This window comes from Herpailurus yagouaroundi, unplaced genomic scaffold, assembly GCF_014898765.1.
Source record: "Herpailurus yagouaroundi ecotype Mexico unplaced genomic scaffold, PumYag 216, whole genome shotgun sequence".
Taxonomy (NCBI): Eukaryota; Metazoa; Chordata; class Mammalia; order Carnivora; family Felidae; genus Herpailurus; species Herpailurus yagouaroundi.
The window spans coordinates 11935940-12008028 of record NW_024412447.1 but is presented as its reverse complement, the minus strand read 5'-3'; positions in this window follow the sequence as shown (position 1 = coordinate 12008028).

Below are 72089 nucleotides of genomic sequence, written 5' to 3'. Positions count from 1 at the left end.
CTTCAAAACATTTGCAGAATGGCGGGGCGCCTGGGTGGCTCAGTCGGTTAAGCATCCGACTCTTGGTTTCGGCTCAGGTCGTGATCTTGTGGTTTCGTGAGTCCAAGCCCCTCATTGGGCTCTGTGCTGGCAGCTCGGAGCCTGCTTGGGATTTTCTCTCTCCCTCCTTCTGACCCTCCCCAATCACACTGTCTCTATTTCTCTCTCTCTCTCAAAAAAAAAAAAAAAATATATATATATATATATATATGAATGGGATCCCTTCTTGGTAACAATTGTTGAACAATGAGTGAGTAAATGCTCACAATAATGTTTTGGCAGACTGTTTTTCTCCTGTGGTTTGGTATTTTCTCTAGAAACAGCCAAAGCCTTGGCGAATACCAGAAGTTTAAGACTTGGAAAGGAGAGGGGTGCCTGGGCGGCTCGGTTGGTTAAGGGCCTGACATGATCTTGCGGTTCTGCGAGTTTGAACCCCACATCGCACTCTATGCTGTCGACATAGAGCCGGCTTCGGATCCTCTGTCCCCTCTCTCTTCTCCCCCTCACGCGTGGGCTCTCTTTCTCTCAAAAATAAATGAACATTAAAAACTTTTTTAAAAAAAGACTTGGAAAGGAGACAATGGTAATTGTCTCCAATAAGGATAATGCCTGGATGCTTCTTTTGGGGTTGTTTTGTTCCGGTCCCCGAAGGAGACAGGATAGCACAATAATTATGCCAGTGAAACACTGGAGCTGAGCTGTCAGGTTTCAGCTCCTGGTCCTAGTTTTGTGATGTTACACATCTGCCTTAGCTTTCTCTGTGCCTCAGTTTCCTCAAATGCAAGGCGATGGGGACAATAGTGCCTCTATCCTAGGGTGGCCATGAGGGCAAAATTGTAAGTGCTTCAGAAACCCTTGGCAGTGGGGGTCCAGCAATCACTGGGTTCTGACAAGGCTTTTCTAGGTGATTCTGATGCACATTGATGTCTTAGAACCACTGAGCTGAGGTTTTATTATGCCAGACGTGGTTGCTTCATCATGACCCAGGAACTTGTTAAAAATGCAAAATCCCAGGGGCGCCTGGGTGGCTCAGTCGGTTGGGCGTCTGACTTCGGCTCAGGTCCTGATCTCGCGGTCCGTGAGTTCGAGCCCCGCGTCGGGCTCTGTGCCGACAGCTCAGAGCCTGGAGCCTGCTTCGGCGTCTGTGTCTCCCTCTCTTTTCTGCCCCTCCCCTGCTCTTACTCTGTCTCTCTCTCTTTCTCAAAATAAATGAACATTAAAAAAAAAAAAAAAAAAACAAGCAAAAGCAAATTCCTGAGCCCCACCTCAGACCTATTGAATCAGAAACCAAAGGTCTGGAGCCTAGCACTCCGTGACTTAACAATCCGTCTACACGATGCAGGCTGAAGCCTTGGGAACCACGGATCTCGGGCCCCAAAATTCCGTCTACGGCTGGCCGATGACCGTGGGGGTCACGAGGCTGATTAACCACTCCAGTTTGCCAAGGACTGAAAGATTCCCCGGGACACAGGGCTAACCTCGGGACAGTCCTGGCCAAATCGGGGTGGCTGGTCAGCCTAGATCAAGGAGGTTTCCATTTTTTATGGAGCCGCACGGAGTCCATTGCGCTGGCCCAAAGCGCCCACGGAGGCCGACAGATGTGGTCCGGCCGTGTGCCCACGAGCACGAGGAACGTATCTTGGTGACGAGCTGACTCGTCTCTGCCAGCTCTTGGATTGTGACATCGGCATCTGGTCTTAGCAGTTCAACAGGAAGGGGAAAAAAAACAAAACAAAAAAACCAAAAACCAAAGCTCCCCCAGCAAGCCTGTCCCGCGTTTACAGGAGGCTGCAGCTGGGATGTGATGGAGTGAGCATATGGCTTTAGGGAGGCCCATTTGGTTCACTTAGCAGAGTTCCATGGCCTGTGAATGTTCAACACATTTTAACATTGAAGTCGTCAGGCAGCTGGCCCCATTCCTGCCTCCCTGCGCTGCCTCTGAGGCCGGCTGTGCGGAAACAGAGGCGTGGGGGCAGATGATCTCCAGCGAGGCTGATGGAAGGGAACAGAGCAAGGGGCTTTCTGAATGCATCACCTGCTCCAGGGCGGCTCAATTCAGGCTTTATGCAAATGTCACGTCATCTGCCGAGGCAGGGAGGTTGTGTTCCTGTCAATAGGAGGACCGGCCCCCTTCGGTCAGGGGGCTTCTGTGAGGCAGAGAGAAATTAGGACACATGCCAGGCAAGCCTTGGCTGGCGATGAGGGGGGAAGAGACACGCTCTGGAATACGTTCCGAGCCGGATTTGCAAATGGAAATAAAGCGGGGGCTCTCTGGTTGGCAAGGTTTTAGTCGGGGTCATTTTTTTTTCTCCCTGGACAGAGCCCAAGACACCCTGATCTTTCGGACCCGCAGACGGGGAGGCATCGCGTGTGGTGGACCGGGCACTGGAGGACGACCTAGAAGACGGACTGTAGCTTTGTCCCACCTGCAGCTCAGGGTTGTACCACGGAGGACCGGATCCTGCACTTGATGAGTTTACTGGGGCTCTGCCACTCTCTTTGGCCTCTTGGTGGCCACCTGGATGGACCCTTTCTAGTGGCGGCAACATCCCCTCGTGGCCATCGATGCCAGTCCTTTGCTTATTGGCTCTCGGAACCGTCACCAGCTTTCTCTGTAACGCGCAACGAAACTACAGTTCCCAGGCTCCTTTGCACCTGGCTGCTGGCTGGGCTCCGCCAGTAGGGGGAGCCCGCGGGCGATTGGAGGGCAGAGGAAGGAGCACCCTGGAAGCTACAATTGCCCTCCCATCGTCAGTCCCGCTCAGACCCACTGTGGTTCACATTTCTGTGGGATGGACCTCACAGCTCCTGGGTGCTAGCCACCCCACCTCTTCCCTTTGTCTCCAGCCCTGGGTGGGGGTGACGGGTGGGGGTGGCAGCTTCCTGCTGGGCCAATATCTCAGTTACCTTACTCTTCCTTCTTTGATGTCCTCGTGCTTCCTTCTTTGATGTCCTCTTGTCCCCCTTCGCCATCAACCCCCTCTCTATAAAAGATCCTCTTTTTCGATGACCGGCAGTGGCTTCTGTTTTCCTGTCTGGACCCTGACTAAATCAAGGTCCACTCAGCTTCTAGGTTGTCTCTCCCGTGGACCCCTAGGTACCAGCCCGCAAGGTTTAGAACTGAACCCACGAGGCCACCCTTCTCATTTTGGAACACAAAATCATCCTTGTCCGTTTCCTCGGGCCGTTAATTTTCTCTGTAGGTTTGGGGCAAAAAAAAAAAAATAGCTGTGTTTTTTTTATACGAAGACACGGATACATTGTAGTGGAGATTTTAAGGAGACACGGAATCCGGAGCAGGCTCCTGGCTTCGAGCTGTCAGCCCAGAGCCCGACGACGCAGGGCTCGAACTCACGGACTGTGAGATCGTGACCTGGGTTGACGTTGGAGGCTTAACCGACTGAGCCACCCAGGTGCCACTCTTTTTGCATTTGTAAGCAGCCAGTGAACACCCTCTTCATTTCAAAGTGCCTTAGAGAAAAGGTATTAAATGCACTGCCTTAGATCATGGATGGGTAAACTTTTTCTCTAAAGGGCCAGATCGTATTTTATGCCTTGCAAGCCGAGTGAAATCTGCTGTAACCGCTCAGCTTGGGCCCTGAAGCTAAAGCAGCCTTAGACCCTATGCCAATGCATGACAAGAGCCACATGCCAATAAAACTTCATTACGGGGGCGCCCGGGTTTCTCGCTGCGCCAATCACGAACTCCCAGTGGAGACCGTTTCGTTTTCTCCTCCTCGCCATGGACTTGGGGAGCCCTCGGGCCATCGTTACCCCATTCTCTTCCCCTTGGCGCCTGCAACGTTCGCCAGGACCGCCTCCCTCCGTCACCTCATTGTGTCCTCTGGGACACTGCGTAGAGTCAAGCTGGGCTCTGAGCCAGTGACCTTCCTTCCGTTCACTTGATGGAGTGACTCAGGGCCTCTCCCTCCGTTTGCAACGCTCGCCACATGCCGCACGCGGCATCCCCCAACGAATACAGCTAATCAGTGACTCCCGGTGGCTGAGGCGAGAGCCACCCAGAGGGGCCAGGTATAATCACTGTTATATCTGCGGCTTACCTAATTCCTGGTCCACCCCGGGGTGATTTTTTTTTTTTTTTAAGCGTTGGTAATTGGTGAATTACAGTGTAGGTGCTGAAAGCCAGCTGTGGTTGTAAGTGGCGGGTACGTTTCTGTAGGTGGCACCGGGGCTGGGCGGAACTGTTGACAGACGGGTTAGGGAAATTATAGCTCAGGTTCCCGTGCAGCTGCTTTGAGAGAACGTCGGACAAAGGACATCCCTGAGCAGATGCGCCATTAGCAATCAGATGATTTGAAAGAGCCGTCTGATCGATATTTGTGGCTGGATGGAGAAAAGATGCTTATCGGACTTCTGCGATCTGAGAGAGAGTAGAACGCCAATCCGGACGGCCCATCATCTCTGGGGCTAGAAGCGAAAGGATCCAAGAGGAACAAACCAGAAGTCACATGCCTTGCACCTGGTAGGCGCCTTAATAAGAGTTTGTGAATGAATGCATGCATGCACGCCTGCGTGCATGAATGAATGATAAAACTGGGCCCCTATCTATTCCCAAGATCTCTTATTTGCGAAAGAATGGGTCCCTGAGGATTATTAGACACCAAGGAGGCTCCTTCACTGACCGGGTGCTCCCGGATTTCCTTCTGCAACAACCCGGTGCGTTTGTAAAAGGTTGTTTTTACCGAGACTGGTTTTCCACCTCTGTCTTTCCCGGCCGGCCCTGAAGGTATCTGAGCTTGCACCTCCCATGCCATCGTTGGAGGACGGCTGTCCTCATCAGCCCCTTTCTCCTGCTTCTCTGGGAGGCCCAAGTGTCCCAACGGCAGCATGAGCGGTGGGCAGGAGCCTCAACTGTCCACGCTCTGTACTTGCAAGAGAAAAATGATCGCCCCTCAAATTCAGTGGGGGCGGTGATCAATCCAGGGTGTCACAGGGGCCGCAGTGCCAAGATATCCGTGGATGCCAGAAAGAGATCCTTTGTTCGAGGAAGGCGGGCCAATCGAGGAGTGGGCTGGAGAGGGGGGAGGTGGGGGCCAGGAACCCAACAGGGTGAAAGAGGGATGTTGATGGATGTGACGTGAAGAGAGGAGAGGCAAGGTGCCAGACAGCTGGGGGGCCGACGGCGCGTCCGTCGCCCTCTCCGTCAGCCCTCTGCCAGCGCGGGGACGTGGGTCCCCTGAACTCTGACAGGTGCAGGGGAACTCTGACGTACCTCCCATGGATGAGGCAGGCTGACGCTTCTCAGGGCACCAAAGGCCATTCACGGGCTCGCGCGGTTTGAAAGGAACCGTCAAGAGGAAGCAGAGGGTGATGGGGTCAAGAGGAAGCAGAGTGCGATGGGAACAAGCGGGCAGTGTGACCGGTGTGGGATCTGGGCCTCCAGTCGAGTCCTCCCCCCCAAAAGGGGGGCCCCCAGCCTGCCCGTTTACCTGCATCAGCCTGGAAGAAAGCCATTGTCGAGATAATCAGCTTTGTTCTCTATGCAGACATTCTGGTTTAGGGCTGAACAGGGACTAATGCCCCTGGCGGGGCCGGAACAATGATGACATTCATGAGTCAGCATTAGGTCAGTACTGCTGCTGTCACTGGCTCATTATTTGTCGCTTTTAAGGCAGATGCTTTTGGCCTGCAGCTAAGCCACCGAACCACCTCGGGGGAAGGGAAATGCATGTGACTCCGCCCTGGTGTGTGCGAATATTTACATCCAGACCGGGCCATCCAACGACCGACCGACCAGACCACCCGGGGGAGGACCCCACCACAAAGCAGCCTGCAGGCGAGGCAGGTGCCGCGCCCCGCCTCCGTCTGTCGACTACACCTTCCCCGTTCTCTCCCAGCCACGCGCGGAGGGGGCTGCTCCGACCTGGGGCAGGGAGCAACCGTGGCTCGGGGTCCACACCGCTCTTGGTGCTGAGAGGAGCCTTCGAGGAACCATCCAGCAGCACCAACGGGGAGAATCATTCTTGTCCGGGTCAAAGAGCGTTGTTATGGGTGCGGTGCCTCTAAGATCGCTTCTGCGAAACGTGTCAGAGGCGTCTACAGTGTCGGGACGGCTTGGATCGTTCGTCTTAGGTCTCTGCAGCAGAACAAAGTCGGAGCTCCTTCGGAGGTGTGATGGGGTGGGGAGCGGAGGCTGGATGAGACTCAGGGCCCTTCTGGGCAGATCCGTCCTCTTGCTTCCTACCACAGGCTGCTGTTGGTGGCTCAGCCAACCCTTGGACGGGGGTACAGGGCAAGGACTTCCTTTAGCAAATAACATTGTTACGGAACGAGGCTGGAACACTGGCGGAAAAACCAAGCGGCACTCGGCACTCGGAGATCTTGGCGGATCGGAGATTTTTTTTAACACCGGCGGGCTCACAGGAGAACTTTTCTCCAAAGATCTGAGCACCGAATGCAAGCGGGAAGGGTAATTTATAGTTGCTAGCCTCCCTATTTGGGGGGTTTTCACGCCAAATCAGGGCAAGAAGAACCCAGAAGAGGGGTTTCTCAGCCAGAGACCAGAGCTTGTTTTAGTCCCGTCGGCCGTCTTATGGTGTAAAACTTCATTCATTTTCCCAACAATCTCAATAATCGTCCACGTGGGGCTTCAAAGGGGAGTCTACCGATTTGATTTTTATAAGCGTTCTTCCTGGTTAGGGACAACCTCTGGCCTGAAAGTCGCACGTCCGACGGATGGAGTAAGACACGTGTTCATCAAAACCGCTTTTTTTCCTTTTTCAGAATTCTGTCCCAGCTAGAAAAAACCCCCAAACCCACAGCCAAACTCAATATAGCTCATTCGGATTCCACGCATGACCCCCAGACAGCACGTTCATCGGGGGGGTGTGCATACAGGCGGCTTTGTTCTCCAGCGTGTCCCTTTTGCAGAGCGAAACGCCGAGGCGGAAAAGTGCCTTTCCGGGGCTAGGAAAAGAACACCGGCCTCGCATTGAGGTCAAGGCCTCCTCGGCTCCGGCTCCTGGCAAACAGCTGTGTGTCAGGTGTTTACACGCCACGGGGTTTGGAGAAACATGGGCAATTAAAAACAAAAGGCTTCTATCCGTCCATAGCATTACCCGAGCCTAGCTGGGTTTGCAGCTTGTAATGTGTTATTTATTTTTGGTTTTAATTGCAGGCAGTCCCAGAAACATTAGTGTTATATATAGTGCTAGGCTCAGCAGGAGTAATTAAAAGGCGGGGGCCCTCGTGGTCGGTAGTAAAATACCAAGTGCTAGCTGTTTAAGAAAAATGTACCATTGATTTGCCATCAGCAGAACACAGGGTGTTAGGAAAGAACAGAGGAGAGACGCCAGGCAGAAAACACTCGCGGAACCAAAAAGGTTTATGCCCGGGGCCCATGCATGTGTGCTGAGTTCTAGAGACAAGACAACGGATTTGGATGAGCCTTTTGAAGAGTGCCATGTGACCCTTTCCAGGCTGGAATGGATATTCTTCTCACTCTTTATGACATACGGGGCAACACCAGAGTCCAGACGGTTCTACCTTGTTAAAAAAGAATATGGCGGGGTATTTTTCCTGGCCCTCTCTGGGAGCAGATCAGGGGCGCATTTTTTTTTTAATTTTTTTTTTTCTAACGTTTATTTATTTTTGAGACAGAGAGAGACAGAGCATGAACAGGGGAGGGTCAGAGAGAGAGAGGGAGACACAGAATCGGAAACAGGCTCCAGGCTCGCGGTCAGCACAGAGCCCGACGCGGGGCTCGAACTCACGGACCGCGAGATCGTGACCTGAGCCGAAGTCGGACGCTTAACCGACTGAACCACCCAGGCGCCCCCAGGGGTGCATTTTTATTATGACCCGTTTTTGCTTTGATGCTTTGGGGACGGAGGGGCAGAGGGAAGGGAAGCAAGATGGTGAGGGTGACTGAGGAACAGGAGTTTGTGTAAAGATGTAGAAAGAAGAGGGGCACCTGGGTGGCTCCGTCGGTTACGGGCCTGACTCTTGACCTCCAGCTCAGGTCGTGATCTCACGGTTCGTGGGATCGAGCCCCGCGCGCGTCAGCCTCTGTGTTGACAGGGTGGAGCCTGCTGGGGATTCTCTCTCTCTCTCTCTCTCTCGCTCTCGCTCTCGCTCTCTCTCTGTGCCCCGCCCCCTCTCATGATGTCTCTCTCTCTCTCTCAAAATAAATAAATAAAACCTTAAAAAAAAGAAGCTTCCCATAGCACATGAAATATGGTCGCATTTATGTGTTCGTAATACGTACATTAGCATACACACGGATGTCGGGGGCGTGTCCATGCGTGACTCCCCTCCCGGCGCTGGGGCAAAGTAGAAAGGACAGACTTTATTTTGAACAATTTTCAACCACACGGCAATATTGAGGGCGCAGAGGAGAGCAGTTTGGGCTGTAAGTATCTCTTATTACAAAACATCTTTCATTCGATAAACACAATAATAGTGATCGTGCTCGGCGCACTAACGGGTGCTCACTATTGCACGGATCCGGTACTGGTATAAGTTTTTCATGTACAACCTCAGTTAATCGTCCCCCGCCTCCCCAATGCTGTGATGGTACTACTCTGACTGCTAATATTGCTATCCTCACCTTCTAGGGGAGGTGACAAGGCGCAAATGCTTAAGAAACGGGCTCAAGCTTCTGCAACTAAGAAAGGAAGGAGCATTAATCACAACATAGACAGCTTGGCTACAGGGCAAGGTTCTTGACCACTGCACTGCATTGGTTCTGAACAATTATTAACAGTCTTTCCAGGAATCTGAAGATTAGCAGCTCAGGGGGCTGGAAGCAAGGCACCATGAGGGGTTCGCTCCAGGGCGACGATGTTCTTTAGGGAGGTCCAGACAGGCATGCGCCAGGGAAGGCACTGGCCTACTGGTGAGTAGAGGCCCGGGGTCATTTTGGAGGCCAGAGGCGTCCTGCCAATGGACTTCGCAGGAGAAAGCCCCAGGAAAGGGTTTAGGGAGGAGCCAAGAAGGGCAGCCATTCCCTGAAACAGGACCGCAGGTGATACCACAGTCGTGACCTGTACGAGGACGCTTGACTGAGGGGTGGGTAGAGCTGGGGTCCGGTACAGGTTCTGCTTACCAACACACGCACTTGTGTGTCTATCCCGAGGAAGTCCAAAGAGCCACAGGCGGCCAAGCTGTGGACCTTTGGAACCCCCTCTGCCCCGAGAGGCACCAGTCTAATTTACAAGTGGAATTTTACAGGTTAGCCCTGAGCTCAGATGTACCAGAGTGGGGGGGGGGGGGGTGTTCCCCTGGAACCCACAGAGATGCCCAAGACATAGGAATTCTCTTTCCTTGATCTTGGCTCTTTGGCTCAGTCCATCCCTATGGGTGGCTTCAGCGGCAGTTCTGGGGCCGGTGATGGGCTCCTAACTACAGCTGTTGAAAAAAAAAAGGGGGGGGGGAGAAGGAGAGGAAAAAGAGACTTAAACTTTGTCTGGAATTTAAAAATCTCTCTCTATCCTATGCTGTGTCTCTCTAGATGGTGATGACCTGTGGAAAAGCCCGTATGGTAAGTTCAGAGTCTACTCTGCCCAGGTTCAACTGATGCCAAGATGTAGAAGGACATGAGACACTGGCACCAACTTGTCACATGTGTGCAGGCTGTCATATGTCGGGGAACAGGCGTCCCTGAGAAGCTCTGGAAATACCTGGGGGCCCCTATTGATAGTCAGGGCAGGTGTAGGGGTGGAGGAGGGAGAATGAAGCCTCCAAGGTCAGAGTCCTGCTTCTCAAAGGCCAATCTTCCAAAGAACTTGGGAGAATGGAAACCGGGTTTGAGAAGGCTCGGGGTACCACTTACCCCTGGCCCGGGAGTTCTGGGTCTGTTTCATTTCTGTGTCGTCTTCTCCTCTTCTTTCTCCAGCCAGTGGTTGGTACCGTGCCTGGCACAGACAGGCCCCTCTTGCCATTTGCTGCCTGGGCCACCTGTGGATTGTTGGTCTGGAGCAGTTCTGAAGGGCCCCGTTGTGCTTGGACCTTTCTGGTGCCAGCCCCAGCAGATGAGGCGATTGAACACAAAGGGCATTGGCCACAATTGAGTGTTTGAGGCTTGTCTGCCTGGGGCCCTTAACAACCCAGTGGGGAAAAGCAAATGTAAGTTCTTCTCTTGGTTTTGCCTCACATGCATCACAAATTAGAATCACTTCATGTCCGAAGGCTCATTAGAAAATGTTCCTGAAAGGCAACGCAGCCCATTAAGGCTCATTCTGAAGAGTGATTTTTATGTTCTTCACATTTGTGTCTATATTTGTTAAAGATCAAGTTCAATTTTTGAAATTTCCAGATGTCTCGGCTCAGCTACAGATCTGAGTCAGAACTCTTGGGGGATACCCCACTTGGTAATAATAAAGTTTCCCACCCCTTCAAAAAGGGAATCATTATTGCTGCTTAAAACCCAGAATTGCAGATTGAACTCGTTTCATGAAAGTCATTTTCTGGAAAAGGACTGATCTCAAGTTTCCGTGCAGATAACTGATCTCAGCTGCCTCACTGGGTACCCATGGTAAAGGGCAACATTCTGGATGCGGTCATTGTGGAGTCCTCACCTGCCTTCCTCTTCTTCATCACTCTGAGTCACTGGCATTGGAATCTGGAGTTGCCAACTTTAGAGATTTAATCTTTAAACCAAATGAACATGGTGTATTGCGATCTCTGCTTTTCTGCGAGGAAACGAATGCAAAGTTACGAAACGAGACCCAGGTCTTTTGATGTCAGGTGACTCCATACCTCTCTTGTAATGGGCCAGGTCGGATGCCAGGTGGTATCTTGGGGGATCAAGTTGGGGTAGGTGGGGGGGGGTGCTCCTTGGAGTGGCCAGAAGCAAATGAAGCTGAGAGGACAAGTGGAAATTGTATTCGAGAAGGAATCCCGAGGTCAGAAAGAGAGAACCTCGTGTATGCTCAGGGCCAATGGAAGGGCCTGGGGAGGGATTACTGAGCCAAGATAATCCAGAAAAAAAGCCCAGGAAGGAGGAGGGGTACTAAGAGCGATGTTGCTGTCTGAGGGCAGATGTTGGGCTCCACTTGTAAGAGAGTGTTTCTGGCTCTTTCCTGAGTCCTGGCCCGGCCGACAGGCCTGCCTGGTTTAAATGCTCTTGCTAGATGGGGTGGCATCACCATTATATAGGTTTTATCATTAGAAACGAGACTTGCAGGCCCTTAGTTTTGGATCAGCCACAGGATACGTTAGGTATCACTTGTTCTCCAGTATTTCTTGGTTTCGGCTCAGGTCATGATCTCACAGTTCATGGGATCAAGCCCTGAGTCGATTCTGTGCCGATGGCACTGAGCCTGCTTGGGATTCTCTTCTCTTTCTCCCAAAATAAATTAAAAAAGAATCTAAAAAAATATGCCTTAAAGAGGCTTCTGGGTGGCTCCGTTGGTTAAGGGTTGGACTTCGGCTCAGGTCACGATCTCACCGTTCGCGGGTTCGAGCCCACGTTGGACTCTGTGCTGACAGCTCAGAGCCTGGATCTGCCTCAGATTCTGTGTCTCCCTCTCTCTCTCTCTCTCTGCCCATCCTCTGCTCATGCTCTGTCTGTCTCTCTCTCAAAAATAAACATTAACAAAAAATAAAAAATATATCTTAAAAAAAGAAATAAACCAATAAACTTAAAGAAGAAGGCTCATCTACATCATTGCTCCCTTCTTTCAAGTTTTGATCTGGTGCTGAAATTCTCGCCTCACAGTTAACTAAAGCAGGAAGGGCACAGTGGTTAACGGTCTTGGGAGACAGCTATTTCCGGAACTGAAACGCGGCGGGCCCTTCGCTACGTACACGAGCCGCGAGCAATTCTCTTAACCTTTCCGTCACTGCAAAACAAGGTAACCGTGTCCACATTTTAGGGGTTTGGGAGAGATTTCAATGTAAAACTTGAAAGTCCTCAGCACCGTTTCTGTTTAAGAGTTTAGTTTAATGTAGTTCCTGTTTTTATTTGTTCACTGGGGAAATTTAAATTTAGTGAGGATCTCAAAAAATTGCCTCAAAGTGCTTTCCTGAAGACAAGGACACAGCAGCACCTCATTTGTTCATGACTTTTGCCGCCTGCCTAGCTTTACGCAGATTTCCTATTCTATCTGAAACTCCACTTTCTCATCTGTGGAATAAGGAAGAAGCTTCCCCCGGGTGTTGAAAGACTTCAGGAAAGTCAGTGCTTATCCTCTGGATATTCAAAAGTCCCCCTCCCTCTCCTGCCTCTTGAAACTCCTAAAATAACTCCCCAAGTGATTGGTTTTTTTCTTTATGGTCTTGAAAGATCCCCTCCAAGAAACTTGTCTTTCTCTCTCCCCTGTACACAGAGTGACTCCAGGACGACCCCATTGGTTCGCCTCATGACCCTTTGCGTTCTGGGCAGGCCTGGCTGGTTCTCTGGTCTGGTCCAGAAGGGAGAGGCCCTCAGAAAGCGTCGCCATCCCACCGCTGAATGGGGTTTGGCTGTGGACCCTATGTAGAAGGCTGTCACACGACCAGCCTACTGGGCACATGGCACGTACAATCTCATGGAGCCTAGAAAGGGCACCTGGCTCTGCAGATGCTGTCTTGAAATTCTTGACAAGGGGCACCTGGGTGGCTCAGTTGGCTAATGGTCCAACTTCGGCTCAGGTCACGATCTCATGGTTCATGAGTTCGAACCCCGAGTTGGGCTCTGTGCTCACACCTCAGAGCCTGGAGCCTGCTTCCGATTCTGTGTCTCCCCCTCTCTCTGCCCTCCCCTGCTCACGCTCTGTCTTTCTCTCTCTCAAACCAAATAACATTTAAAAAAATTTTTTTTAAAAGAAAAGAAAAGGAATTCTTAACAATTTTTAATTTGTCTGAAACTCTTAGTACTTTTCAAGCAGGGGGCCCCACATTTTCATGATGCGCTGGGCCCCTCAAGTTACTTAGCCAATCCTGGTGGAGGTGAATCTATCGATCTCTCCTTGATTGAACGAGCCAAGCACAGGGAAGGGATTTGTTGGGGTGGGGGACACAGACTGGAGAGCCAGAATGCTCTGGAAACTCTAGTGGACGCCACACCTTGGTAGCCATAGCGCGGAGCACTTGAGGGCAGAGACTCATGAGATCAGAGCTCTTCTTAGAAAGGTTTGTGGAGAACAAGGAAGGAGGCAGATCCCCCAATCCCCAGGACAGCCAGGTGTTTACCACACCCGATCCCCTGTTCTTTGGAACAATGTGAAAGATTTCCCTTAAGACTTGAGTGAGGTCAGCTGAAGCCCAAAGAGCTTCTTGGATTGGGGCGCCCACAGCCCTGAGCCCGAACAGGTTGCGGAGCTAACACTTATCACAGAAGCCAAGAGAGGTTGGCCATTTGAACAGGAGGGAGGCTCATTGATGCTGATGGGGCTCTAGAAGTCTCGGCATATCATGACCCCTCATACTCCACACTGCTATTGTTTATGGGTCTCTGGGAGCCTGGGAGGACTCGCTGGACCCATTGGGCACATCAAGGACCATCGAGTAATCTCTGAGAACGCGACTTTATTGAATACTCCCTGCTAGAATGGCCCAAGGAGACCACAGGCTCAACACGGCAGCTACTGGAAAGCAGTCCCTTCTTTCTTGAAGCGATGTGTATACCATTGATCTCAACAAACTGTCTGTGGTCAAATGATCCATGTTTCCCTCCTGTTTAGGATTCTTAGTTTCTGGAACAGGCTGATGGTACCAGAGAGGCACTGTGGAGGTGGGTCTACATGTCCGAAAGCCTGGTGTATGTAAGTGCCCTCAACTCTACCAAGCAGATGGGTCTCTCAAGTCAGATTTGCTGGGGAGGGGCGTGTGCGTGACAGAGGATGTTCGTTTGACAGGTGGCTTTTGTGAAATGTCTTTCTTGAGTTATTTTGCCGGGTGGATGTAAAATATAGTTTCGTTTGCAAGAAAAATGAATTTATATCCCCTTCCTTGAGAAACCTTGTGTTACTGCAAGGGATAAAAGCTGCGTATAGCAGGGGCGCCTGGGTGGCTCGGTTGGTTGAGCGTCCGACTTCAGCTCAGGTCAGATCTCGCGGTCTGTGAGTTCGAGCCCTGTGTCAGGCTCTGGGCTGACAGCTCGGAGCCCGGAGCCTGTTTCCGATTCTGTGTCTCCCTCTCTCTCTGCCCCTCGCCTGCTCATGCTCTGTCTCTCTCTGTCTCAAAAATAAATAAACATTAAAAAAAAAGCTGTGTATAGCAAAATGCCAAGACAAAGGGGCCTTTCCCGGGGGTTTCTTACTAACTGGGCCTCAAAATGAGGTGAGAATGAAAAACATAATACTAATTATACAAGTAGGCCACAGACGGATTTTTTTTGCGGGAAATCGTCAAGATACACGGAACGCACCGAGTGAAGCAGTTTGGACTATAGCCTTTTAGACCGTGGCCATGCATTTTCCCGTCTCATGGGCATAAATCTAGCCACACGGAGTCAGATGCTCAAGAAATATCATGCTTTTCATTTTCCATAACTCACTGTGCTATCTGATTTCAACCCCTCGCTCTGTCAAGCTGACAGAAAATTTAACTGTAGACACGTTGGAGTTCTGCCATCGCATGGGTCCGGCCAAGTGGCGGGTCTTAGGCAGTGCTAAAGCCTGGAGGCGCCTGTGGGGATTTGGTCGCTGGTCCTCACACGTTATTCCTCAGATGTCCCTTGTCCCCGCCCTAATGGTCTTCCTAAATTATGGCTCTCTGCTTCCCCTTACTCTGCTCAGGGCCGGAAAAGTCCCCAAAGGCTGCAGACCCACAGCCTGAGGATGAGTCCACCCTCCTGCCTCTAGAGGTTTCTGCTGCATCCTTGGCAGGACAAGAGTGGCACCCGGTTCCCAATCTGGAAACCCCAGACTCCTCCTTCCTGCTCACGAGGAAGGCGTCCTTTCTCGAGCTCTCTGTCCCCAAGTGGCTTATCTTGTTCCCCTGCTCAAAGCGCCCACCCCATTCCCTCAGTGGAGTCTGACGAGTCTTTTACAGAAGAATTCTTGGGCTTACAGGCTACTTGTTTCTGCCCTACTCAGATCCCCGGCTCTGGGAATGACCGAGCTTAGCTACCAGTTTGGGATGCAAAGAACAGAGATGAGGGCATATTGGGGAAACGCATCTAAGTTATCCACACGCTGCGTTCTCGTTTTATATACCCATATTCTCCCCTAAACCTGTTCCTGCAGTAGCTTTTTCCAACTCCTTTAAATGGCCACCTCTTTCCTTCTTTCTTTTTCTTTCCTTCTTTCTTTCTTTCTTTCTTTCTTTCTTTCTTTCTTTCTTCTTTCTTTTTCTTTCTTTCCTTCTTTCTTTCTTTCTTCTTTCTTTCTTTCTTTCTTTCTTTCTTTCTTTCTCTCTTCCTTCATTCCTTCCTTCCATCTTTTTTAAAGTAAATACCATCCTGCTTTCTAATGGCATAGATTAGTTTTTCTTGTTTTTTTTTTTTTTAATGTTTATTTATTTTTGAGAGAGGAAAAGCAACCAAGAGCAGGGGAGGAGCAGAGAGAGAGGGAGACAGAGGATCCGCAGCAGGCTCCTCACTGACATCAGAGAGCCTAATGTGGGGCTCGAACCCACCAACCGTGAGATCGTGACCTGAGGCAAAGTTGGACGCTTAACGGACTGAGCCATCTGGGGGGGGGGTCCCTCTTTCTTTCATTTGCTTTGTCATGTTCGTTTGCTCCGCTGCTAAACACTGCTGCTTCTGCCTCCAAAACGCAACAGGAACTCGAGCCCTTCTCCCCGGTGTCCCCTGCTCTTCCTTTGGTCATCCTGGTCCAAGTCGCCAGCCTCTCCTCATCTCAGGAGCCTCCTAAATGACGCCCCTGCTTCTACTCCTGGGCCCTGGACCATCTCCTCTCAGCACAGCAGCCAGGGGGGCGCGGGCGACACAGAACTCGGGTGATGTCAGGGGCGTGTCCGAGACGCCATGCGGCTTGTGTCCCCTTCAGGGTAAAAGCTGGAGTCTTCAACGTGGCCTCCGGAGCCCTCTATAAAGTGGCCCTTACTACCTCGCTGGTAATCCTGGTACCACGCCCCCTTCCTTTACATCTTCTGCCCCAACCTGGATGCTGGGCTCTTGCACCAGCCCATCCCTTTGTCTGGAAAGCTCTGTCTCCACGTATTTACACCACACTCACCTCCTTCGGGTCTCTGCTCTTTCTGTCACCCTATTCAAATAGGACAGTCCCCTCCCGGCACCCGCTCACGCTGCCTTATTTTTCTCCCTGCCGCTCACTGTCATCTGATGCGTGGCATATTATACTTGCTTATTTGCTTCGTGTCCGTCTCAACCCGCCGCAGGAGGAACTTGGAAGCTCAAAGGAAGTTTGCTCTTTTGTTTTTCATCGCGGATTCTCTAACCACCAGGACACTGCCTGGCACATGATAGGGCCCCAAAAGATAATTGTGGAGTGAGTGAATGAATGGATGAATGAATAATTGGATAGAGAAACAGTATTTTCTGCCTCCATGTTTTATATAAATAAATGCATTCATATTATAGCGATGTTTCTACCCCGCTCTTGCTTTCCTTTTAATAATAGATTGTGATGGTCTTTCCGTGACAGTCCGTAAAGAAAAAAACACACCGTTGTCTCTTAACGGCTGCAAAAGCAGCGTGGCTCTCTACCAAAATGTGCCCAACCGGCGTCCTACGGGTGGACTCGTTTGCAATCGCTCCCCATCACGAACGACCCTGACTCTTGGCGCGTTCAGATTCCTGGAGGATGAACGCCCAGAAGGGGACGTACGCGGTGAAAGGGGTGAAGCCCATGTGGCCAACCTCGTGTGCGTTTCTGTTCTGTTTCCCCTCCTAGGTGAGCGTGTTTACAAGCCGGTGTTTTCGCCCCCCTCCCTGATTTTCTTCCCGCTTACCCTTGCTGGGGAGAAGTTTTCAATGATTTGCCGGTGGTGGTACAATTGGAGACCGCGTCCTATTTTCAGCTGCTGGGGACATGTGAGCCATGAGTTGGAGTTTCTGCAGATTCAGCTGTGATGGATTTTCTCCTTCCCTCAACTCCTTTGGCATTGAAAATCTGTACTGCCCAAATTGGGGCTTGATTGTACATTCTCTCATACCGTTTCGTGGAATTAATCTTACTCCTCAGCCAGACGATTAACTCTTTGATGGCGGAAGCAGTCTCTGTTAGTCCCGTGGATTTTTGCATTGCCCTCTGGATCCAACCCAGTGGTCGTCAGGCTGATCGCTTTCACTGGACACGTAAACCGTTGTGTGTTGAGTGCAAATAAATCGGTGCTTTATGGCATAGTGGGTGGTTTCAGAGTGATCACAGCGGTCGGGCAGAGCCTTGGGGGAACAGTCGGAGGTTTCCAGATAGACAAATCAGGGGAGAATGTTCCAGGCAGAAGAAAAAGAATACACATGGTGGACAGGCACGGGGTGGGGGGGGGGGTTGAGGAACCCACAGTGATTCTCCATGATGAGAGTCCGGGGGGAAGATAAGGGACTGGTCTGAAACGAGCTGGGAAGATTAGACTGAGGCCAGCTTCTGAAGAATCGTGCCACCGTGACGTATTAGTGAGGATACCCGTGATCCCGTGTGTCACCAGTGCCGTGTGCCCGGCTGCAGTGATCTCAAGTTACTTGCCCCTGTCATCTGGAATGGCTGGGGAATAACTGGGATCTGTGGGTGCTGGGGGGTCCTCCAGGTGACCTAAGCCCTCTCTCCATCTCATATCCATCTCTCAGCTTTATTATCATCAGACTAAACCCCTGCCTCTTCTCAGATTTGGGCACATGAATCCCTGGGCAAGAATTGACCTTTAAGGGCCTTGGGTGGCTCTGGTTTGACACCTAAGTCTTGATCTCATGGTGGTGAGATCAAGCCCTGGATTGGGCTCTGCACCAGGCATGAAGCCTACTTAAAAAAAAAAAAAATGACCTTGGACTGCTCCCTTTGGCCATCGTCAGAGGATGGGGGTCATGAGGCTTTTATTTGAGTGCTGCATTTTGTTGGAGAAAGAAGTTCTTTAAGTCACAACCAACCAAACAAGCAAACAACGGCAACAAAAACCCAACAAATAACGCAATCCACATAGCACCCTGATTTTGCATTTGCTACAATTGATTACAAGATCTGGCTTTCCTTCAATGTTTGGAAATGAAAACGCAGAAGGTCCTGACTTCTTATGGTTCCCTGGTGGGCCCAAACAGCCCTAGACACCAGTCGTTGGCAGTGATAAAGCAATTCATTAAAGACAAGCTCCTCACTTTCCAAATCACAAAAATTAAAACCCATTCCACGTGATTTTAGAATTATGGAGAACTCTCTCTGCCTCCAAGATGTGGCTTCCACGTTTTCTCCTTCACGCAGGTCCCGGAGCAACTCTCCTGCTCCAGAGCGTGCTATTTCTTACCGAAAAGCCTGATAACTTTGTCTCCTGAGGAAGCTGCGTGACGGGCAGAATTTGCGCTCTTTATTTCTCCGGTCTCCTCTCTCTGGCACCTAGTTTTGTAAATGCGAGGATGATTGAATGCCTGTCTTCGTAAAAACATGGGACTGGTCCTGTGAAAGATGGCAGGGTGGCCTCATTCTTGATTGCTTGACGCTGAGATGTGAAAAACTAGTATGCTGACCAGGAATACTGAAATCACCCTTCGGTATTCAATATAATCTTGTAGGTTTGGCAAGAACATTATAGCGCGTGGAGATCTTTGAGTGCGGGAAGCCGAGAAGCTCCTGTCCACATTCCGTAGATAAGTTGGCACCTGGCAAAATCAGTGCAGGAACCCAGGTCCCTGCCCCCACATCCAGGGCATTGCATCACAGAACACCACCTCCTTGCCAATGTCTTGAGAGCTGGAAGTCAATATATAAGGGAAGACCCTGGGCTCTGGTGGCACAGAGGGACACAAAAGGGCAGGAGCGGGGGGTGAGGGGGAGGGAAGAAGTTTGCAACACAGCTGCCCGCCGCTGAGTTAGAATAAAAATCAAAGATGAAATAAGAGAAGCGACAGCGGAGAACATAATGCAGTATATAAACCTGGGTAAAGCTGGGCAGTGGGTAATAAAAAGTGAAATAGGGTGGAGGGGGTGAGTGGATGGCAATCACATCTATCACTGGTGCTTTGAGCGGAGGAGACAGCGAGGGAGGCCAGAGGAACAAGTGGCGACTTCTTGCCGTCCCCATTAAAGAAATTTCCAAGGGCTCTTGGAGGAAGCCCAACTCCGGCTTGGTATGTTGGCCTTTCTGCTGTTCTCACAAGGCTTTTGGTGCCCTCAGACCTGGGACTAACACCCGATTTCACACTAAGCGTTGCACAGATACGACTCCATGGCAAGGCTCCTGCCAACGTGTCTGAGCTCGCTGAGCTGGCCCCCCCCCCCCCCGCGCGGACTTCATGGTGCCACCCACCCCAGGCCTGCCTGGAACCCCAGGCGTTTCCTGTGACCTTCATAATCACCAGCAACACCGGGTTTGAATTTCTTGGACGCTTCCGATTGGGTACCACGCAAAGTTCAACCAAAGGGCCATTTCTCAATAGTTATTTTTAAACGGTTTTTTGGGGGGAAATAATCTTTAACTGGGAGACAAAGAGCTTGCACATAAATCTTCCTAAGCAAACCCGCGTAAAGTACTGATGCACTTTATAAGCTGTAAACTAGGCTTTTATTAGCCATTTATGAGCCATTTTTTATGATGCAAGTTTAATATTAAACTATAAAGTTCGCAATGCACTTATAAAGACAGATAGACTCGTTCACTTTACAATTCTTGACTTGGATGCCTGGCAAAAGCCAACCGTATCATGTCATTTCAGCAAATGTTGGGATGCTGGAAACTGGTGTGGGATTAGGTCTGGGAATTGACAGGCACTGGGGTATGTTGCAGGCAGGAGTGAGAGGGAACAATCCGCTGCAGCCATAAAAATAAATGCACAAGCTGGGAGGTAATTTTTTCTTCTGACTTTTCTGGAGCGTGGGGTCTTTATAGCCATTTAGAAAAGGAGTATTCTCTAGAGTAGCAATTCTCTTTTAGAGCAGCAGCAATATATTGCCATTTGATTTTGTGCAACCTACCTTCTTCCTAATAGATCAGCGTGGCTGGTACTCTCTTATTCAGTGTGATGAAAATTAAGTTTGTTTTGAGAGCTCGAGGCCATGTAACTACAATAATAAGAGATAACTAGGAGAGGGATCAATTTAGGATGGCTGATTTGGTTTTTCCTAGGAAAGAAATCCTTGGCATATGGAAAGCGGCTGGCCCTTAGTGGACCTGATGCTGAATAAATGAATTGTCAGCGGAGGATTATTCTAATCACAAGCTGCACGCTGTGTGACATCTCAAGCTTTCTGTCTTTGAACCACACTTTTGAATGCTGGAAGTTTTTTTGGGTGTTTTGGAAGGATCAAAGACTCAATATAACGCCAAATGAATCAAGAGTAGTCACAACCCTTTCACTGCTAGGTGAACCACCCTCTCCCCCTGGGCTGTACAAGCATCCACAGTCGCCCCACAGTACACTTGGTGGCCCGTCCCCACTGGGTGACTTTGTGACAAGGGTTTGCTCCTCCAACTTCTCTCTTGAGGCCAAGTACCCCTGTGATCTTTTCCACCCATTAATTTGTTCATTCTTACGCCGCTAATAAGTGCCAGACTCTTTTATGGGCCCTGGAGCTCTACTGAAGAGCTTCGATTTCGTCTTTGTCGCCATTTGCTAGAAGCCTTGACTCATATGAGGGTGTGCTCCACTCTGCCCAGTGTCCAACTGCACCATCGATTCCACTTTCTCTCTGAAAGATTCCTCTCATGGCTTCACACTTCCTGAAGAATTCTCTGGAACCACATTCGAGTAGAGGCTGTGTTCTCCTGTATCCTGTGCAGGGCCAGTTGTGTCTCCCTTTCCCTGTGTTGCTACCCCCACACCATTTCTGCTGGGAAGCTTCTGAAATCTGATCAGAGCGCTGCCAGCCAAGCTCTACTCACTATCTCCACCCTCCTTCCCTCTTGACCCATGATTCTTGATGATCTAATTCACTGTGCTCCCCTCACTCCTATCCTTGACCTTGTTATTGGGGCCTCAATACACCCCTGGATGGAGGGTGGTCTAACTACTTGGAAACTTGCGATCTGAATATCTTACCCACAAGTACCCTTTCCCAACCACCATGGGGCCTCTCCCCCCGCCCCCCATATTTCTTCCCTTTTCAGTACTAACACGCCACCTCTGAATCTCAATCCTTTGATCCTCACTTCCTATCTTCCATTTTATTTGCTTTACTCACTACAGTAACTATCGCATTGAGCATGCCAGTTCATGAGTTCTGTAACTTGCTTTCCACTCACTCTCTGCTCCCTGGAATCTTTCCTTCTCTACAGACCAAGCCTACATTCTATAATCTGGCAAATACCCTCACACATCTTACCTGGTTCTCTCTCTTGCTTGGGCTTAACACATTGAACCCTATAGTTGGTTAAGCTCAATGATCTATATATATCCTCCTTATTTGCTCCTGAGAACTAGGTGGGGGGGAGGGGGAAATCACTCTCCAGCTCTCAAACCATTATTTTCTGCTCTCCTGCACAGTAAAACCTTCTAAAATATTATCTGTGTTGTATATCATCTCCTTAACTCACCTGCTCTCCTCATTCACTCCACTGAAACCACCATTGTCAAGGTTTCTATCAACACCCCCATTGCCAAGTCCAGGAGCCACACTTCTGTCCTCATATACTTAATTCCTCAGAAGCATTGATACTGATGACTTTTTCCTCCCCCTTGATGTACCTTCCTCTCTTGGCTGGCTTGAGGTTTTCTTCCCATTTCTCTGGCCATTATTCACAATCTCTTAAATCTTAAATTACCCAAGGCTTTGCCCTAAGACCTTCACTAAATCCATACATAGAATTTTTATCATCTCATCAAATTCCATAGCTAAAGATATTATCTGCTGGCACATGACTGTATCTCATATTAGTTTATTCACCTTCAAGTTCTCCCATGAACTTTAGTCATGCCATTGTCTCACGTATCCACTAAGATATCAAATAAGGCCACTACAACCTGGCACACCCAATCTGTACTCTAGATTTGTCCCATTCACAGTTGTGCCTTCGCTCTAGTCTTCCTTCGTGCATGAAATGGGGCCACTCAGTTACTCAACTAAAACAAACAAAACAAATAAACAAAAACATGTAACTCCCAGACCATCTTTTTTTTTTTTTTTTTTTTTTTTTTTTGCTATTCCTTCAAAATAAATTCTGAATCTGGGCTGGCTTCTTCTCTGACCAATTGGCCTGATATACTTCTCCAAAGTCCATTGACTCTACCATTTTACTCCATTTAATTGTCCCTATGGATTTTATTATTCTGAAATTGTTGGTTGGTAGGTTGGGTGGTTGACTGATTGATTGAAACAGGTCTTCATCCTTCATGAGTATAAATTTTAAGAGGGTACGGACATTTCCTGATTCCTTCTCCGGTGTTTCTCCAGAACCCAACACACTACTGGCACATGGTAGACTGTTTTTTGTTTTTGTTTTTTAATTACCCTTTCTACTCTAAAATAATTGTTGATTCACATAATAAAGAGTGATTCTACACACCTTTTACCTAGTTTTCCCCAATGGTAAAACCATGCTGAACGATCGTGGAACATCACAGCCAGCAGATTCACATAGATACAATCCATTGCCTTTATTTAGATGTTCCAAGTTTTACTTGCTGTTGTGTGTGTGTGTGTGTGTGTGTGTGTGTGTGTGTGTACTGAGTTCTGTGTAGATCTGTGTATCCACCACCAGAGTCAAGAGTAGCTGTATTATTTTACGTTCCCACAGCAACGTGTGAAGGCTCCCATTTGTCTGAATCCTCATCAGCATTCGGTATTGTCACTATTTTTATTTTATTTTAGCTATTATGATAGATGTACGTTGATCTCTACTAATGCTGTTGGTTTGCACTTCGCTGATGGATAATGATGTTGGGCTCATTTCCATACACTCCCTTGCCATCTTTGGTGAAATGTCTCTTTGTGTCTTTTCCCCATTTTCAAATCACACTGTTGGATTTTTTGGAGTTCTGAGAGTGCTTTAGCTTAACCCTTTGTCAGATATGTGGCTTGAAAGTATTTTCTCCCAGACTGTAGCTTCTTCTTCTTTTTTTTTTTAATTTTTAAAAATCTTTATTTATTTTGAGAGAGAGAGACAGAGCATGAGCAGGGGAGGGGCAGAGAGAGAGGGAGGCACAGAATCGGAAGCAGGCTCCAAGCTCCGAGCTGGCAGCACAGAGCCCGATGTGGGGCTCGAGCTCACTGACCGCGAGATCATGACCTGAGCCGAAGCCAGACTCTTAATCGACTGAGCCATCCAGGCGCCCCTGTAGCTTTTCTTTTTATCCTCTTACCAGGATCTTTTGCAGAGCAGAAAACTTTAATTTTACGATATTCAATTTATTATTATATTTTTCTTTTATTGCCTGTGCTCTGGTGTTGAGTCTGAGAATTCTCTGCCTACCTTTAGGTCCCTAATATTTTCCCATATGACTTTTCTGAAAACTTTATAGTTTTACATTTAAACCCATGATTCAATTTTAGTTAATTTTTGTATAATACAGTGCGGCTTTTGAGTAGCCTTTGTTGAATGAGTCATTAAATAAAACAATGATACACAGTATCCTGAGAACCATCATCTAATGAAACCAAACTTAGCAAGTTACACCCCAGCAATCGTGTGTTAATTTTTACATCAGTAATGAATCTTGAGTACAGCAGGGCGAATCAACCTTGAATTTTAACTTAAGACGTGATATAAGGCTGTATAAACTCTAGGCATTTGGGCTTGTGGGCCCCTCTTTGGTCGTGGAAATTTCAGCGTGCAAATCTTTGTAATCGTGAAATCTGCCTCAAAGCCATGGTGACAAGTAGAGCCCCATTCATGATGGGGAAATACTCGAGGAGCCAGAAACCTGGGAGTCCCCAGGATCTCCGATTGCTCCTATACTTCCAGCCTGAAAGGTATCATAGACATTGGATTATATTCTAGGAGGAAAAAAAATCAGACTTTGGGCTCAATTTTTACGATCAGCCTTTTTCTACCCTCCCTGTTTTGAGTGTCTGATTTCTCCCCAAACAGACAAGGTGGGGGAGAAAATATTAAAACCCAGAGATGGAGGGTGAACCCCTCCTGAAGCTGTCTGATAACTATTCCAGGGCCAGAGCCTCTGGTCACTCTGCCTGAATCTAGTAAGAATGTTAAGGCAACGTTCCCCCTCTGAGTGGGATCCTGCTGCAAAGCCGAGGCGCCACGATATGTTTGATATGAGTACCAGATAACACACCCACTCAGGGCTGGGTTCTTTAGATTCAGAGATTTGAGGGAGATGAATCAGACAAGGTAACTACTTGCCAGGGCATCAGAGTTTACAAAGGACTCAGACATGTACTCCCGTTTCTGAAATACTAGGCAGATTCCATGATCGTCACGATCGGGACGATAAAACGTGCAGGATACTGGAGAAATGCGAGAAATTGATGTCAGATTCTTTAATGTCAATCAATTGTATCTAGGCTCCAAACGAGTCCAGTTAGATTCTGCTTGATTTTTTTTTAATTTTTTTTTAACATTTATTTTTGAGACAGAGAGAGACAGAGCATGAACGGGGCAGGGTCAGAGAGAGAGGGAGACAAAGAATCTGAAACAGGCTCCAGGCTCTGAGCAGTCAGCACAGAGCCCGACGTGGGGCTCGAACTCATGGACCGCGAGATCGTGACCTGAACTGAAGTTGGACGCTTAACCGACTGAGCCACCCAGGCGCCCCAATTCTGCTTGATTTTTAAAAACAGCTTTATGAAGATGTAATTCATGGACCATGCAATGCATTGTTTTCAAGTGTACAATCCAAAGGTTTCATTGGATTCAACGTTTCGTGCAACCATCACCAAAAATCCATTTTGGAACTTTTTAATCTTCTCCAGAAGAAATCCTAAACTCCTCTGCTGTCTCTCTCACTTCTACTCCAAGTCCCCCAGGCCCTGGCAACCACCAGTCTATTTTCTGGCTCTATAGATTTGCCTACTCCGGAAATTCTATGAATGCCATCATAAAATGTGTGGGTAGTTTTGCGAATTGGCTTTTGTCACTTAGCATAGCGTACTCAAGGTTCATCCATGTCGAAGCAGGGGCCAGTTCTTCACTCCTTGTTATGGCTGAATTATATTCCATTGTATGGATCTACCACAGTTGATATACCTGTTCATCAAATGATGGGCATTTGGGTTGTTTCCACTTTTTTTATTTTTTTTTATTTTATTAAAAAAAATTTTTTTAATGTTTTATTTATTTTTGACAGAGAGAGAGAGACAGAGCATGAGCAGGGGAGGGTCAGAGAGAGAGGGAGATACAGAATCCGAAGCAGGCTCCAGGCTCTGAGCCATCAGCACAGAGCCCAACGCGGGGCTTGAACTCACAGACCGCAAGATCGTGACCTGAGCCAAAGTCAGACGCTCAACCAACTGAGCCACTCAGGCGCCCTGGTTGTTTCCACTTTTTGACTTGTATTGTGAATAATGCTGGAACGCACATTCGTGCACATGTTTTTATATGGACGTATGTTCTTGTTTCTTTTGAGTAGGCACCTAGGAGTAGTCATATGGTAACACGGTGCTTACACTTTTGAGAAACTACCAGACTGGTTCCCAGTGCCTGCATTTTTTTACATTCCCACCAGCAACGTTTCATCAAACACCAACTCCGATTTCACCACATCCTCACCCACACTTGCTATTCTCTGTGTTTTTGATCATAGCCTGCCTAGTGGGTATGGACTGGTATCTCCCTGTGATTTTGATTTGCATTTCCTTGACGGTGAATGATCGTTACGTATCCCTTCATGCACCTATTGACTATTTTGCATCTGCTCTGAAGAAACGTTTCTGCAAGTTTTTGCCCATTCTTCATTTGGACTGTTTGCTTCATTAGTATTGAGTTGTAGGCGTTCTTTAGATATTCCAGGTACAAGTTCCTTATCAGACATACAATTTGCAAATATTTCTCGCATTTACAGTTTGTTTTCACTTTCTTTTTAAATATAACTTACTGTCGAGTTAGCTAACATACGGTGTATATAGGTTGCTCTTGGCTTTGGGGGTAGATTCCCATGATTTGTCACTTACATATGACACCCAATGTTCATCCCAACAAGTGCCCTCCTCAATGCCCATCACCCACTTTCCCCTCCCCTTGCCCTCTCCCATCAATCCTCAGTTTGTTCTCTGTATTTAAGAGGCTCTTACGGTTTGCCTCTCTCTCTGTTTGTAACTATTTTGTTCCCTTCCCTTCCTCCATGGTCTTCTGTTACGTTTCTCATATTCCACAAATGGGTGAACACATAAGAGCAAAGTCACAGGATATAAAATCAGTGTACAGAAATCGGTTGCATTTCTACACACCAATAATGAAGTAACAGAAAGAGATATCAAAGAATCGATCCCAGGTACAATTGCAAGAACCATAAAATACCAAGGAATAAACCTAACCAAAGAGGTAAAAGATTTGTCCTCACTCTCTTGATGGAATCCTTTGTAGCACATAAGGTTTAATTCTGATGATGTCCCACTGGGTTGTGTTGTACAATCATTTTAGTACAACGTGAGAGGATTTTTGTCGAGGAGTTTCTTCTTTCCTATTCTACTTTTTGAAAGAGCCTGTGAGGGATTGGTATTAATTCTTCTTTAAACATTTGGTAGACTCCACCAGGGAATTTCGACTTTCTGGGAAGTTGGTTATTCAATTACCTTTACTTGTTCTAAGACTGTTAAGATTTTCTTTTATCCTTGAGAGTTTTGTTAGTTTGTGTCTTTCTAGACATTCCCCCTTGCCCCCACCATTTCATCTAGGATATCTCATTTTGGGGGCCCCACACACAAATTCATATTTTATTTCTGTAAGGTAAGTAGTTACGACTTCTCCTTCATTCCTGATTTTTGTCTGCTCATTTTTTTCTCGGTCACTCTTTAAAGACTTCAATTTTGTTGATCTTTTAAGAGTCAGCGTTTGGTTTTGTTTCTTTCCTTTCATCTGCTTGCATTGATTGGGTTTAGTTTAGTTTAGTAGGTTTTTTTTTTTTTTTGGTCCAGTGTCATATTTTAGATCTGGTTATTTATTTGAGAATTTTAGTCTTCTGCAATGTACACATTTATAGCTCTCCATCTCTTTCTAGCTGAGCACTGCTTTGTCCTCATCCAATAAATATTGGTACATTGTGTCTTTATTTTCATTCATCTCAAAGTATTCTCTAATCTTTCTTACGATTTCTTCTTTGACCCATGTAGAGAGTGTTGTTTAATTCGCACATGTTTATAAACTCCTCCGATTTCTTAAGGTTGTTAATTTCTAATTCAATTTTGATTGGAGAACATACTTGAGACAATTTGAATCCTTCTAAATTGATTGAGGGCTTGATTTGTGGCCCAGCATATATGGTCTATCTTGGAGCATGTTCCATGTACACTGATAAAGAATGTGTATTCTTCGGTTGACAGATAGAATGTTCTACACGTCTGTTAGGTCTAGTTGGTTTATAGTGTTGCTCAAGTCTTTCTATTTTCTTGTTGGTCTTCTGCCTAGTTGTTGTAGCCAATACTGAAAATGGGACTATTGATGTATCCAACTATTAATGTTGAATTGTCTATCTCTCCCTTCAACTCTGTCAGTTTTACTTCAAGTATTTGGGGCCTCAGTCGTTTGGCGCATATGTGTTTATAATCGTTATATCTTCCCAATGGGTTCACTTTTGTCTGATATTCTAATAGCTCCTCCAGCTATCTATGACTATTGTTCAAATGATGTATCTTTTATTCTGTACCTTAACTTGTAACCTTTTTGTATCTTTGAATCTAAAGCATGTAGCCTATAGGCCGCATATTGTTGGATCTCATTTGTTTAGTCACTCTGACAATCTCTGCATTTACATTGGGTTATTTAACTCAGTTACGTTTAGTGTTATTAATAATACAGTTTGATTTATGTCTGCCCCTGTAGCTTTTGCTTTCTGTATGTCTTATGTCTCTTCTTCATTTATCTCTTCTTCAAGGCTTTCATTTCCATTAAGTGAATATTTCCTAGTGTTCCATTCAACTCTCTGTGATAATTTTTAAATGACACATGTTTAATGGCTGTTCAAAGTCCAGCAGTATACTTTTTAACTTATCAAAATGTGCTTCATATTTATATTAACAATTCCAGTGCTTTGTAGAAATGTTACACCCCTGTAGCTCTATCTGCTTGTCTGTTTTTTTACTATGACAGTAAAAAGTCAAGATTTTCTCTTTGTTTTTGTCTCTCAGCATTTTTACTGTGATATGAGTGCAGATCACTTGGGTGTCATCCTACTTAGAGCTCACTGAGTTGTTTGAATGTGTAGAATAATGGCTTCCTTCAAATGTTGTAAGTCTTCATCCATTACTTCTTTAAGTCTTTTTTCTATTTCTTTATTGATATTTTTGTTTGATGAGCTACTGTCATCATGCCTTCCTTTACCCATTTAAGCATGGTTTCCTTCAGTTCTTTGAACATATTTATAACAGCTGCTTTGCCAACAGGCAAAGGCCTGTTAACCCAATATCTGGGACCTCTCAAAGGCTAATTCTGTTACCTGCTTTCCCCACCCCCAATGTATGGGTCACGCTTTCCTTTTTCTTTGCAAGTCTCATAATGTTTTTTAATCAAAGCTGGATGCTTTAGATACCATATTATAGCCACAAATACAAATACAAATATCCTCACCTCCTTTTCAGGGTTCGCTAGTTTTGTTCTTTGTGTGTTTATTGTTTTTGTGACATGACTGGACCATTTTGGTGAAATCTAGTCCCTTCACGGTGTGCAACCTCTGATCTAGTCTCAGTTGCTAAAAATTTGTGAAATAAGTGAGTGCATAAACTGTGTTTTCCAATTTCCTACTTTTAACCACTTTTTAGAAAGGACATCTCTTCTAGATTGTGTGGATTTTCTTTTTACCGAGTTGGAGAGTTTTTTGTGTGTGTCCTATGAATTAACTATTATTATTATTTTTTTTAATGTTTATTTATTTTTGAGACAGAGAGAGACAGAGCATGAATGGGGGGGGGGCGGGGTCAGAGAGAGAAGGAGACACAGAATCTGAAACAGGCTCCGGGCTCTGAGCTGTCAGCACAGAGCCCGACGCGGGGCTCGAACTCATGGACCGTGAGATCATGACCTGAGCCGAAGTCAGACGTTCAACCGACTGAGCCACCCAGGCGCCCCAAATTAACTATTATTTTGAAGATACAGAGGCACTGTGGGAAAGCTAAGAGATGGAATAAATGACACCACTATGTCCTGCTCCCCTTCTAATAGCATCTGTCTTCCATTTAACATTAAGTTTTCATTAAGCATTTCCTTTCCTCAAGGTACACATGGTTCAGCTTTTTTCAAAGCATTATACCACCAGATGGAAAACCTGCTTTAAATGCTTTCTCTTGAATTCATAGTGTGCCTGGGGCACCCGTTGATTTATCAGCAACACAGGCACAATAATATTTTCCCCTCTTGCCTTAAAAGAATTTTAGGTGTTAAAAATGATGGCATAAGTGTATCTGGAAAGTGTTACAAAGATGTTCCCGTGTAAGGCCCTGTTGCTGATGTTATTATTAATTAGGAAGGGTTAGATGCTAAAACGGGGGCAATCATGCTCTTGGATCCAAATGTAAACAAACATGCTTTGGAGAAAATATCTGTCAGGAAAGGTCATGACTTCCATCTGCAATTGGAATTCACGCCCATGCTTTTCCAGGACCCACACAAGCCATCCTTTAGGTATTAGTGTTTCTTCCGATAGTCACCTTTTGCAAGGTGACCCAGATGTGAGAAAGTGTAGTGGATGAACACCTGGGGTGAGATTAGTAATTTGAAACTGAGTCCTAATCCTGCCTATTTCTTCTGTCTAGTCATGCCCAGATCTGCTTATTCTCCAAGAATCTCGGTTTCATCCCCAGCTAAATGGGCATCTTTCACGGTATTGCAGGAGAGATTAGGTGGAAAAAAAAAACCATCATCACCATCGTGGGACATGGTCTGAGCTCAGTGTTAATAATAGTACTCATCTCCTGAGCATGGACCCTGGTCCTTCCTCATGAGATGATGCCTCCATTTCATTTTCAGGGTCTCCGGGGCTCCTGGCATAGTTTGAATAAGAACAGTGGAGGAAGGACATGTGAGCTGGATTTTATGGCGTCCTCCTGATATCTTCCTGGTGTTTATCAGATTAACTAGCAGGGCACAGGACTTTAAGGATGTGGCACTCTAGAATGGTAAGTACCAAAGAGAAAAATGTATGCAGAGCCGGCAACAATCAGGTCTCCTTGGCCATTGGAAATGACCTGGCCACATCGGGCACTTAGAAATAAATTAGGGACCCACAAGAAGAATGGGGCCCTAAGGGAGGAAGATCAGGATACAGGGAAACTCTTTTGGAAACAAGAGAATTTTCTGATGTATGGTCCCGGCACGAAACGTGAGCACGGAGATCTGTACCAGCGGTCCATCAAGAACACTGTTTTGTGATTTTCCGCTGCAGAAATCATGTCTCGAAAACGTTTATCTCCCAAGAACAGTCCACTTAAGTAATTTATTAAGTAATTTATTTTCTCATTCTGACTCCTCCAAGATATATCCATCTGCCAAAAAGAATTTCTGTTTTTCAGGAGATAAAAAGCAAATGACTTCTCCCCAAATTCTCCCTTCTTTTCTCCCTCCCTCCTGTACCCGCCCCTGTCCTGGTTTTGAGACCCCCCCCCCTTTAATTGATTCCCACCGAGGCCGTATTTACACACACGCAGGGCCAGTGCCAGGCATTAAATTCCATTTTATCCTACTTGTCTGCCACGGGTGAGTGGTGGGGGGTCTGTATCCACAGCGCAGTCAATCAGCTGTGTTACTGTGCCCATGAGGCTTGTATTGTGCGCCAGGGGATAACTTCCTGTTGGCTTCTCAACGAAGGCGACGCGTTCTACCCGCATCAAATAATTATCGACGCTGCCATCCAAATGGCAATTTTGTGCTGTTCTGAGAAGAAAAATAGCGCATATGGGTTTGGAGAACGGCGCGTCTCCTTTCGTTATGTTGGAAGGTACAGCTCCTGTAAGTAGAAGTTGCAGTTTCTTCTCCAACCTTCCAAAGGAAGAGGAGGGAGAGAGAATCCCAAGCTCTGCATGGATCCTGATGCGGGACTCACTCCCACGACCGTGAGATCACGACCTGAGCTGAAATGGGGGGTCGGATGCTTAATTGACTGAGCCACCCGGATGCCCCCATCGCTGCATAATTCTTGTGATTCAGAGTAACAATGGTAATAGGCATCACAGAGCGATTCAATAATTCAGTGTGGTTCCTACGGGTAGGCAAAGGAAGGGCTGAAAGCAATCCAAAGTCGGCCTGATTTCAAAGCCCATTTGCTACCTCTTCTACTCTATACCGTCTCCACTCTTCTCTCCTCGGCCTTAGTTTCCTGTCATTACAAGTGCCTAGAGCCTGCTGCCCTACCTCCTTGCCCGCTCAGCTGGGCCGTTAATGCTCAAAGTCACGGCTGGAAGTGCATCCCCACTCTTCCCTGGACCCGGATCGTGGCTGGCCTGGCTAGTAATTGCTTGTACACACACGGTGATAGCCATCCGCGGTTAACTGGATACCAACTCTATGCGGTGTAATACCAGGCATCCACCACCTGACCCCTTTTCTTTGGCAAAGCACTCCTTCTTCATTCCCTCGGGTCCCGGTAGACCAGTTGGCCGTGTTCCTCCACTCGTGTGGTCAAGGGTTTGGCATGGGGTCAGGTGAGGCCGGTCAGGTTCTCCTGGGACAAGACCCCGGGGGGGTGGAGCGGTGTCTGGATATACCTGAATTGAGATATTGCCATGGTATCACCCAGCATCGATAAGAGATCCCATCACGAAATCCCCCGAAACACTATGATTCTGGCCCTTCCTCAGGCCCGGTTTATCTGCTGTTTGATTTTGCGACCCCCCAACCACTCCAATTCTTCTCCCTGAATCCCTTTATCACCTACATTCACCAGAGTGGATTTGAGTCCATGATACTGCGGTTTCTTCACCAAGGGATCCAGAAGCAGGACACGGCTTTAGAAGTTTGGCTCGTGACAGGACTTGGCGAGAATGGCCTGGCAGTCTTTGAGCCTGAGGAAACTGCCATCTTGGAGAAGATACTGAACGCCTCCCCCTTCCTGTGTGTGCAGCATCTTTTTGGCTGAGGTGTGAACACCATTTGCAAAGAGTTGTTTTCACGTTCTGAACACGAGTCCCTGCACAGCAACCAGAGCGCATTTGTTTGCTTGTGGTTCTGGGTAGAGAATGAGAGGACCCAAGTGATCTGAAAATTCAAGAGCGTGAAGCTCAGAAATAAAAGCCTTCAAGGGTACAGGGTCTCCTCCTAGAGTGATGAAAATATTCTGGAACTCTGTGGCCATGATGATTCACGACAAGGAACCTACTAAACGTCACTGAGCTTTATACTTAAAGTGCTCAGATGATAAAGGGGGGGGGGAAATGCCATTTTTTTAAATATATGAAATTTATTGTCAAATTGGTTTCCATACAACACCCAGTGCTCATCCCAAAAAGAAAATGCCATTTTGAATCAAACCCTTTTTTGAGCCCTACTTTAGTCAGTTTCATTGGGAATTCATGTCATAGTAGAACACGTGTTCACATTCTAGCGCCTGTAGAAAATGACAGTAATCGCTCAGGACACTTGGGTAAACTGGAGGGATGTGAGGATGCCCATAGGTGGCTAAGAAAAAATTCATTTTATTTTCCTTACATTAAATGTGATTAAGAGAAAAAGGAGGAAATATTAGGGAAGATATTAACTATCAAATTTGTATGAAACTTTTTTTTTCAACCTTTATTTATTTTGGGGACAGAGAGAGACAGAGCATGAACGGGGGAGGGGCAGAGAGAGAGGGAGACACAGAATCGGAAACAGGCTCCAGGCTCCGAGCCATCAGCCCAGAGCCTGACGTAGGGCTCGAACTCACAGACCGCGAGATCGTGACCTGGCTGAAGTCGGACGCTTAACCGACTGCGCCACCCAGGCGCCCCTTGACTTTCTCTTATAATGTTCTTAATATTGTTCCATGGCACTGTGTATTTCACTCCTTTTTATCACTCAGTAGTATTCCATTGTACAGATAGATAGTAATTTGTTTATGTATTGTTGGTGACGTGTTGGGTGTTTCAAATAGCTGACTCTTATCAACAAAGCTGCGATGAACATCCACGTCAAGTCTTTGGGTGGACATTCTGGTTTTATTTATTTGAGTCGTCCTTCATTTTCTGGTGGTTTTGCTCAGCGATGGTAAGTTTATGTTCAGCTTTATATGAAGCCACTTGACTGTTGTCCAAAGTGGCTGCAGCATTTGTTTACCAGAACTGGAGGAAGATTCCAGTTACTCCACATTCTTACCAACTTTTAGCGTAGCTAATAGTTTTCAACATTAGCCATCTTAGTAGACGAGTAGTGGAATCTCCTATTAGTTTTAGTTGGCATTTCCCTAATGAGCGGTGATGGTGAGCATCTTTTCATGCATGACCTTTGTTGCTATTCGTATATTCTGTTTTGTAAAGAGTCTGTTTAAAAAATGTGAATGTTTTTTCTTGGACTTGATTAACTTGTAAGACTTATTTTTAATAATTTGGATTTATGATCTTTGCCGTGTGTGTATTTTTATAAAGATGTATATGTATTAAAGATGTAGGGGAGACTGGGTGGCTCAGTCCATTAAGCGTCCGACTTCGGCTCAGGTCATGATCTTGTGGGTTGTGAGTTCAAGCTCGCATCAGGCTCTGTGGTGACAGCTCAGAGCCTGGAGCCTACTTCAGATTCTGTGTCTCCCTCTGTCTCTACTCCTCCCCTGCTCACACTCTGTCTGTCTGTCTGTCTCTCAAAAATAAATCAATGTTAAAACCTTTTTAAGCTGTAGATATATAAAGATGTATATATAAAAATGTTTGTATATATATATGTATATATATATGCAGACATACACACACACATATTATGAGTAAGGATAGATAGATACAGAGATATGTCTTTGTCAGATGTATTAAATCTCTGGTATGTTAGATATGGTAAATATGTATCTTTGTGCTTTTAACTCTGTCTTTTTAAAGGGCAAATGTTCTTAATTGTGATGGTGGCCATTTTATCAGTTTTCTCATGCTTTCGAATCTTTTTAAAGAAATTTTTGCTCAACCCAGTGTCATAAAAATTTCATATTGTGTTTTCCTCCTAGAAATTATTGTTTTGTGTCTAATGTTTTGGTCTGTGATCCAGTATGAATCAAGTTATTTGTATGATGTGTGGTAGGTTCATTTTTTAATGCTATTATCCAGTTATTCCAGCAACATTTATTGAAAATTCTAAATATTCCCCACTGAATGATCTTAGTACCTTCATTAGAAATCAACTGACCATATCCATGTGGGTCTTCTTGACTCCGCCCTATTGATCTCGAGGTCTACCCCCTTGCTAGTTCTCTATGCTTATGATGACAGTTGTAATAAGTATTAAAATTAGCAAATGTAAGTCAAATTCTTTTTTTTTAATGTGTTTATTTATTTAGGTAATCTCACACCCAACACAGGGTTCGAACTCATGACCCCAAGATCAAGAGTCGCATGCTCTTTGAACTGAGCCAGCCAGGTGCCCCATGTAAGCCAAATTCTTTGGACAACTGCAAGCCTTTAGACCTCCCATATAAATTTTTGAATCACCTTGTCAATTCTTCAAAAGAGTCTGTTATTTTGATGAAGATTATTTTAAATATACAGCTCATTTGGGAAGAATCGTGATATTAGCAATGTTTGAACTCTTGAAGCCATCCGTGTCATATGTTTTTCCATTATTTAGATTACTTAGGCTTTCTTTAATTCGCCTCAACAATTGTTTTGAACGTTTTAGTATAAATGTCTGCACACTTTCCGTAACATTTATTCATAAGTATTGATTTATCCTTTGCCTCTCGTTGTACATTGACTTTTATTTCACATTCCAATCATTCATCGACGGTATATAGAAACACAATTTTTATATTTTTATCTTGGAAACTTTGTAAAGTCATGTATTCGTTCTTAGCAGCTTTTTGTCGATCGTTTTAAGATTTTTAAGGCACGTGGTCATGTCATGTCCAATACAGATTTGCTTCTTTCTTTCCAAATTGAGTGCTTAACAAATGCTTTCCTGGCCAACCTCAGTGGTTCATTTAACACGATGCAGTATAGAAGTGATGGTAATGCACATCCTTGCCTCGTTCCTGCTTTTTAAGTAGAAAGTGTTCGGTTCTTCACCAGAGGATGATGCTAGCTCTGAGTTTTTCATAGATGCCCTTTACCAGATGGAGGGAATTTCCACGTATTTCAAGCTTTCTGAAAGTTTTCGTTTCTTTTTTGAGCATTTTCTCTGCATCCGTTGTGTCTTTGCCTCCTTTGTTCTACTGATAACTGATATTTTCAGCTGTCATGCCAACCTTACATTCTGGTATAAACCCTTCTTGGTCAACACTTACTATCCTTTCAGGGGTCCCCGGGTAGCTCAGTCGGTTGAGCGTACAACTCTTGATGTCAGCTCAGACCGTGATCCCACAGTTGTGGAATGGGGCCCCGTGTAGGGCTCCGCACTGAGCATGGGGCCTCCCTGGAATTCTCTCTCTCTCCGTCTCTCTCTCCCTCTCTAATATAAACAAACAAATAAATACAATTTATTATCCTTTTATATATTGCTAGACCCCATGTGCTAAAATTTTGTGGGGTTTTTAGTGTTTTGACAGATGTATGTAGATGTATATTGTCTCCTTATGATATATTCGTCTGGTTTTGTTAGCGTGACACTGGCTCCCAAAATGAGTTGAGACATAATGCCACTATTTTCTGAAAGATTTTGAATAGAATTGCAAACATTTCTTTGGTATATATTTGCTAGGGAACACGTTCCTCCGTGAACACATCTGGGCCTGGAGGTTTCCTTGCCAAAAGCTCTTAGTTATGAAGTACATTTCAAAAATATGTATAAAATGCTAGTCAAGTTCACAAACTCTTTCAGGGTCAGTTTTGGGAATTCGTATTTATCAAGGGATTTGTCTACTTTACCTAAGTTGTTGAATTCGTTGACACAAAGTTGTTCATAATGTTTATTTTTCTTTTTATGTTGCAGGATCTGTAGTGACATCTGTCTCGTTTATGACATTAATAATTTGTGTTCTCTCTCCATTTCTCTATCTTTTAACAATCAGGTAGAAGTTTTTCAATTTTATCAAAAAAATTTTTTAAAGGGTCAGCTTTGGCTTTCATTGATTTCTTTATTGTTTGTCCCTTAAAAATGTTACTGATTTCTTCTTGCCCATCTTTATTAATTCTTTCCATCTACTTATCTGGGGTATTATTTTCTGGGGTTTTTTGGTCTGTTTCTGTTTTTGTTTTGTTTTTGTTTTACGTTAGAAGCTTAGAGAACTGAATTTATACCGTCTTCTCTACGAATTTGAAGTTATACAATTCCCCCTAAACACAACTTTACCTCTATCTCCCAAATTTTTTGTATGTTGAATTAGTATTTAGCTCCAAACACTTCTTTTTTCTTTTTAGGTTTTATGAGACATAGATTATTTAGGAGTATTTTGTTTGGTTTTTCTAATATTTGGAGCTCTCTAGATACTTTATCGTTATGACTTTAATTCCATTTTAATTAGACAACCTATCTGTATGATTTCAGCATTTTAAAATTTATTTTTTTAATGTTTATTTATTTTTGAGAGAGAGAGAGAGAGAGAGAGAGCATGAACAGAGGAGGGACAGAGAGGAAGGGAGACACAGAATCTGAAGCAGGCTCCAGGCTCTGAGCTGTCATCACAGAGCCCTACGTGGGGCTTGAACTCAGAACAGTGAGATCATGACCTGAGGTGCCCCAAGATTTCAACACTTTAAAAGTTGTTTTGGCTTGTCTTGTGGCCCAGGGTGTGGTCTGGAAAGTGAGCCATATGCCTTGGAAAGACTGCTTTGTTGTTGTTGGGTATGGTGCCCTGTTAATCAAAGTCTGTTGATAGTCAACAAAGTCAAAAGTCAAAGTAACTGATAATGTTGACTTAATTATTGATATCCTTGGGTATGGGTTTGCCAATTTAGTTTCAGTTTTTTGTTTCCTTTGATTTTTTGTTTGTTTATTATTGCCTTCCTCTCTTTTGGGGGGAGGAGTATCACTTGGTTATTTTTAGAAATCCATTTTTTTTTGGCTTCTAACTTTCCTTCTTGCATTACATTGCAGTGGTCCATTTAGAGGTCGCAATGTAAATTCTTAAGTTCTGCCATTTGTTTATGGCGAATATTGTACCATTTCATGAAAAAATACATCAACGGTGCCACAGAGACTTTGAAAATTTCAGGTATTGTATTTGTTCATCTACAGACTTTCATCTTGAGAGAATAAACTGAGGGTCGATGGGGGGGGTGGGGGGGAGGGAGGGGAGGGTGGGGGAAGGGCATTGAGGAGGGCACCTGTTGGGAGGAGCACTGGGTGCTGCGTGGAAACCAATTTGACAACCAATTTCATCTTCAAAGGAAATAATAAATGAATAAATAAATAAATAAATAATAAAGACTTCCATTGTTTTCATCTCCGTGTTCTTTTTATTATTTCTGTGTGTGTGTGCTGTCACGTCCTGTGTTTGTCACTGCTGCTCACGACTGGCGTGGATCACTTCACCAAGCATAGTAGTTATAACGGCTCTTGTAAACTCCAGGTTTGCTGATCCTGACATCTGGGTTATGTTGGAACTGACGACAGTCCATTTTCTCTTGCGAGCGTCTTCCATCTTCCTGTTTCTTTGTATTTCAGATGCATTTGTTATTATGTCTTCAACATTATGAATATGCAGATGCAGAGCTAGTGGATTTTTACATCTTTCTCTGATGAGTGTTAGTTGGTTTGGTTTGGCGGGCCATCCGCGTGGACGTGAACCTCCTGTTCATCGCTGTTTCTTGGTGGGTAAGTCCCATTTCAATTCAGCTCTTGGTGTTTTACTGAGTCGGTGTGCTTCGTTTCCATGCCCTTCGTGGTGTAGAGGTTAGCCAGGGTTACGGAAGGACAGAATTTCCAGATGGCATCTCTGGTATTTTGCCCCTCTCTCTCCAGCGGCTACAGTTCACCCAGATTTAATTGGTCTCTTGGACGGAAAGCTACACCTAGATGGTTCCATGCTTCGCGCCAACTGTGTTTGGCCTCAGGCTAAAAATTGTGAAAATAAGGACTTTGTGTTACTCTCCTGGGGGCGGGGAGTCTCCAATGGGACGTGCCTGCTTCTGTCCACTGTCCAGGGCCTTCAGGTCACAATTTGTTTTGTGTGACAACCACAGTTGATAGTTATTACCTGCAGGTGGGTTGGCCTGGTTGGCTCTTCCTCAGCTATGACCCTTCATGAACATAATCGTTCACATCAGGTTTATGCTTGACAAGTCTACCCTCACTTCCTGATACTGACCTTTGGAAGACGATCTTCTCAAATTTCTGAGACTCATCATTGGCAGGAACGTTTATTCACCCTGGTAGGTGGTAAAAAAATTTAGAATCACTTTTACAGCTCTTCAAAATTTGCAGTTGTTCAAAGTGTAGTTAGAAGAGAAATTTTTTTGTGATAAGGCGAATGGGTTTCAGATCCAACGGAATGTTTTCATATCAAGTATTTCAAAATAAGGATGATGCGCTAATTAGTGGAAAACACATGCATTGTTAGAGCAGTCACCCTGCAGCTAGCCTGGTTGCCACTGAAAGGGCCTATTAGCTGCAAAAATGTGTGAAGGCAGAGGTTCAGAGCCCCCCGGAGCTTGTCTTCCAGGAACACCTGCTGATAACTCAGCCTCCGCGATTCCAACACTTGTTCCTTCGCCTGCGTCCCTGACTGCTTAGGTATTTGGAACACAAACTACACTAGCAGGTCGGTGGGCCTGTTGTTGACCGCGGCACCACACAGCTGGGGTTCAGGACATATGGAAACTCCCAGCAGCCCTTAGAGAATTGTGGCAAGTCACTGGTATTGTTTCCTGTGCCCCACGCTTGCTGAGATATTAGGATCCACTGTCGGGCCCACCTCTGCTCAGCTCGCCTTCTTAGGAACCCTAGATGAAGCTGTTCATGCTTCCGTGCGTGGGATTTGGGTCTCCAAGCTCCAGTTGGATGCCAAGGAGGCGGAGAAGCTGGGGCCAAGACATAACTCACTTGTAACCCATTCGCTTTCGTCCACTCCGAGACCCATCTTTACTTGGTAAGTACTTACAACGACTATTGTGGTTGAAAAATAACGTACTTTCATCGGAGACGGTCCAAAGCCATGATTTCACTCACCCAGCATTCTACCCCTACTCTGACTCCCCAGCTCCTCCCTGGGACCTTTCCTCACCTTCCTCCTTCTGCGTGATGATGACTCATACAATTTGAGTTGTTAAGTCCTGCAGCGTCTCTCAGCTTTGCCGTGCATTGTAATTCCTTGAAAGCTGGTTACAGGGCAGATTCTGATGGGGGGAGTTGGATGGAGGTAGGTGGAGAGCAGATTCGGCACTTTTACGAGCTCCTAGGAATGCTGAAACTGCTTGTCTGTGGGCCATACTGAGGAAGAGGGATGTATTTTGACTACCACCTCTGTATTATTATAGGGCATCAATGAGAAATTTCTGTGGTTACGAGGGTGGGAAACGGGATTTGACTGCCCTAAGTTCAAATCTTAGCTCATCTGGTAACTAGCTTTGTAATACCCTGCAGGCTATGAAAACCCTCTGGGCCTCAGTATCTTCAGCAGTAAGTGAAGCTAAGAGAACATCTCTCCTAACGAGGTTGCTGCCATGATTAATGGCACAATATGGGTAAGAGTTTAGAACAGTACACACACCTAGTAAGGTCTCAGTAAATATCAGCTATTGTTATTGTGTCTCCCCTCAAGTGGCTTACAAATTTATTGTAGCCAGACACACAATTTCCCAATCAAGGGAAAACACGAACATCTCATCTGAGAAGCTTAATCAAATCCCAAAGTGTCCAGTAGAGCAGATGTGTTTTATTGACGTCAGGAAATTTTCTTAAAAGAGGTAGCCCTTGAAAGTCGAATGGGATTTAGATGGCGGGGAGATTCGCCCACATGGCACAGAGCCTTCAATGTGGATGCTGTCCTTGAACTTGATCTAATAAATCATAAGCAGAGTCCATGGACTCCTAGGGAGGAGAGAAACGTGATCGTTCTAGTTATGGACGTGTTGGTGGTGGGAAAAATGGGGCTCACGCAAATTAACACAGGGATAGGAGGTGTATTTATAGGATCCTCCTGCAGGGAATCCTAGGAAAAGCTGGAGAAATAATGTGGACTCAGGGAAGCACAGAAATAAAGGTCATTCTGGATGGAACGTTGTCTCATTTCCATTCATTTTCCTTGTTTCTTTGTGTCCCACTCTCCTTCCCGACGAGTTATTAGGTTGCTTGTATGATTAAATCGACTAATATCTGTGGACTTCCTGGCATATACTGGCCACTGTTCTAGATGTTGGCATTAGATATATCTGCAAACCAAAAAGGTACCATCCCTTCCCTTGTGCGGATTATATTTTAGCAAGGGAGAAAGATAATAAGCAGGGGCCATGATAAACAACTACATTGTATGGCCCAGAGGCCCACGGAGGCAGATTGGAGTCAGGACTGGGAGAATTATGGAGAAAGAGGGCAGACGGGTGTGGTGATGCCTGTTAAGCAGACGCTGGAGGGACTTTGGCTCTTCTTCTCGTGAAATGGGAGCCACTGGGGAGTATGAATCCAAGTATGAACATGGTGGGCTAGACTTTGGAAAAGGATACTTCTAGCTCGGTTTGGAACATAAAATGAAGGGGCAAGGTTGGAAGCAGGGAGGCCAGTTACAATACAGAGACGATGATGTCTCAGACCAGGTGGTGAGAAAGGGTCAGATTCCAGACACAACGAAGAGGAAGATCCAGGGGGATCTGCAGATGGGCTGGTGATGGGATGGGAGAAAAATCCAGTATGTGAATGCTATCAACTGATATGGGGGACACCTGCAGGCAGAGAAGTCAGAAGGCCCGAGTGAACACGTGAACACGTCCGAGTGGAAATGTTGAGTAACGGCGGCATGTACACGTATGGAGTGCCGGGGAGAGGTTTAGTCTAGAGGTATGGACTTTGGAGTCGGCATATGGATGGCAGTTAAAACTTTGAGGTCTGGAAGAACTGTAGGCGAAGGGACCGAGGCCTGAGACCCGGGCACTCCAATGATAAGAGTGTGGGGAAGAAGGCGAATCCAACAAAGGAAGCAGAAAGGCAAACCGTGAGGAAACCTAGAGAGTCTTGGTTTTTGGAAGCCAAGTGAAGAAAGTACCTCTGATGGAGAGGAAGTGAGTAACCATTGGTAAGTGCTATGGGCTCGTGACGTATGATGTGGGCTAAGGATGCGCCACGGCATTCAGCAACATGGCGGCTGTGAATGACTCTGACGGGAGCAGTTCCTGCACACCAGGAGAGGTTACAACTCAACGGAAGTAAGCAGGAAGAAAGAACGGGGGGCTTGGAAGTTGGAGACAGGGAGTGTACTCAGCTTGTTAGAGGACAATCTGGGGGAGAGAGCTGTATGGTTGTGTGCATAAGCCTTGGGGGTCGGGGGGGTTGCTTCTCTCTCCCTGGCTTTCCTGGGTCACACCTGGCCCCCTGGGGCCAAGGTCTTGTAGCTGTTCCTGCTCTGGGATCTTGCTATCGATGTGTAATAGAAACCCTTCTGAAGAAGGAGGAATCATGCTACACAGAAGGAGGCTTGAAGAAGTGTGATTGTTCAGACAGCAAGCACATAGCTGTCTAAGTAAATAGCAGCCTGCTGTGTAAATTTCTGCCCTGACACCCTGTGGCCGACGGATCTTGGACAAGCCCATTAGGAATCAGCGTTGATTCCACCACCCAATGTATCACCATCCTTCTGAAAACTATTTTATGTATTTGTTCCAGACAGCTTTTCAGAGAAACAAGTTTCATCTGTTTATTATTGACAGTATAAAAAAAAACCAAAAAACAAAAAACTTGATTTTTGTTTTTTATCCTAAGATTATCTTGCTCACTTTCGAAAATGGGAAGAAGGAGTAGGGATAGCTGATTTTACACTCAAGTGAACGTCTGGGCACTGAACGCGGTGAAGCAGAGATACGGAGATTGTGGGAAGCCCCCTGCTCTTTGTTCTAGGATGCATTGTTGTGGAAACTTTGCTTTCTTCCAAAAGAACACGCCTGCATCTTGGTCTGTCTGTTTCCACTCTGTCTTCGGAGACAGGTCACACAAGAACAGGGTCGCGAGACATCGGTTTTCCTGATACAACAAATGAGGTTCGTGACAAATGCCGCGATCTCAGTCGATTTGCTAGGGTCGGTGCTTCTGGTTTTGTTCTTTCGCTTTCCATTGTGAGATGATGTCCTACCGACACCCATTCCCTGTGATGGCAAAGGAAACTGCCAAACAGCAGACCCGCTGATTTGGTCGTGGTGCCATCAGAGTTTGCGGCTGCCCTGGCTCTGTTTTTTTGTATGTTTCTGAGTCCGGATACACTTTACGGGGATCACTGGTCAGTATTTCAGTCTTGCCTCTGCACTCCCTCAGCTCAGGGCCACTGTTCCACTGAGGGCTGATGCTTCTTTCTGGGGTCTGTCTCCAATGTCAACGTGGTGAACTCTGGGAGGCCAACGTCAAGGAGTTCATTTTTCCTTATGGTGTGCGGCACGTTGTCCCCACGAGGCTCAAGCCTTTCACCGTGCTGACGAATGATAATAGCAGTGATTCCCTTCTTAGGGACAGGTGAGAGACTTCTAAAAGAATAAAATGAATGTCCAGATGCATATTCCAAGTGCTCGGTTTAGCGCGATGTCATCTTTTGTATGCCGCATGCTGTCCATGGATTCAGAATATTCATGGGGACTTTTGACAAGGTCTGTGTAGGGTTCATCCGAAAAAAAAAAAAAAAAAAGTTTCTGGGAGGAGGGTTGGGGATGCTGGTCAATTTGGGAGTTGCAGAGAGATGGTAAGGTATTGGGGAGGTCATCCGAAGGGGAGGGGGGAAGCCCAGCCAAAACTCCAGCTCTCACTGTGGGCAACGAGAGCTTAAGCCTGCAAGGAATCTTCAGGAAATGGTATAAAACACACACCTCAGAATGATCCGAACCAAGGAGCGAAGGAGCTGGGGTATTTATATTCCCATCGGTTAAGGGATGTGAATATCCTGGAAAGATACAAATCCCCAGTTCCCACCTTACACACAGGCTGAGTGGGTTCTGACAGCCCAAGGCCGGCCAGCCAACAGCGATGCTGTTCCTGGCTTTTTCAGGTCTGACAGGTGGGCACGGACGTGGTAACGGAATCTGATGGGGTTTGGGCCAGGCCCGGACAGGGGCCTTCCACCCTGAAGTGCTAGTTAGTAAGCCATTGTTTTCTTTGTTTCTCCTTTTTACTGCCAGGATCAATCTCTGTTAATGAAGGAAAATGCCTTTTAACGTAGACGATAACGCACGGGAAGGCACATCTTGGAATGCATTTTCTGAACGGTGACGTGCGGTCCGCGTGTCTCGTGACCCTTCTGGCAAAGCTGCTGTTGCCTCCAGCTTGCTGGTAGTTATCAGCACCCGAGAGTGTTAGTAGACCGCATTTCTGAGAATCAAAGTGACGTGCGAAACTGCAACACAATTCCAGTTACGCGTAATCGAGAATCGTCCAGACCAAGGCCCGGTGTCTTGCTTGAATAAATTCTGAAATGAGAGGAGAAAGATCATTCCGACAGCTGTTGATTATTTCTCTCCTGGGGAACAGTGGCCAGTGAGATCTTCACCGGGGGCTTATACATATATAAAATATTTTAAATGGTGTATGTTTGGGGAAGAGGCTGTTTGATCTGGGTCTGGCCTCTGGCTCTCTTACTTCTTTGATGTTAAAAGTGCCTGGTCCTGCCTTGATATTTAATCTTATTTGAACCCAACCAAGGACTTCTGAAGCCACAGGGCTGGCTTCTACTTAATGTTTTATACGACTGCTGTCCAGGATCATGCCTTCTTTTTTTTTTGTTGTTTTTTTTTTTGTTTGTTTTTGTTTTGGCCCAGTCCCCCTTGAATCAGGCCATTCGGTTTGGATTCATTTATCTTTTATGTGTGACATTTAGTGACTTAAACAAGCCAGTATCCACCTCTGGAAAGTTCCACCTACACCGGTGTCCCCAAAGCTACCACCCCGTTGCCCTCAACTTGTTCTCAGCTCTCCACTGGGAACTCCCAGAATGCCTTTCTGCTGGGGCTACCCGCCATGATGGTTCCTCCTGGCGTAGAAGAAATAAATGCAGGGTGAAGGAGAGGCAGGGGTGGGTATGGAAGCCATGTGGGTGACGGAATTATCAGGATTCGTGACTGATTGGACGTGGATGTGAGGGGGAGGTGTCCCAGATGATGGATTATGTGAATGTTGGTGCCTTCCGTGGAGAAAGGACATACGAGAACAGAGCAGGCCTCAGTAGAAAGACCCATGGATATGGATAGATCTTCCTTCCCATTGAGTAAAATGGAACCCAACATCGGTTGCGGGTGAAAGCAAACCTTACTGTTAAACTGTTAAAGTTGATTAACAGCGCAGTAAAGGACGAGACATGATTATTTTCTTCGTCATGCTGCTAATGATAGAGCTTAAATTTAGTAACATTCGAATAACTAACAGACTACATTTCCTGTCGATAACACGTCTAGAGTCTTAAGAGGCTTTCTCGTTTGGTGAGAGGCACGGGAGAACCTCTTTCTGGTTGTGAATCGATGCTATTTAATTAGAAATAATAAAACTTCATTGTACTTGACCGGGAAGTTACCCGGACGTGTAAGGTTGGGTGTAATCCAGTCTCATTTTCAGGAGTTGAGCCAGGAGACCTGGGGAAGGATGTCTGGGGGTGTAAACTTTCTGTACTAATGGGGCTGGCATTGCTGAGTCAATTAGATTTAATTTGGTTTCTTGTTTGATCCTCTGGCTGGCCCATAACTGAAAACCTGAGTATTTTCTCCTATTACTATTGTCCTCAGACAAAGACCTCTCGAATTCACACAGCAATCTCTAATGTAGCTCTCGATTTTCATCTGCTCTGTGTGCAACCTTAACTGATAGCTATTCAGACATTTATTTCAGATAGCAGTGCCTGTCATGAACTGAGGGTCCTTTGAATCTGGGCTTTTGAGATCCAAATTGGTAGCCTTGGAAATTTCTTCTTTGACAAAGGTCTGCCGAGGGCTCTTCTCATCTGGGAGAAGAAGGAGAAGAAAAACAGTAGAGGCTCACAAAACCTTCACCACCCTCTTTTATCTACAGAATTACCAAAAATGCTCTTGGAAGAATGGTCCACGCAGACCTCCCTGACGTCTCACGAGTATAAGTAATTCCCGATTATTTCTAGTTTCTCTGTTTGAATCTGGGTGTGACCCAACAGACCCATTTTCCACGGAGTGGATATGATGTGATTTCAAATGAGAGAACCAAAGGGGAAAATGAACACATCAGCTAAGTCCTGCAAGGAAGGACCAGTTCTCGGCTTTGGGGGGATGCAGCTCAAGAGGAGAGCACTGTCTGCGCTGGAACCATCTGGAGATATAAATGGCCAGAAAACTTTATCCGTCAGAGCTTGGAGACTAATAGCAAGTGTTGAATATTCACAGAGGCATTCACTTGTGTCAGACACTGTCCTAAGCACCCTTTCTATATTGTACGTTTAACGATTTAGGTCCTATTATCCCAAAGTTCTAGAAAGTGAATTAGCTGGGCTTCTTCAGAGAAATGAAACTCATAGTTAGCACTCTCCAGGGAAACAAAACCTTACACGTTATAAGGAACATAAAAAAAAAAAAAATCCCAAGATCTACAGTCGGCAAGGCGGAGACTCAGGAGAGCTGATTGTCTATGTTCAGTCTGAGTCTGAGTCCGAAGGCAGAAGACTGATGTCTCAGCTTGAAGACAGTCAGACGGAAGAGGGGTGACTTCTCCCTTCCTCAGCCTTTTTTTTCTATGCAGGGAAGCCTTCAACTGATTGGATGAGGCCCACCCAGATGGGGAAGGACCAGGTGCTTTACTCAGTCTACCAATTCAAATGTTAGTTTTATCCAGAAACATCCTGATTGATACACCCAGAATAATGTAATATCTGGCACTCCGTGGCCCAGCCACACTGACACATAAAATTGACCACTGCAGATAGGGGAACTGAGGCACAGGGAGATAAGTAACTTGACTAAGGTCACACAGCAAGCACAGAACCAAGACTTTTGGCTGGAGGACCAGGTCTGTAACCGCTATGGGACATTGTCTCTCTATGCCGTGGTCTAGGACGCATGTCAGAGGTACATCACATGGTCCTGTCACCTTAACCTTGTAAAGGGACGTCTCCTTGAATGCAGGGCATGGAATTGGATAAAAAAAGCATCTAGCAAAAGTAAAGGGGGTTTTATTAATGCCACAAAAACGTGAAATGTAAACACAGGGAAAAATTAATCTGTTTTTAACCATGGTGAAGTGTTTAATCAATGTTGGTTGAATTAATCAATAGTTTTTGAGTGAGTGGATTTAATTATTGGTCATTTGCTGAAGTTTATCGTGAACATGTCCAGCTTCCGCAAATGGATGATAATGGACCCATGGGCCAGAAACGTATCTTGTACATGTCTCTATTTACCACAAGGTCTTACGTGGCTTGTGGGATCACGGGAGGCGCTTGATAAGTATTAGTTGATATGGTTTGATTGGTAACTAAAGATATAATTAATATCTTTATTAATATTAATACTTAATTATGAATAATTATAATTATATAATTATATTCATAATGAATAATTAATATTCATTAATTAAATGAATTAATCACTACATATGCTAATAAGTATATGTACATATATAGTTGTACATATATATGTGCATATACATATACACATGTACATATACAGTTGACCTTTGAACAATGTGGGTGTTAGGGACGCTGACTCCCTGTGGAGTTAAAACTCCATGTATAACTTTGGACTCCCCTCACCCTTAACTACCAATAGCCCAGTGTTGACCAGAAGCCTTACCAATAACACAGATACGCGATTAACACGTATTTTGTATATTACATGCATTATATACTGTATTCTCACAATACAGTAGACTAGAGAAAAGAGTGTTTTTAAGAAAATCACAAGGAAGGGGTGCCTGGGTAGCTCAGATGATTAAGCATCTGACTCTTGATTTTGGCTCAGGTCATGATCTCACTGTTTGCAGGTTTGAGTCCCGCGTTTGGCTCTGTGCTGATGGCATAGAACCTGCTTGAGATTCTCTCCCTCCTCTCTCTCTCTCTCTGCCCCTCCTCCTGCTCTCTCTCTCAAAAACAAATAAACATTAAAGAAAAAGAAAGCCATAAGGAAAATACATTTACAGTACGATACTGTATTTATTGAAAAAAATCCATGCGTAAGCGGACCCACACGGTTCAAGTCTGTGCTGTTCGAGGGTCAACTGCACATCGCTTTTCAAGAAGAGGAGAGTATAGAAAAGTTGTTCAATAAATACTGTGATGGAATCCAATTTAACTATTTTGCAGTGGGAAAAATTCTTCCTTTTTTTTTTTCAGCAGAAAAATAAAGAGGAAAAGGAAAAGTTTTTGCTCAATTTCATCCTGACGACGGAGATGGGGGGTGGGCACAGCCAAAGCAGATTGTAATGAGCAGAATGACTTAAATAGTGGAATGGTCGGCTCTTGTCTACAGGTTTACAGAAATGAAATTAAACTTGGGCTTTCTATTGCAAAACAATAAGCAAATTGAAGGCCAATTATACCAGCTCATCAAAAAAGGCAGGCGGACTGGAGAGGATTTTGCATTTCTGCGTAGAACGACTTTTCAGATGAAAGAATTTATTACAAGAAATTGAGAACATCTGGGCCATCAAAGACAGAATGCAGTGAATAATTGGACAATCATAGACTGGCATCCATTTGAATGAGATGCACTTCCTCGGTTCCCAGTAGGGAAAGTGTTCAAAACTCCTCATCTAGGGGGAAATGAAGCTCAGCATTTAAAACATGATTCTCCTACCTGGTTGTTATTTGGTTATGAAAGAAATCTAATTTGGGAACCTCAGTTCCGCAACGTTACGCTTGTGACCAAAACTAGGGGTAGAATAGAGAAGTGGTTGGCTCTACCCTCTGTATTTTAAGCACTGGGTTAAGTCTTACCCGTTATTCGTTTCGGATCCCAGCAACCATTGCATTCACACCCAGCCATAACGACTCTGCTTCTCCCCATCCTTTGCTTCTCTCTTCTTTGACGTCCCGAGAACAAGGGGCCACCCTGCTGACATCTTGCAGGTGCCAGACGGATGCTCATAGCCATTGAAGCCATTGAACCCGATGGGATGGGCCTTTGGGTGGTCCACGTGAGCAGGGCTGTCCTAACCTCGTCTTCACTTCACTCAGGGCTGGGCATCCTCCTTGTCTGTGATCATGATCGTATCTAACATCATGCCCTACTTTAGGTTAAACACTGAGCCGGACAGTTTACACCCATACGCTATTTTCAGTCACTCCAGTAGTCCCTCTAGGTGGTAGTGGTGACCCCGTTTTACAGTCAAGGACCCGAGGATCAGAGACGAGATGATCAGTCAGACGATGCAGCCCAGAGGACACTGCATAATTAAGTCAATGCTCAGTGACTTAAAACCACAAACTTCTGATGAGTGATGTATGCAAGTGTTGAATCACTCTATTGTACACCCGAAACGAATATAATGCCGTATGTTAACTATACTGGAATTATAATTAAAAAATAAATAAAACCACAAACGTTCATTTCTCATTCAGGCTACACGTCTACCAGGGGTGGCATGGGGTTCTGCTCATTGTAGTCACCCGGGGACGCAGGTGGATGGAGCGGCCGCCATCTTAAATTATGCCAGTCTCAGTGGTTGAGGGAAAGGAAAGTTCTGGAGGAGCGTCAACTTTAAAACATGGCCTTAGACTTTTTCCATCATCTTCCAGGGAGAGGTGAGGTCTGTGTTCTCTCGTCTTGAATCTGGGTGGGCCCATGACTGCTGTGACCCGTGCAGTACAATGGAAGTGACATTGTGTCCCCTCAATGCTAGACCAAGAAGCTTCTTTCTTGTTTGCTGAAGCATTCCTCTTGGGTCCCTGAGCCACCACGGGCTCCCCTGAGGTCACCATGCTGTGAGGAAACCCAAGCACGTGAGAGGCCACATGTGGACCCCAACGTGTCGGGGTCATCCCAGACCAGGCACCTTCAGGTGTGAGTGAAGAGCCTCCAGATGATTCCAGCCTCCAGATGTCACCCCCAGCCACCTACGTCTTCCCACCTGAGGCCCTGGTCATCATGGAGGAGACACAAACCATTCCCACTATGCCTTGCTGTACTTACAGAATCCATGAGGCCCAGACAATGGTTATTTTACACTACTAGATTTTGGCATGGGTCATCATCGAGCAATAGAAAGCCGGAAACATGAGATGAGGGGAAAGAGAATCATAGGCAAACATCAGGATCTGTGCTAGACGTAAGCCTGGATATTTACTGGCTCCTAATGACACGCTTTCCTGGAGAAAATGGGTCCATTTAAAGGGCTTTGGATTTGGTCACCAGAATCGGGCTTGCATAGACAACGTGCTCTGATTTGCCGCCTCCCATCTTGCCAGCTTCCTTCATAGACCTGACCGTACCTATGCCCCTCTCTTCCTGCGGAGACCTGATTTTGACATCTTGCCCACCTTCTGGTCACCCTCTGGTTTCGGCTTTTGGTGGTCTTACTGTGCTAACTTGACAGAGATAACTTAGCTGCTCTCTCCTCCTCCTTCTCCTCCTCTCCCCTCTTCCATTTTCTTCTTAGTTTGGGGTTGGTCTGAGACTAGTGCTGGCAACTCACAAAGCACACACTGAGCTTTCTCAAAGACGCCTCGGTTTCTGACAGCTCAGATCCCTTTTAGAAAGCTTACGGAAGCCTCCCTTTCAGGCTTACTCAAACCTGATCAGCAGAGAGGAGGGTCCTTCTCCTGCTGTCTGGAACCACGTCTCTTCTCCCACACCGTCTGGAAGCCCCCTCTCCTGGCTCATGGACCAGGCACGTGTCCCAGAGGATGAGGGGAGCCCACCACAGAGGCACGGCACTCTTCTCGCAAGTCATTCTCGGAAAATAAAGGGCTACTTTTCTAACCCCCATTTTGCAGGAGAAAAAAGTCCGGATCTCAATGCCACAGCACTGTGTTCTTTTCCTCCAACTGTCCCCCAGATGAGGTTTGGTTGTCGAAAGACTCGAGGCTTTTCCAAAAGCTGAGGTTTCCAAGGATGTGTCCCTTTGAAATGGGCCTCTTGGTAAATTTACAATTTAACCACTAATTTCAGCTCCCTTTTCTGGAAGCTTTCAAGTACCCTTGACTGTCTGGCATCCCCTGAGACTCTCGGAAAGGCTGAAACTTGTATTCCGAGCACTGAAGTTTCGGCTGTCACTTTGGGGGGAGGTTGAAACAAGGGTGTGACATCAGTCTAGGTCTGTTTTCCAAGACTGATAGAAAAATGACCCGGGTGAGCACCCGGAATGTAGGTCAGGAGACACTTTCACATCCCCCTTCCTGTTGATGGGGCCCCTGTCAACCTTGTGAGAGGCTCCAGTTTAGGTAGTGTCAGCAGATTTATCAGGGGCACGTTGGAGGCTCGTGGGAATCAGCAGTTTTGCTTCGCCGGGATTTTCTAGAAGAGCTTGCTTTTGCCTCGTTTCATCTGAGTTCACCGGAACGGAATAATTTCAAGGAAACAGCAATTTAGACACTCGAGTTTCTCACGGCCCTCGGACTAAATCATAAATCAACTCCTGCTCACTCGGAATGGAGCCCCCGCCTGGATCTTCCAGAAACTTCCAACGACGATCGTGGGCATTTCGGTTAGGCCTGTGGAAACTGCCAGACAGCCAGTTCGTTTTCTGCTTCTCTTTTCTCCTTCAATCCATGCTCGTCAGGGCTGGGAATAACAAGGCTTGTAATATATATTTGCATGTCAGAGATGGGGAAACTGAGGCTTAGGGAAATGAAATAACTCACTGAAAATTTAAAAAACCTGTTAGTGCAGTTGAGCGGACCACAACGCAGATGCCACTTCTATCCCAGGGCCTTGCCTTCGCACCTTGCTGTGTTTCCGTTCTCCCAGTGAATGTTTATTGTTGCAATTCCCGTAGGGATATAAGACTTGACGTGGATTTCCACGAAAGGAGAAACTAGACTCTACAAGTGCGCATAGAGGTATGATTAAGTAATCCACACTGGATCAAATTGCAGAGTCAAAACCGGACGACGATTTTCAAGTTGTCTGGTCAAGCCGGTTGTGTTTAGGCAATGGCGACTTCTGGAAGGAAGGCAGGAAGGAAATGGCGCTGCGGGGTCGATCGGGTGCGTACCAATGGCATAGCATGCATAACGGCGTTCGTGAGGAATGATGACAATCTTAATGTCAGGGAATTATGATAATCTTAATGTTTCTTTCGGGGAAGGTGATAATCAGCCGGTGTGATTTGATAGTTGCTACCCTGACTAAGTGCCTTTCTGTTACTACAGTTCCTCCCCTGGATCACCTACCAGTTGCCCTGCCTCTAGCAGCGACAAGGCTAACGTCTGGCATGGGAGGAAACTTCTGGGGCCCCTTTCTGTGCTAAGCCCAGCATCTGATCTGAATATTACATTTTAGTTTGTTATTTTAATATAGGTGTTTTTATGCTGTTTCAAGTCCCTTGCCAAATGGGGTTGTATATTAATAAATGAAGAAAAAAATTCACTGTTTGTCCAATTATTTCAAAGAAATATATATTATATTCCTTAGTGTAAAATAAAGACACATTAAAGCCAATGATAACCATCATCATGTCAAAAGATGAAGAAAAAGATTCCCGTTACACAGGTTTGGCATTTAGTTACTGTTCCTTTACCAGCGACTGGTAATTGAACAGCTAATCACCCTACCTTCTGCCAGTTTCCCCCATTTAACTAAGGACCCAAAGACTCAGAAATATTCATCGTGTAGATTAGACCCCAGATACCGTCTATGCATGAAAAGTAATGTGATTTAAGACGAGAACATCAGAGGGGCACTTGGGTGGCTCAGTCAGTTAAACGTCTGACTCTTGACATCAGCTCGGGTCTTGATGTCTGGGTTGTGAGTTCAAGCCCCGCATTGGGCCCCACTTTGGGTGTGGAGTCTACTTAAAAAAAAAAAAAAAGAAGGAGGCGGAGGAGGAGAGGAAGAGGAAGAAGAAGAAGAGGAAAAAACATTAGAAACTTTGCATCACAGAGTCCACGTATCCATTGTCAAAGACGGGAGTCTTTGCACATTTTTTTCAGGGAACCTGCGACGTTTAGGAGGATACAACCAACAGCTTACTTTGTGGCTCTCAGACTGGAGCGGGCGTCAGAATCACCCGGAGGGCTTGTTACAACCTGGGCTGCTGCTTTTCACCCCAAGGGTCTGATTCAGTAGGGCTGATTTGGAATTGCAGAGGCTGCTGGTCCTGGGAGCACACGCTGAGAACCCCAGGCTCGCAGCTGTATGGGTGCCGGGCCAGTGCCTCGATGGGAAGTCTGAAGACCTTTGGGTCTTTGGGAGGAAAAGTATCGTGGGAGGGTCTGAAGACGTTTTTCCTGAGGTTGTGGCCGAAGAGCAAAGTTCAGAGAAGTGACAGGACTGGAGGATGTCAGGCCAACCTTGGGACAAGTGCAATTGGACTTTAGTAAAGGGAACCCTGGAAATCCGAACGGCCCTCGGGGGTGACATTTGAGAAGTGGTTCTCTGTGCAGCTTGTCGGGATTGCAGGCACTTAGCCCTCCCTGTTGACCACCACCACAATCTTCTGGTTCCTCCTATTACGCCTGGAACTTTGCCTTCTCCGTCTCGTTTTGGAATTCACTCCTTTCTACCCCTCCCCTCAATGTAAGTATTTCCATGGTTTAAATGGTCAGTCTCTCTGGGTCACCTTGTTTACGTCCGTGATTTCAAAGATCACCTACCAGTAACCTCGTTCTGGAACTTTGGAACTGCCTTCTCTAAATTTTTCAGATACATATCCCACAGGCACCAAAAATGCAGCGTGGGGCGCCTGGGTGGCTCAGCCGGTGAAGCGTCCGACTTCGGCTCAGGTCACGATCTTGTGGTTCATGAGTTCGAGCCCCGCGTCGGGCTCTGCGCTGACAGCTCGGAGCCTGGAGCCCGCTTCAGATTCTGTGTCTCCCCCTCTCTCTGTCCCTCCCCTGCTCATGCTCTGTCTCTGTCTCCAAAATAAATAAAGACATTAAAAAAAATTTTTTTAAATGCCGTGCAACCAATATTAAAAATGCTGGACCCACGAGGAACCCACAACGTGTCTTAGTTAATGGTTTCATTCACCAAATCGCCCAAGCCAAAACCCTAGATATCCTTATGGATTCTCCTTTCTCCCTTCTGCCCCATCTACCAGTCCTGCAGACATTGACAACTGTCAATGTCTCCGTGTCCATAACCACATGTGGCACTGGGGTCCTCATTAGCACCTTCTGAGGTTATTGAACTTTTTCAGCTTCCTGAGTCGCCCTGCCACTCCGCCTTCTATAAGTGCCACACGCTTTCTACTCTGACCACAAAAACATCACGGTAAGTTTTCCAGCTCAAAAAATTTAAATCGTTCCGTATCTCCTTCACAATAAATCCCAAGGCATCCAAGGCATCTCATGACATAAACCCAAACGACTTTAGCAGCCTTCTCTTCCTCTTCTGGCTCACGTGTCCCTAAATTTCAATTCTGAGCTAACACTGTTGCTGAACTTGCCATGTTCTGTAACTCTCTTGGCCTTGACCAGTTGCTTTTTCTGCATGGAATATGTTTCCTACCCTTATCTGCCCCATCAGTCTTATTTTCCCTTTGATACCCTGCTGGCTTATCATTTCCTCTGTGAAGGCTTCCACAACTGGGCCATGTTGAGTTTGTTGTTCTTCCCTCCGTGGTTTCTCGGCAAATCGGAAAAGACCTGATGATAGCACACAACACATCGTAATCATCGTTGTATGTCTATGTCCTTCACGAATACCTCTAGGGCAGTGTCCACAGCTGCCCTGTCCCCGGCATCTAGCAAGGTGTCTGGCACAAAGTGGATGTCAATACACGTTTGTTATACGAATGCTCTCGATTTCACGCTCCAAGAAATACGACCCAAAGGGACGTCAATACTATGCCATGGTACTTCTTTGTGTGAGTAGGAGACAATTCAATGTACAATTTTCACATTTTTCAATAGCATAAAATAAGCAATGTTTGGGCATTACCTAGGAAATGTATTCAATTTTCTTCTTGTCTGGATCATTTCCAGCATGTATTCATGTCAACTAGTCCTCTTGTCTGTAATCCTCCTCTTGGAATAAGATGTTCATTTCATACTTTTATTGCCTTGCTTATCACGAGTTGTAACCGCTGTAAAAGAAGCTCCCTGCATTTATCATAAAACTGGAAGCTGTAATTAGGAAATGCACAAACGCACTGGGATTGACTCCAGACAAGTGACTACCACCGAGAGGCAAACTAAGAACCTGAGAGCCTTTTCATCTGAAAGGGACAAGGGTATTCTCCTCTTGCGGGTGGGGAGAGGGTAGATCCTAGCAAAGAAGGGTCACCACGAACAGCTGTGGGAACACCCGGTCTGGAACCTAGTGTTTCTGTACTCATCTATAGGTAGACTTCCCGCTTGGTGTATGACCTCTCACAAGGCAAAGACATTCTTCACACCATCCAAAAGTCGAACTCTCACAGGCGTCAGAAGCCTGTTACCGAATACTTGAAAGGTGGTCAAGTAAAAGAGGGAGTGAAGTCATTTACGGCCATCTGTTGACCCAGAAGTCAACGTTAGAACCGTGAGTGGAATTTAGAGAGAGGCAAGATTTTGCATTAAATTAGGAAGTTGGTTTTTTTTTGAAAACGAAATCAGTTACCCTCTGCTTGGTGAGTTAAGGGACTCCCATGATAGAAAGACAGTCTGGATGGTGATTTGCCCTGGGTAATATAAAGATGACTTATGTTTGGGAAGGAAGGGGTCTGGGGGTGACCTGGGATTCTTTGAGAAAAACATTCCATAGAACCCTGATCTCCTTGCCTCCAGAGAAAATGTGGCTACCTGAAGAAACTGGATGGTTGATGGCCGTTCTTTGGATAGCCGCCATCTTGAATCATGAGCCACGATATTAAGTCTTTCCCCAGTTCGCTCCCTTCTGCAAGGCTTTGAGTGGGTGTTAAAGGGATGAGCCTCCTGTAAGAATTCTCTAGGCAGAGATTGGAGGGAGGCGGATTCAAATGGCAGCAGAAATGCTCAGTTTTGTCCTGATTTTCATGGCTTGTTACACAGCCATTCACATGTTTCTTTGTATGAGCGATATAATCACAAGCTTTCAAAAGGACAGACAGCATAATGAATGGATTGTAAAACATGCTCATAAAAACAGTAGAGTGTGTCTAGAAGTGTGTGTTATCTGCTTTTGATTTACTGTGTACCCTGTTTTGCATTTGCCCGTCATTTGCAAGTTTTCTATTAAAAATAAGCATTTAATGGGCATGCAATTAATTTTAATTTTTCTTTTTTCCCCCCGCAAGGTGATAAAAAAGTGTGGGGTGGGTGGGGGTGGGGGGCATTTTCCAATCCTGACAGAACATTGATATTATAGCCATAGAGTTCATTACAGCGTAATTAATGCATGCTAAGTATCTTGTAAATATTATGTGGTGCAAGCTCTAAATAAATACACACTCCAGCTGGAAAGATCCGCTCCACCCCTGCTTGTTTGCTCCTAACCACTTCCGCACAGTCCCCAGGGACTCTCTCTTTCTACAAACGTGTTCCCATCCCAACGTGTCCACCTGTGACTCCTACGCTGTTCAAGGATGTCAGCATTTGCGGATGGGCGTGGCTGGATAGAGTGAGTTTTCAAAGGGGCTGGAAAAGTCTTCCTCTCCTACCTTTGAGACGATACCTCCCCTCAGCCTCTCATCTGCTGTCTGTACTTCCTAAAGGAAAAAACAACAACAACAAAACCCCCCAAGCCTTAACACCCTCAGTGAGAGAGGTGGTTCCAAACGCAAACCGCTGGGGTTGGGGTCCACCTCAGGTAAATGCTGATCTAGAATAGATCCTCTGGTTGGAATGGAACCGTCGTGGGATCACGAGGTCTTAAGACTCCTGGGAAGAAGAACACCTAGAAGAGGGGACAGGGCCCCACGAGTGTGGCCGAAGGGTCCAGAGAAAAACTTGACCCACTTCGAGTTAAGGAAGTCCAAGTGTATACTATGACACCATGGTCCTAATGTTCACTTTCCTGGAGATACCAACAAGACAACGTGTGAACATCCTGAGCACCGATATCAATAGGCAAACCAGCTGAGGGTCTTGAGCTCACGATGTCAATTGCACGCAGGGACTATTAAAAGTCTGGGTGCAGGGGAGCCTGAGGTGGCTCAGCTGGTTAAGCCTCTGACTCTTGGTTTTGGTTCAGGGCACCATCTCACGGTTCATGGCTTCTTGCCCCGTGTGGGGTTCTGCACCCCACAGGTGAGGAGCCTGCTTGGGAGTCTCTCCTCTCTTTCTGCCCCTCCCCTGCTCACTCTCCCTGACCCCCTCTCTCAAAATAAATAAATAAACATTAAAAAAAAACCCAACCCTGTTTGAATAAAAAAGGATGGGGCAGGGAGCTAATCCTCGTAAAATACTAAGGGCAGAGCCTGGCGAGATGGAACCTTCAGCACATGCTGGTGTTGTTCATTGTTAAGGCACATGGTCTCTTCTCCTGCATGGTCATGACGCTAGAGAAATTCAGGCCTCTAGTTCTGGTGGAGGTGGAAAGGGGACCTCATGGAGCTAGTTTATGGTTGATTTTTTAAAATTCTTATTCTCATGGCTGGGATGTACGAAAGGATACAAAGTGAAAGCAGCAAGGGGAAAAGACACATGGGACAAATTCTGAAGGAAACCAGGCACCGGCTCCCAAGGCTTCAATCCTCTAAGCATGGGCTTGCAACAACATGGGTAAAATGTTGTCTACCCGGAAAGCTCCCTAGAGACTCAGGGCCCTTGGGCTTTAGTGGAAGCTGGTCACATAGGCACCCTTCCCTAGCGCGTGCCCCAATTCTGGGCCCCCGATGTTCAACATAAACTGCAGTGGACCTTTAAGCACCATGGGTTTGAACCGCGAGGGTCCACTTACACATAGACTCTTTGTTCGATTAAATATTGTGCAGCACCGGTAACGTATTTCCTAGTCCTTGCGACTTTCTTTTTAACATTGTTTTGTTATTTAAGGAGAGTTGACGAACAACGCGAGATTAGTGGCAGGCGCACGACGTAGTGATTCGACAATTGTGTACGTGATGCTGTGCTCATCTCAGTGAGTGCAGCTGCCGTCTGTCACCACGCAACATTACGACAATATCATTGACTGTATTCTTTACACTGTGCTTTTCATCACCATGGTTTGCTTACTTTATAACTGGGAGTTTGCCTCTCTCACTCCTAAGGGCCAATCTTCTTGAGTATCGTTGAAGAAAACAATCATCCCGATGCCTATATAAAACGTCAAGGAAGATTTTATTCAAAACTATTGCAAATACGAGAGAAAGATGGAACTCAATTCCAAATGTAATAGGGACAGATGAGAACGAACAGGTAATGGGCTGGGTGGGGACGTGGGTGGAACATTAAGTTGGTGGAGAGAATTTGATTGGCTGACAAGGGTGGAGGATTTTTTTTTTTTTTTTTTTTTTTTAGTATTTATGTAATTTTGAGAGAGAGACAGACAGACAGGCAGTGGGAGAGGGGCAGAGGAGGAGAGGGAGAGAATCCCAAGTAGGCAGCGCGGAGCCCAGTGTAGGGTTCGTACTCACGACCCGTGAGATCATGACCTGAGCTGAAATCAAAAGCCAGATGCTCAACTGACTGAGCTACCCAGGTGTCCCAGGTGTGGAGGAAATTCTTGAAAAACTGGCTCAGCAGGCCAGGGACCGGGACTGACTAAACTTTAGTCAAGGAGAGAAGACAATCCCTTCTTTCCTTTAAGGAAAGAAGAGTCATTAGTCTTTCCTCTGGACGATATAAGTCCCTTTCTTACTTGGTCCTCTTTTGTTTGAGAAGAACCAGGTGAATCTTCTGTTGAGACTTAGTCCTAGAGGGTTCTTCTTGGAGGGTGTGAGTCACCAGACATCTTAAGAGGACCTACTTTTTAAAAATACTTGGCTCCATTTTGTGAAGGTGGGAATTTGTTCTTAGAAGGACAATGGATTGACCACACACACACACACACACACACACACACAAAGAGGGTATATCAATCGGGATTCAACCCGAGAGACTTAACCAGTAGGGTGGATATATGTTCATGCATTTATTGCAAGGTTTATGTGACGGTGGGGGCTGGCTATGTCCAAAATCCATCAGGGTATAACACTGTGAAGGGTAGATCCCGCACGGGCTGGAGCTGGGGGTTGCAGGAGGAATTTTTCCCCTCCCAGGGAAGTCCCAGCCCTGCTTTTAAGTTTTTCCGATGGATTGAATCAGGTCCACCCAAATTATCCAAAATAATCTCCCTTACTTAAAGTCAACAGATTAAGAACACCTAGGTGAGTATTTGATTGAATAAATGGAGACTGTAGATGAGCCAGTGCAGGGTGGGGCGGGGGGGGGGGAGGGGGACACCACCACCACCAAAGCTAACGAAGCTTTGCTTTAAAAAATGCAAACCTGGAAATAAGGCAAAAGAGATCATAGTGTGACCCTCTAATGCCACGTCCGAGCGTTTTCTCATATGTCCTCAAGAGGATCGTCGGACTCTCTCAGGACTGTAACTGGGTTTGACCAACAACCGATTCGGACGCAAACATTTCACGGTCCTGTAAAGCTATGGACAAACGTGTGGAGAACTGGTGATGTGTGACGATGTTTTCTTTCCTTCTGCTTGGGAAAGAAATAACCCCGAAGGCTTTATTGCCCTGCAGGACCTCTCCCTAGCTTTGTACCTAACGTGGCGGTCTTACCTTCTCATTTGTCCGTGCGTTATAGAAATCCTAGTGTCTCCTCCTCCAGAAAACCGCTTCTGTCATCCTGCTGGCTTCCCCAGGAAAGACTTAAATGAAACTCTGACATGCAGTCATTATCTATTTGTTTGAAAATGATGTTTTTAACGATTTGACAGTGACGCTCCAACAGGCCCAGAAGGGGGGTGTAGGCACGGATGGGTGGTTGGGTAGGAAAGAGACCTTGCAGAGAGAGAGAGAGAAGGGGGTAGCTGTTTGTGTATGAAGGGGTAAGTTTCAGTCCAAAAGAGGTAGAACAGGTCTCGCTGGCTGGCTGGAGACAGACCCGTGGGATTTAGTTCTTCAGAGGTTAAGGACAGATTTTGCTAAGCATCTGAGGGGGCTGAACTAACCAGCAACAATTTTCCATAAGCATGCCCTTCCTTCCTACCAACCCCAAACCGGAGAGCGTGAGAGAACATTCTCACACCGCTTCTGTGTAAACCAAACAAGGAGCCCTCCACAGTGGTACCGCGACCGTGGTTGAATTGAAGGTCAAAGGCAAGCGATACTCGGGACGGTCTCATCCAGTGCCTTTTAGGTTCTGAAATTTCCACCACCGGTTGTTCCTTGGACTTCAGGCTTTGACAGACGTGATTCAAAGCAAGGGGTTATCAATCCTTCCCAAAGGCTTCTTCTTAATTGCTTTTATCATGTAAATGGATCCCATATTAGGACACGGGGTGTAAAATACAGGTAACCAAATTTACTCTTGGAGCCATTTTAAAGTGGGTAATTCAGTGGCATTAGGTGCCTTCGCAGTGTGGTGCCACCCTTGCTTCTGACTAGTTCCCGAACATTTTCATTACCCCAGAAGGAAAGAAACTCTCTACCCATGAGAGAGTCCCTCCCCCCTTGTCCCCTTCTCGTAGCCCCTGGCGACGACTTGCTTTTTGTCTCTATGCCTTGTACACTGCTTTATTATGTTCCTCAACACTCACATGTTGAACCCTAACCCCCGGGGGGATTAGGAGGTGAGACCTTCGGCATGTGATTAAGTTTAGATGAGGTCATGAGGTTGGGACTCCATGATGGGATTAGGGTCCTTAGAGAGATTGGAGGGTCCTAGGAGAGATTAGAGATCTCTGCCCTCTCCGCCGTGTGGGGACACAGCCAGAAGGCAGCTATCCACAAGCTAGGAAGTGGGTTCTCACCACGCGGTGAATCTGCAGGCACCTTGACCTTGGACTTCCAGTCTCCAGAACTGTGGGAAGTAAACGTCTACATACATCATACATCCATGGCCTTTTGTGCAGTATGAGTATTTTTTCCATTTTTTATTTATTTTAGAGAGAGAGAGAATCCCAAGCAGGCTCCATGCTCACCACTGAGCCCGATGTGGGGCTCGATCCCACAACCCTGGGATCATGACCGGAGCTGAAAGCAAGAGTCGGGCACTCAGCTGACAGAGCCACCCACGCGCCCCCATGGTACAAGCATTTTTGATGAAAAGGAAGGGAATGACTGGAAAGCCCAAGTCCACAGAGGAGAAAGAACAGAGAGTGAGACTCGCGAGCATGGGATACGGTCAGAGGCCGCCTTAGAGCCCCTCTGCAGGTCAGGAAGGAGGGGCATGGTGGCAGAGTCCCCATGAACTGCGTTGGCTTCATTGGCCCATCTCTGTACATGGCTTCCAAAACGAGTTACAAAGGGCCAGGGTGAGCGTCTTATGGTGCAGGTGTGACTCTTATGAAGACCAAATAAAAAAAGATGCCTCCTGGGAGAGCATCATTCAGAGAGGTGGGCAGGCACCTGCCAGGGCCGGTCCGTACCCAGGCTTTGTGCTCTGTGACCCCACCTTCTCCCCCGCGAATCTCTCTTCCCTCTGTCTGGCCCGCCCAACAGCAGCATGGCATTCCACAGGGTGAATTTGCACCCCCCACCCGCAGCTACTCAAACCCACAGCGGAACTTCCGGGCAATCTGGAGCCCTGCTTGTTTGCCACCATCCAGGCAAAGCACATGGGAGCCCTTTCGGGATCCAGGCATGTTACAATCAAGCCACTCCAGGCGCGGGCCTCTAATAGTACAGTAATCAGTGGTAATCACCCATACAGTTTATGTACAGGAGGGCCTAATAGGATGCATGCCTCTGTGGTGAATACATTTTCATTTATAGGACTAAACGCAGGCATACATTACCTGTTTAATTAAAAACAAAATTCTCCAGCCAACAATTTGCTCCCTCTCCTGGGTGCATGCTACATACATTAGCGATGTTTCCTTTAAATCTACTGATTATGTATTCCTCAAGTAACTTGTCATTGTGTGTGACCGCCTGCAGTGTCTGAAGGGAAACCCTTGCTCCTGGCTTCTCTGTGCTGAGAAATCAGGGTCCCCGCGTATTGCTTGAGTGCAAATATGGGACCCAAGTGCAGATAGATAGATGGGTGACGGTCCCCGTTAAGTAGGATGCCAGAGGGCAATGGCCATCCGGTCCAGACAAGGGAAAAGCACCGGGAGCTCACTCTTTTTTTTTTTTAATGATTTTTCCAAATGTTCAATTATTATTTTAACGGGGGGAGGAGCAGAGAGAGAGAATCCCAAGCAGGCTCCGTGCTGTCAGCACAGAGCCCGACGCGGGGCTCGATCTCAGAGACAATGTGATCATGACCTGAGCAGAAATCAGGAGTCAGATGCTTAAACAGCTGAGCCACCCAGGCGCCCCTGGCAGCTCACTACTTCTAGGAGTTTTAAATACTTCTCGTGTATTTGCCAGATTCTCTTCTCCTTGGCCCCTATCTTGGATGTAACCAGACTCCATGTGTGCAGGTTTGGGATGGTTTTCTCATTGAAGGAAAACAGGTGTCTCCAACACATAGATGACGTATTGACAGTCTTGCTGAGCCCCATGCGTGAAAAGTTGGACGGGGGTTGAAAGGACTGAAGAAGGTGGCATCCCCAGCTGTCGCCCAGCCTTGAAAACGTCCGGGTGCGCTCCTCCGTGGTGTCCGTGTTTTCAGATGCCCCGTGCTTCTGACCGCGAATCCTTCCCTTCCACATGTGCATGCATTTACAGAAAAACCATGGATTGCAAGTAACTTATTCGGCGAGTTTTCTGCAAGACGAGCAAACATTTCTAATACATCTCGAGTCGATAAACAAGGGGTGTCTTGCAATACGAGTTGTACGTGATGCTGAACGTCACATGATCACAACTGAGCCAATGGTTCTCGAAATTCGCTGTGATATATGAGTTCTTTGGATTACAAGCATGTTTCTGGAATCAATCATGCTCACAGACCAAGGTTTTACCACGCTTATGTGATGAGCATGAAGAACAGAAGTGTTCCATCTTCAAAGAGCTCAAGGGTTGGGGTGGGAAGGAGAGGACTCAAAAGAATAGTCCAGTAACTTTGTGTCTTTTCCACCGCTGTTCACGAAACAAGAGTGGAGGTTATTTGAAAGAATGATTCAACGGGCTTCCATTTATGGAAAGACGAAGTCCTGGGGATGAAAGGCACAACACAGGGAATAAGGTCAATGGTGTGGCGATTGTGCTGCGTCATGACAGAGGGTAGCCACGCTTTTGAGCACAGCATAATGTGCAGACTTGTCAAATCGCTGTGCTGTATTCCTGAAGCTAATGTAACATTGTGTGTCAGCTGTACTCAAATGTGAAAAATAATAATGATAAAAATAAAAAGGATAATAAAAGCTGAAAAATAAAAGGATGATTGAAGAACAAGATAATACCATTAATGCAGGATGAAACAGGGGTGTACGGGGTGGGGGGAGGGGTAAAAATGGCGGACTCGAAATGGAGGCAGGAAGGGAGAATATGAAGGAATATGGACTTTGGATTCACACAGGCCCAGATGGAAAACTAAGGTTCACGGCTTTATAGGCATTTCTTGAACTTCTCCTAGCTTCTGTTTGCTTATCTATAGATAAGCAAGAGTAACCAAGAGTATATAAACCAAGAGTAACAAGTCTGGCAGGATAATATCTGGATGTGTTGACAGAAGCATATTCCCTGTCTTTCCTCCCTCCCTGCTCACCCCCTTCAATTTACCGCACTCCTGGCCCTTCCTCATGTAGTTGGTGTGCAGAAAAGAGTTAACATTATAGGCCTAAATGCTCAACTTGGAAAGACCTGCCTGGGAGGTTGACCCTTGGCTGTCATCTGGAAACTTGGATTTAACCTTGATTGTTGCTGTATTGAACGGGTATGAGGGAATGGAGAGGCTCCGGGTTCATTTTCTGAATTGCGATCCGAATGCTCAACCGCATGGGTGAGGTGGTTGTTGACGAGGATGGGAGACCTAGGATCTGGTTTGGGGGAAAGACAATGAGTTCAACAGCTGTGATACTGAGTTTCAGCAACCTCTGGGATGTGGTGAGGTCTGTATGTGGTCTGGAATTCAAGGGGGTGGTCCGGGATGGGAGACGTAGAAATGGAAGTAGTCAGAGTATACCTGGAGAGTCAGTATTACCAAATGGCTAAGAGCTGCCGGGTCCCTGAACCCACATTGACCAGAAGTGATTCTTGATTTACCACTTAACTCACTTCTTAGCCTTGGGCAAGATATTAACCTCTCTGTGTTTCAGCTTACTCACTTAGATCATGAGATATTGACGGTCCATACCTACTTCTCAGGCAGCTGTGAACATTACAAGTGGTAGTGCGCACAAAGCTCCTGGAAGAGTCCCTTGCATTATCAGCAAACTTAAGGAAAGAAAGAGAAGAGAAAGATCCAATATGGAACCCTGCCATCCACTTGATCCTTAACATGTGGGCGAAGGAAGGGCCCTGCCTAGCTTGTGGGCAAGATGCCATCAATGTGATGGTGAGAACCTAGGAGAAGTTATCACAGAAGCTAAGGGGCGAGAGAGTAAGAAGTCACTAAAGGAAACAAAAGCCAGCATCAGATGTCTCAGAAGTCCAGTAAGTTAAGGACTGAATAAGCATTTGCTTATGTACTCACGTGACAAATATTTTTTTCACGTTTATTTATTTTTGAGAGAGAGAGAGAGAATGTGTGAGCCAGGGAGGGGTGGAGAGAGAGAGGAGGGGGACTGAGGATCTGAAGCGAGCTCCACACTGACAGCCAAGAGCCCGACGCGGGGCTCAAAACCATGAACACTGAGATCACGACCTGAGCCAGAGTCAGACGCTTAACCTACGGAGCCCCCCCCCCCCCGGGCAGCCCATCACTTGACAAATATTAACATGTTTGCTTGGACCCAAGCAACAAAAAAATCCCAGCTCTCACGGAGCTCACATTCTCATCGGAGGATGCGGACGTGGTCAGAAAAGAGAAGCGAATTGTGTGTTTTGGCAGAAGTCCCATGGAGACAAATAAATCAAGGAAAAGACACGGGAATGCCCGGGAGGGGACGCGTTGCTATTTTCTATTGGAGCAGGTCGGTATTGTAAATTGATGGATTTAGAGAAGGTCTCACAGAAAAGGGGGCATTTGAACAGACTATTAGTGACCTTAGGTTGTAGCTGTTTGTGGAGTAAATGAGAGATAAGGAAATGGAAGCAGAAAGCATGAAGTGCTATTTCAAAAACTGGACCTTGGAAAAAGAAGGAGTGATATCGGATGTAGCTGGAGAGGGACTCAAGGTCAAAGGAGAATGTGTATTTCAAAATGAAAAGACTTTGGCCTATTCACGATGACCCCCATTTTAGAGATGAACAAATTAGGGGGGAGAAGCAAAGCCTTGCTCAAATGTCCACCGCGCCGGAAAGTGACAGAGCCAGAATGCAAAGCCAGGGGGGGCTAGGATGCCGAGAGCCCGCAGGATCCCGGTGTAGATGGCTTTCGCACACAGCCTCATCGACGGATGTCTTAGAATGTGCTGCCTGCCACCTCAGCCAAGGTGTGAATGTCATTCGACATCTTTCTCAGTGTCTGTCCAGCTATGTCCCTCATTCCCCACTGGGGATGGTCAACATCTGTACCTCTTTCTCTAAAACCACTTGTCTGCTGCTGGAACGCAGGCAGGCAGGGTTAAGGGATTAGAATATATTGTCAAGAAAGTGTTTAAGGTAAGGGGCCCTTGAGTTTGGGCGGGATAGAGACAGAATCATGCCCAGGAACATAGGGAGAGAGCCCAGGTCTCACATGCGATCAAGCTGATCGAGGGCCAGGAAGCGTAGGTGGGATGTTTCTGGAAGGTGATTAGACAGGCCTTTGCACTGGGGGAAAGTTTTAAGCAAAGGGTGCAGGGTTATTAAAACCTAAATTGCAGCTTAAACTATGTACAAAGCTATTCCCATAGTTTGCATTTCTTTGAAGTTTCTCTGAAACTTTTAAATCTTCCATTCCTCATTTTGCTACACCTCGAACTTGGGCATCTTTTTGTTTTTAATTTTTTTTCTTTAACGTTTGTTCATTTTTGAGAGACAGAGAGAGACAGAATGCAAGCAGGGGACGGGCAGAGAGAGAGGGAGACACAGAATCGGAAGCAGGCTCCAGGCTCCAGACTGTCAGCACAGAGCCCGACGTGGGGCTCGAACTTACGAACCTTGTGATCATGACCTGAGCCAATGCCAGACGCTCAACCAACTGAGCCACCGAGGCACCCCCATCTTGGGCGTCTTTAATCTCTTTTTGATCCCCCACTGAAGACCTGAACCTTCTCTCCTACACCTCACCTAGCCCACAGCTTGACATGTGAAGGAATTTCTATTTCTGCCCTCCAGCTTTGGGCAGAACCAGTAAGAAGCAGTCCCAGAACTCTACTGGAATAGATGACACAGTTGACCCTCCCTGTGTCCCTTGCATCACATATGCAGATATAACTTCTGTTCTAAATACATCTTCCTTTATCCTAAAAGGGAAATACCGGGGGGGGGGGGAACCTTCATTAGTTTAACCTAAAAGGACTGGTATGGAATTTGTATTTTTTTTCCTTCATTATTATTTGTTTTAAACGAAAGTCTTCCTGATGTCTTTTATTTTTTTAATTTTAATTTAATTTAAGTTTTTATTTCAGAGACAGAGTGAGTGAGCAGGGGAGAGGGACAGAGAAAGAGAGAGAATCTTTTTTTTTTAATTATTTTTTTAACGTTTATTCATTTTTGAGAGATAGCATGAGCGGGGAAGGGGCAGAGAGAGGGAGACACAGAATCCGAAACAGGATTCAGGCTCCGAGCCGTCAGCAAAGAGCCCGACGCGGGGCTCGAACTCACAAACCGTGAGATCCTGACCTGAGCCGAAGTTGGACGCTCACCCGACTGAGCCACCCAGGCGCCCCGAAAGAGAGAGAATCTTAAGGAGGATCCATGCCCCTCACAGAGCCCAATGTGGGGCCCGATCCCACAACCCGGCGATCATGACCTGAGCCGAAATCAAGTCAGGCACTTAAGAGACTGAGCCACCCAGGTGCCCCAATGATACAAAATTCTAAGTTGTCATGGTTTATAACATTTTCAGATGTTTTATACTTGGTCCCATGGCAAATTGGATTCAGTGCTTAATTCTAGTATCGTGGCCAACCTTTCATCATTGTTCACTTCTTGGCTTAAGTTTATTCTTTGGTGGTTTATTTAAGAAAGGTTCATGGGGACGTTATTACGTAAGGCCTTGGAAGACCAAAGATGTTCGTGCTTAATACTTGAGTGACAGCTTGGCTGGGTACGAATTCCTTAAATTACACTCGGTTGATATTGCTCAAGTGGTTTTTGTCTTGTTTTGCTTTGGTTTTAGTAATGAACTTGGTATAGAACGATAGGAGGCCATTTGGGGTTTTCTTTCTCTCTACGTAGAAGAAATTTGCTATTTTTTGCTTGTCTTCACTTTTGCCTTCTTTCTTTATCTTTGAAGACTGGTAAGTCCACACAGGCACACTGAGTGTTAGCTACTGTTCTTTTTATCAATGCTGCGTGATTCCATATCAATCATTTCTTTTCTAATCCAGTGGTAAACACTTCAGACCTCAGTCCAAAGCTGGGGGTTAGTTAACAGGATGTCCGTTCTTGGTGGCCCCTGAATTGGACCCTGATAGATTAATTCTTTTTTTTTTTTTTGTCCGATATGTATTGCTAAAAAGTTCTTTTTATATATGCTTCCCAAATAGCCATCCTATAATTGTCAAACATCCTTTCCAGTTTCCAATCAATCAAAAAATGTATTGGGTGTCTACTCTGGGCCTCTAGTTACGTTAAGTCCTGCTAAAAGATAAACTGAGGCATATTCAGATTTTCAAGAGTTTAGTGAGCAAAAAGGGATTCAACTTGAATCAAGCCGTATCCCATCTAGCGGGTAGGAAAGGTGTTCCAAGGAGCTGTACAAAATGGGAGGGAGCTGGAGCAAGGAGAAAAGGTGGGGTGGTTATTGGAAGGTCATGTTCCTTTAGGGGATCATCTATTGGGCAGATTATCTGCGTGGTGCTAATCAGGTGATTCCTGACAGACTGATCTAAGATTCCATTCCTGGGAGAACTGAAATTGTGGGTAACATAGTACTTATGGTGACATAGTACTTAGCATAAGTGACTCCATTTTGGACTGGTTGTCTTGTTTTGTTTTGTTTTTTTTTTAACAGCATTAAAGGGGATAAATGTTATTTTTTTTTAATGTTTATTTATTTCTTTTCAAGAGAGAGAGAGAGCACAAATGGGGTAGGAGCAGAGGCAGGGAGACACAGAATCCGAAGCAGGCTCTGGGCTCTGAGCTGTCAGCACAGAGTCTGACGCGGGGCTTGAACCCACGAACCAGGAGATCATGACCTACCTGAGCCAAAGTCGGGCGCTCAGCCAACTGAGCCGCCCAGGCGCCCCAAGGGGATAGATACTCTTAAGAGATCCTAAACCTTGTGGGCACATAGAAAGCAATTATAAGTTTTATTTCAGATTTTGTTGCTACTTACTGTAATTACATCGAGAGCTGAGTTGAGGAGACAAAGGTGAGGCAACTTCGCGCAAGCGGTAAATTTTGAATTGGAAGATGCGTGGGTAATATTTGGATGAGTGAATGGAGAGAGACAGGACATCCCAGGTAAGTCATGGTGAGATACAGTAAAAATACTTTTTATATTAATTCAGAATCGGCACATAGTAAGGACACTAGCAGGAAACTGGGTTCCCTTCAGGAAGACCAGGGTATAAGACAGGAGGCTCCACATACGATGCAAACGAGGTGGGCCAATGGTGACTGGTCTTTACTGGCAGACCCAGGGAGAGGCAAACCTTTTGGGGCATCGCAGACGATGGAAATAAATGATGGCAAGTTCCAGATGTTGAGTCAGTCCAGTAGGAGTGGTTCCTCATGTTGCTTTGGATCATGAACAAAAGGAAGGGAGAAGCATCCCAAGCAGAGCACAGAAAAGTGAGCTTAGTGCTAAGTGCTGAGGCCAGGATGGAAGGGATAGACAGCTCTTGTCATTTGAGGTCTGCATTTGTAAGGATCGGGTTTTTGTTTTTTGTTTTTTGTTTTTTGTTTTTTGTTTTTTGTTTTTTGTTTTGAGATGGGCAGCCTGAGATGATGACTTCACGTAATTGAGGCAATATTTCAAGTGATATACGCATGTTCCTGCTGGATAGATCTTCTTCTCTAACTAGCCATCGTCCTATTTTATAATGTTATCATATTTTTAATTATAGTCTACATACTTGTTTACGGCTATTTGCCGTATATCCAGGGTGACATTATGATAAATTAGTTTTTAGCCATTGTCTCTGACTGCTCTTGGCTACAAACTGGGCCATAAATATGGCACCTGAGAACGCTTGTCCAGATTATTTATCATGCTGGTGGGTGACCTCCATAGCAATGGCCCGAGGCAGAATGGCCTGACTTACAGGAACCCTTGGAGGGGGAACGTCTGCATCCACACTACGAGGCTCTCACATTAAAACGTGTCTGGGAGCAGTGTCGACTGCTTGCGCGACCGAATATTTAGGGAAGGGTGTGGTACCGGGGCTCCTGCCTCTCCCCTGATGGCTGTGGCTGTTGGGCCACGTAGAGTGAAAGGTGGTTGGTAAACCATGAAGAAAGAAAGAGAAAAAGCACCTGGAACTGTGGCGTGTACATAGGAAGTTTCAGGAAATGGTAGCGTCTCTTCTCCCTTCCGCCCGGGCAGAGGGAAATGGACCAGAAATGGACAACAGCAGCTTACTGAGATGCCTCATGTTGGCTACCTCCGAGTGCAGCCAGAGTCCATACGAAACATCCAGCTGGGCAGGAGTCTCATGGTGTTTCTTTTATAAATACATTTTTTTTCAACGTTTATTTATTTTTTTGGGACAGAGAGAGACAGAGCATGAATGGGGAGGGGCAGAGACAGAGGGAGACACAGGATCGGAAACAGGCTCCAGGCTCTGAGCCATCAGCCCAGAGCCCGACGCGGGGCTCGAACTCCCGGACCGCGAGATCGTGACCTGGCTGAAGTCGGACGCTTAACCGACTGCGCCACCCAGGCACCCCTCATGGTGTTTCTGTTACTTGTCCAGCTGTGGCTTGCCTGTGTTAGGAACGGGGCTCCTGCCTGTTCCACTTGGGCCAAATCCCATTTACGGTATCGGTTGTAAGAGCTGCTTGAATTTGTTGAGCGTGTGTCATAATGTGCCGAGTGCTTTCTATGAACCGTATCACGGAATCCTTATATAGGCGCATGAAGACGAGACACAGAAGCGTGGAGCCTTTTTGCTCGAGGTCACCGTGTAGGCACGCCTGTGGAGCCTGGGTGAGAATCCACGTTGGCATGACTCCAAATCCCATGCCTCTCACCATCTATTTCTCTTCCGGCTCTGGCTTTGTTCTCATGGAATAGAGTATCGGCCCCAGGAGCCCAGGTCCCCAGCGATCGGTTTTCCTATCCCTCTACAGCAGTATTTCATTTCTGTGTCATCAATATCTGTGGCTCCGCCCTCAACCCTTCCACTCGCTTTGCTTCCCGGGCCTCCACGAAATGTCACTCTATGGCTGCCATTTGGGAAAGAGACACAAGAAAAGAGGTGTCTTGAGCTTCAGTGGTGCCAACCACCCACGTACGATGGAGAGACGTTTAAGTGGCTACCTTGTGAGAGCCAGCTGCACTGGGATGATACAACCAGGAAAAGGAAGAGGAACAGAGATTATAGCGATAATGGCATGGGTGTATGGAGGCCATCACCGGAGAAGTGCAGATGCCAGTTCCTGTCTTGGAAGAAAAAGACAGAACTAAGGGGCAAAGTTATGTCTAGCGAAGGATGCCGAAAGCCAAGTAAGTCCTTGCCGTTCAATAGGGTCAGTAACTGGGAAGTCGGGGGACGTATCGGAAACAAATAAGGGGCAGCCTATCGACTGCTGGTGGGTAATGAGCCTCTGGCTTCGGCTTCATTTACAGGATTAAGTGTCTTCCTACTTGCGAGCTTGGCAAGTTTAGGGACCCTCTTAGCAGTCGAAAATTACCTCCATAAGCACTTGAACTTACGTAGCCAGAGATCTGGATTATTGCCTCTTCTTGTTCCAAAGCTTAAGAACAAGATTGATGCCCCATGGCCCTCCACGGAGCTTGGAACCACCCTACTTGCATAGTCGGTGTTTAATAAATAACGCCGTTGACCTCTGTGGATAAAGAATAGCACCAGTTTCATGCCCTACCCCCCACGTCCCTCAGAGGAAAATTGTAATGTTGCACATGGGAGCAAAAAGGGCACCAAAGGGATGTTTGACATTTTAAGAGCCGATTTCAGATGCTCAGAGACATCTAGCGAGGCGTTGCGTTTCTGCCCTAGCAACATCTATGATTTATTCACAGCAGGTAGCATCCAACAAAACCCTGCCATCGCACGGGGTTAGCTATTTGAGGGAGGCAGGTCAGAATTCCAACAAAAGTTTTGGCAACAGAGAAGCGTGGAACACAGAATCCCTTGCTGACTGAACCAAATCCCTGGACACACAGAGAGAACAACTGAAGGGAGGCTCTGATGAAATAAACCAGCAATCGCGCTCGGAGAGCCAGACGGCTGGAAAGAGCATTGCCCCCACCCTTACGAAACAAAGCAAGAAATCTAGACACGTTGAAAATGTATTGCTTTTCTTGAGTGCATCAAAAAGCCCCAGCGAAGGTGGGAGAGAGATGGCAGGAGAGAGATGGGTATTTGCAGGGAGGAATGGGATCTTAGCTTCGGGTTACCTGGGCACGTGTCACTTCGTGTCTCATAAATGGGTAAGCAGATTCGGCTGGGACTGTTTCCACATTGCCGAAACTTGTTAGTGCAGGCTGGTGTGCGAGTCGGGCATCCTTGGAAACTGCAGACATGGGCAAGTTCATGCTATAGCGCTCTCCGGGGGGTTGGGGGGGACTCAAAGCCAAGTGGGTGACCTCATGCTACATAGGAAAAAATCATAGGGAAAAATAGGGATCATAGGGAAAAATCATGTGGCAGATTAACCCACATCCTATACACAGGAGGCTGCTAGAGGAATCCGGAACTCATGACGTGCTGAGCATACCCATAGCGAGGACCAAAACCCAGGCCAGCTGGGTTGGCATTCAGCACCCCCTCCTAACTAGGCGAACAAAAATCTCCACGCTAACAGCTTAGCAGAAAGAAAGGCATCATCTCCAAGCACGAAAAATATTTCTCTCAGTCCTGACGGTCCCACCTAACATACATGGTCTTCCGCAGTTATGGGGCATATAAAAAGGGAAGAGAAAACACGGTCTGAAAATACGAAGCAACCCTCCAGAACCAGGCTCAGACACGAGGATGCTGGAACTCCCAGACAGGGAATTTTCAACACCTGTGACTCGTATGGGAAAGATTCTAAAGGAGAAGAGTAGACAACATGCGAGTTCAGATAGGCACTCTCTGGGGAGTTAAAATAGCTATCATCCACTAAATTGTGAGAATTCTGAGGGTAAGTTCGTTGCTTTAGTTATTTCTGTATTTTTATGACATTAACTTTAATGACTCATTGGTGTTCCTCCGTTGTATGGGTCTAATGCTGGACATCTTGGTTTATTTCCGTTATTACCTGTGGTAAATACTGATGTGATG